This window comes from Vipera ursinii (assembly GCF_947247035.1).
Source record: "Vipera ursinii genome assembly, chromosome: 1".
Classification (NCBI taxonomy): Eukaryota; Metazoa; Chordata; class Lepidosauria; order Squamata; family Viperidae; genus Vipera; species Vipera ursinii.
The window spans coordinates 116,484,169-116,546,016 of NC_139512.1; the positions used below are offsets into that span (position 1 = coordinate 116,484,169).

The following is a 61,848-nucleotide window of genomic DNA, read 5'->3' on the forward strand; positions in this document are numbered from 1 at the left end:
TATACTCACAAGTGGTTATTGACAATTTGGATAGAAGATAGGATTTCCCCCTTATGTATCTAGCCAGCACTTTTATAATGGATCTCCCCTTGTTACATGTTGCCAAGTTACCCAATTGAGAAAGTTTCTTTTGGCACCCTTTATAGTCTGTTTAAATTTCATAATCTGTAGCAATTCAATTGCATTCTGCACATTTGATCACCATTGTAGCTAACTCTTGATACTGGAGTCATTTATGAATAAGTTACAAAGTTAAAGATGCCAATAGATCATTAAAGAACCCAACTGATATGATTTTATTCATTTTCAAGAGACTTCTTGAGGCAGCGAGGCTTTTTGTTGGTCTTCATCTTTTAAAAAAAGTCCTTATTCAAAACCTATATAAAACCCCATATTTTCTGATTCATAGGCCCATTTTGATTTTAAAAAGTTGTGACTAGCTATAGATACTTAATATTGAGCACCCTGTGTCTGTGTCCCTAGAATATATCATCTATTCTAGAATTAAATCCTGGGACTGAAATGAGAAAGTTTGGCTCAAATTCAGCTTTGTGAAGCTAAATTAAAATATACATTTTCCCAGTATGTCTCAGAATATGTGGAATTTCCAATGCCTTTCTACTGACCTCCTTATAATTCTCAGAAGGAAGGAAGGAAGGAAGGAAGGAAGGAAGGAAGGAAGGAAGGAAGGAAGGAAGGAAGGAAGGAAGGAAGGAAGGATCACCTTCTATATTAAATGGAAGTTACAGTATTTTCACTGAATGCCCATGGTCTTTTCAGACATTTTAAAAGGTTTTTTTTTTAGTGCCACCTAGATGACTTTATAAGGGATGCGGTGCCTCAGTGGGTTAGGACGCTGAGCTTGTCAATCAGAAGGTCGGCAGTTTGGCTGGTCAAATCCCGAGTGCCGCGTAACAGAGTGAGCGCCTGTTACTCGTCCCAGCTTCTGCCAACCTAGCAGTTCAAAAGCACGTAAAAATGCAAGTAGAAAAATAGGGACCACTACAGTGGGAAGGTAACAGCGTTCCGTGCGCCTTTGGCGTCTAGTCATGCCGGCCACATGACCACGGAGACGTCCTCGGACAAGCGCTGGCTCTTTGGCTTTGAAACGGAGATGAGCACCAGCCCCTAGAGTTGGAAACGACTAGCATGCATGTGCGGGGGAACCTTTACCTTTACTTTTTAGATGACTTTATACCATTTTGGGGGAGATGTCCAAAATGTATCCAATAAGCAAGATATATTTCAATATTTGACCCATCCCATTGATTACAGTGGCAGAATTATGTCATGAAATTTGCTGGTCCATTTGCTTCTCAGATGGAAATAATTTTGAATCAAATTTCAAACAAATGCTTGTGCTCCTTTAGTTGGCAGCTGAATGATGGAAAATCAAAAAGACTAGAAAAGGAGCTTGTCAAAAGTGTTGTGACATATATGTGTGGGCCTAAGTCTCCCTCTAGTGGCTGCTGGTAAGATTTTAGTATCCAATAACCACTTCCAGAATGGTTCCATTCAAATAAAATTAAAGAGATTTATCTCATCTACTGGTAAAACTCCTAAATTGTGGCACCTTGAAGGCTAATAGATATTATGAACTTTATTTGGGACAAAACAACCTTCTAATCCTTCTGCTATGTTTAAGGTATGCAAAACTGCTACTTTTAATATCTGCTGTCCATTTCATCCATCTATTTTAGTCAAGTTCTGCTCCTGAAATTATTTCCTCCCCCAAATATGCAATATGAAAAGGATGATTCACACATTTCCTAAACATTCTCATTTATGAAATCCACATAAATCTGCCAAGATAATGAATGCATATGAACCCAACATTTCAACCACAGCCACAGTATCATGAAATTATGCATGTTTCTCTTCCACACAAATGGGTATATACTTTTTTTTCCTTCAGTGGAGATTATAAGTATGTGGAAAGCCTGTGTTATGGAGTCTTGCACTTTTGAGTGGAGTCTTGTGCTTTTCTTATCACAGTAGAGCAGACAGCTCTTTTTCTCAAATCAAATTTATTTGTTTTTATATTATCTAAACTGTTGGGCGTGTGCTTTAATTATGGGTGGTTTTTATTATGGTAATTTCACAAATAGCTCATATGTGGAATAGACTATATTGTCTTCTAAATAAAGAGCTTCTCCCAGTATACCATATCCAGAACCAAATTAACATAGCTGTGGACACATCTCTTTTACAGCCTTCAATTCTACAAAAACAGGTTGAAGGGTTCCCTTCCCTTCTCCAGGCCTTAAGTTGCAGAGAATAATTGCTGAAACTTTATGGGAGAAGGAGGACAGATGGAGTGGTAAACTGCCCACAAACTAGCATTAAACAGATTGCCCTCGGTTCTTAAATACAGCTGATACAGTGGGGTGGGGCAGGTTATGATCCCCTTCCAAATTGGCAACAAGTAACCTGATGGAAATCCTCTTAATTCAGAACTGGCAACTTGACAGCATTCTTCACTGAACTCAGGGTGGGGTTGTGCCGAATAGCACACAAAGCTTGGCTTTCTAAAACTGCCCTGCAATGCCCTGACCATTCCACCAGGGGGATACTTAAAGCCCACTCAAGCAAATGTTGGCACAGGTACTTGAGCAAAAGAACAGAGCCACTAAAAGCTACTTACTTCTATACTTACTTGTATTGCTAAGGCTTTTCCCTGTGGTGTTCTCCATACCAAGAGAAAGTGACTAAGCAGCTCATGAGCCCAACTTAGTAACTTGTAATGCAGATCACCTTTAAAAAAAAATGGGAATAACCAAGAGGTCTGAATTACGCCTTTATAGTCCAAAGCTGTGGTGGCCCAAGCCATTAATATCAGGAAGGAGAAGGAGGCCTATCTCTACTAGTTTTAAAAAGTTATTTGGAGGACTGAGCTAGACATTACAGGGGAATCATTTTTGTTATTCGCACCTATAGCTGGATTCTGAATTTTATTATTGTAATTATTATTTATTAAATTTGTTTGCTGCCATCTTGCCACAGGGTGAATCTTTCTGAATTTTATGTCAAAATGCCTATCAGGGAAAGGAATAAAACTCTCTGCTATTATATCTTCCTTTCTGTCCTATTGCTTCAGGCACAGATCGGATTGTATCTGATCCTGGAACTCAATCTGAGGGTGGGAGATTGATAGACGAATCAGCCCTGATCCCGTTCAAACTTCTGAACAAAGTTGAAAAGTCAAATTGGATTTATTTAGACTTTCAGATCAGTTTAGAAATCTACCTAATCCAACTGAGCCTTTTTAATCAAGTTTGAAAATTGAATTGATTTGATTTGGACACTGAGATTAATTTAGAAAAAAATGTGCTTGAGTATATATATATATATATATATATATATATATATATATATATATATATATATATATATATATATATATATATATATATATAATGCCAGCCACATGACCACGGAGACGTCCTCGGACAAGCGCTGGCTCTTCAGCTTTGAAACGGAGATGAGCACCGGCCCCTAGAGTTGGAAACGACTAGCACGCATGTTAGAATACCTTGCTAGGCCCCAAACATGGGGCAAATCTTATTGCCTGTTTCAGCCTAACCCAAGGCCATCCACAGGCTGTAGTCACAACAGTGACAGCTCATATTTGTGTAAATACTTAATAAACACTTAACACATATCTCCCTTGCCTCTCAGCTAACAAAGCAAGAAAGAGCCTGTGGCCTAAAGGTTAGAACAATTGCCTAATGTGCAATTGGCCCAGGTTTGAATTTCAGAAAGGTATGGCTGACTGATGAGAACAAATGAGTTTGAAATGGCCATATTAGTCTCCCTTTAATTCTTTGTTAGCAATCCAAAAAATTTTTACACACACACACACACATATATATCTGTATATATTTCCAAACTGGATCTGAATATTCTGCATTGATTGAAAGTATCCTTTTCCTTGCTTCAAACTGCTCTGGGGATATGATTTGGAAATCCAAAGCACATTTCTGGCTGATACAGATCACTTTTGAATTGAGTCTCCAGATCAAATATTTACACTGTCTTACCTTTATTTCAGTGGAAACTGAAGACAGGGAGAGTTCTTCTCAGATTCTGTATCTTAATTAAATCTCCACTTCCTGCTTGGAGAGACACTTGCAACAACCATTAGTCATACTTGCTTGGCCCTCCCAGTGAAGTGAAGAAAGACTGACTCCAAGATGCCTGCACTATATTCATCCAGCATCCCTTTGCCATTTTCTCAGTGTAGAAAGACACACACTACACATTTGACTAGTAAAATCTTTTGGCTTACCTTCCCTTCTGCAGTGAGAGGCCATCTTTGTTTATTGTAAGACAAGATACCTTGTGTAGAATTTAAAGGTACATTTGCTGCCATGAGCACACAGAGATTTTAAGTTGTATAGGCAGTTGAAATCTAGCTTTCCATCCAGAGTCTCACTGTCAAGGAAGAGAAAGTGAGGATACCAGCAGATTTGTTTCTTGGTGACCGAGTAGCAGAAGCAGGATGGAGCTTCAGCTTCCTTTTAATGGAAACTGTTTTTTCTTCTGAATGCCTGTTATTCCTTGAAAATGTAAAGAATGGCACTTGTCATTAAGGTGGTGAGAACATACCTCTCTGATATTGGGGGAATGGCCTTTATTTATTGGGGGAATGGCCCTTATTTGAAAGACATTACTCCTGTTCTTCTCATTCTGAAAAATGTGCGTGTGTTCCTGTTTAAGCCACTAGAGAACCTGGGAGAATTAATGTAATTAATTCTATTGCATATCCCTCACCCCATATTTTGGTGAGGTGTATTCATGACACAAATCTGTTTGTTGCATCTGCCTATTGGAACAATATCTGTCAGTCCTCCCCTCCCCCCCCCAACCAATTTGCACAGCTTTCCACCATACCTGCCTTTAAACAGACCTTACAAATTCAATTCTTCCATCAGGCTTTTAGTTAGTATGCAGTCATACACCTTTAAGCTGAGGGATGAGGCAAGTATTTTTTGGCACTGGTTCTCTCTCTGGATGGCTGATGTTTTTTCCCCCCATATGATGTTGATCTTACCAGTTTTTCTTTGTGAAACCATCCAAAATAATTCTAGACTTGGATAGCCTAGAAATTTGATGACTGGCAGAATAAATAACAAAGATATCCAGCTTTACTCACTTGTTGCTAGATCCCTGAGGGGTGTTATCTGTACTTAAGGAAGGAAGGTGGAAAATAGTGACTATTCATCAGCTAGTCAGCATGGTCAAAATATTCATACGTACAGAAGCCCATCCATGGGAACAAATAAAAATGTCTCGATCCACAAGGACAAAAGCTAGGAGAACATGTCAGTATGCTTTAAAAATTACCCAGAGGGAACCTGCTAAAAAAAATAAATAGTCCATGCGGGGTTATTTGGTGCACAAGGCAGCACTAAAGTGTTGTAATCCAGGGCAGGAGATGGCACACAGTAGGGCAGCTCAAAGAAAGAGGGAACCACGATTTGGACTGCTATTCTGACTTCAGAAGAAGGATGCCTCCTAAAATAGAGGTGGCTCCCATGGGTGCCAAGGATCTTCTGCTGCTCATTGGCAGTAAAGGAGCCACCCCCTGCTGCTTCAAACCCTAACCTCCTCTGCTTTTCTTGCCATGGGTGACAGCCAAAGCAGGGGGAAAGGGGAGGGGTGTTACCTCCAAGAGCAAGGGTTGAAAATTGCTGCCCCTGGAAATGTCCTTTATGCCTCGACTAAACGGACGCCGCACAGATAGAACAGGTAATAATAATAATAATAATAATAATAATAATAATAATAATAATAATAATAATAATAATAATAATAATAATAATAATAATATAAGTTGGAAGGGACCTTGGAGGTCATCTAGTCCAACCCCCTGCTCAGGCAGGAAACCCTATACCATTTCAGGCCAATGGCTGTCCAGTCTCTTCTTAAAAACCTCCAGTGTTGGAGCATTCACCACCCCTGGAGGCAGGTTGTTCCACTGGTTAATTGTTCTAACTGTCAGGAAGTTTCTCCTTAGTTCTAGGTTGCTTCTCTCCTTGACTAGTTTCCATCCGTTGCTTCTTGTCCTGCCTTCAGGGGCTTTGGAGAATAGCTTGACTGCCTCTTTTTGTGGTAGCCCCTGAGATATTGGAACACTGCTATCATGTCACCCCTCACTCTTCTCTTCGTTAAACTACACATACCCAATTCCAGCAACCGTTCCCTATATGTTTTAGCCTCCAGCCCTCTGTACCCTTTCTAGAGTCTCGACATCTTTCTCTGTACCCTTTCTAGAGTCTCGACATCTAAGTTCTGACTTGTCTGCGTTACCTCGGAAAACTTGGGGATTTAACTCTGCTTCCTACACTTTGGCCTAAACGTGATGAGCGTCGCTTTCAAGCGCGTCCTCTCTGGAAGACGGAAAGGAGTTCGACAGACAGGAGGTCGACGGCAGCAGCCCGGGGCGCGGACGTGTCAGCCGTGACGTCACGAGACCCTTCGCGCGACTTCGCCCTTCAGAGGCAACGAAGGACCGAAGCGCGCGGGGGAAAGCTGCAAATTCCTCTGACCCGGAATTAGGAAGCGGACGAGGGGGGGACGCCAGCCGGGCTGGTTGCTGCTTTGCTTAGCGGCGGTGGCCGGCTCGCCTCTTCTTCCTCCGGGCGGCATGAAACTCCCCTAGCAAGCGCCTGGAAGGGCGGCGGAGTCGAGGCGAGAAGGCGGAGATGGGCGCCCAATCGGAAAGAGTCCCCGAGGGAGCCGAGGAGGCGGGGCTGTGGCGCACGGGCTTCCTTTCTTCCTTTCTGGGCTGTCAAAGGAAACCAACTTGCAGGTGGATCCGCGGGCGCTCCCTCGGGCTCTTTTCCTCCCGTTGCAACCCCGCTCCTGTTTTTCTCTTGCCGGCGACCTGCGCTCCGCTTCTGAGGAGGACTGAATGGAAGTGGACCCTTGACCTTCGGTAAGGAGGCACGTCTAGATTCTCTAGAAGGTGATGGCTCCCCTAAAAAAAGTGGGTGAAGTATTGGGGTGTGTGTGTCTAATTTTCATAAGCTAGCCCTGTTCATCTTTTGCGGCAACCCGTTTATTGGTTACTTTAAAGTCTTAAGATGCTTCTTATTCCACAAACTAGGATCCAGAAAGGGTTATGCAATGACAGTTACTCTTTAAGGTAGTCTTTAAGTCTTGGGGATACAAGGAAGTTGAAACTGAATTCCTCAGAGCTCCACATTTGGGCTGTGGCAGTTGCTTTGGAGCAAGCGGAGTGGGACACACTGTGAAATAAATGTGAGGCTTAAGTCCATGGTTGGTAGAACATGTCTGTTGGCTTACAACTCTTGCTCCTAATTTCACAGAAGAACTTTGGTGCCTGTGTTTGAGAGAGACAAATTGTTTTCCCCAAAATTATGGAAGACGTTTTAGGACATGAAGAGGTAATGCCAAAACATAGATAGGGAAGGAAAGGGAGGGAGAAATAGTATAGATAGAAGAAGCCTAGCAAAGTAGATAATGCACCCCAGATTGATCACAGATTGGACATTTATTTCCTTCAAACTGACCGATTAATTTAATTAGGTTTTCCATAACTGGCTGATCTGAAAGGTATTAATATTGACATATATTCAAGTATCAATATATAGGGCTCTGCACAAAATTAAAATAGCTTGCCCCACTTCCCATTTCTTTTGCCCTGTGGGAAAAACAAACTGAGAAATGGTGCTTTCCAACAAAGCTGGGAAATATTTACAGCTGAACTTTGGAGAAGTTGATACTTAAACTTTAGTAGCAGTTTATATAAGTGTAAATGTGGAAATCAAATTACTGGAATGTTGTCAGAAGAAATGCATATGACTTAGTACTGAGAAATTACTAGTGGATTTCTTCCACTGCTGCTTTTTCCTGAGACACACAGAGGTTTTGTTGCTGTGAAATAAAAGTCATGGTGTACTGTGGGGAAAAAACATCCTTTGTTTGATAGTCTATGTAAACCCAGCAAAGTTCACCAGCTGGAGACAAATGGGAATTCATTTGTTTTTGAAGAGGTGAAATGTTTTCAGAGAGCATTACTGCTAAAGGCAGGCATACATTTTCCATTGTTTCCATATCTGAGAGAAGGAAGAAAGTTACAATGTATATCACATAAAGTAAAACATCTCCATAGCTCTTTTAACTGGACAGTCTTTGATGCGTTGACTGCCCATCTTCTTGCAAACATGTGAAGTGACCTGTGTTTTGCAGTGTGACTGGATGGGATGGGGCAGAGTTAGGAGACCAACTGATTGAAGAGAGTTTGGGATGAGCAGTGCTGGGAAGGGAACAGCTAAGGAAGCCTTAGTAGTGTCAGATGCAAAACAGAACTAAAATAATAAAGTTATGAGTACATTTAGGAACATAATTTTTTTAAAAATGGTGAAGATCCCTTTCAGTCAAACTCAGCTGGATAACTCCTTGAATATGTCCACATGATTTTCTTGACAACAGCGTGGAAATTATTTCACATTGTCCCTTCACAGTTTAGGATAGAATGCAGTTTCTCTATAAAAGGAGATTTGTACACACTGAGCTTGCTAATGATCTGGTTTGATGTTTGTTGGCTACACTGTGTGAGAAACAAAAGCTGTTAAATGGTTCAGCTTAGCTGGTTTCCTTGGGCTATGCTTCAAGGATTTGTAGATGCCCATCCAAGTTTGATTTCCATAATGAAGTTTGTGTTCAGCATTCTATTCTCTTTGAGACAAGCGCTGTTTGTCTCTAGTGTTTTCTCTCTGAAGTTCTGTCCACAGTTTGTGGTTCTGAAATAGCAGGCAGAGATAACGAAGCAAAGTATTTGAAACCTATAGATCCCCTCCTTCCCTAAAGAGTGGGGAGAAGCACATGCTCCTGCCTTACTGTGTTTTGAGGGCTGGCTGGTTCAAGTGTATCTCTCGCACAGTCATCTGCTTCTCTTTGAGTACTTCAGTCATTACTGAAGGTTTCATACAAACTGTTGTTTTGCTCAACTCAGAAAACACCTTCTTGAATAAGGTCTTTATTTCCATGATCCAGGGGGTAATAGATGTGGGTATAGCACCAGAATGGGTTTTAATTCTTTCAGCCAAATGCTCAGGATCAGGTTCCAAGCTAATGTAAACAAGTATTTAATGTAAGTGAAAGCATAGCTTGGGTAAATAGTGTTTTTTTTTACAGAAATCCTTTCACCTAGGTCAGGGGTCAGCAACCTGAAACAGTGAAAGAGCCACTCAGAACCGGTTCCCTCACAAAAGGAAAAACTGGGAGCCGCAAAAAATGTGTGCACATGCACGTACATGCGTGCATGCGCAGAACAGGGTTTGACTGAAGAGTGGAGCCAAGGCAAGATATGCACCTACCCTGCATATTTGAATTGATTGGTTGAACTTTTTTAGTCCCACTTTTTTTTTTTGACTGCACATGGCAGAGGACTAGGAGCTGCAGGAGACGGCTGAAAGAGCCGCATGCGGCTCCGGAGCCGCGGGTTGCAGACCAGTGACCTAGGTGGAATTTATTTTTTTTCAGGTCTATGGATATTAGAATGATTGTTGCATCCATTCCTATTCCTCTAGATTTCTTCTGCTTCAGGTGCTTGACAACTGTGAAAGAGATATGTGTTCCAGGGGCCAAGCCAACTTTCCCATTGCAAAAGGAAAGGCCCCCCCTACCCCCCACACTTAAGGATTCACTAAGATGTTGGTGGAAGCACTGGTATCCTTCAAATAGGCTGTGTTTGTACCTTTAAGCCATTCTATTCACAATTACTTTATATATTTTTTTAAAGAAAATCCTTTTTGGTCAAGACAATATTTATTTATATCCCTCCTTTATTACTTTTGTAAATAATTCAAGGCAGCAAACATATCTAATAATCTTTCCTCTTCTTATTTTCCCTACAACATCAGGCCTGTGAAATGTTGGGGTGAGAAAGAGTGACTACAAATTATAATTGCTTCTTCCTTTTCACTTTTTTGGGTAGAAACAAATTAGGGATTGTTATAAAGAGACAGAGTATATTATTTAATCAATAGAACACTGAATAAATGTGTCCATTTGGCTTTTATTGATTCTATTCTTCTTGCCTCAGCCAGCTAGCATCCCATATTCTCTTGGGCATCCTCATTCTTTCCTGAGCTTTGCTGCATCTTCTCCCTTCTTGTGTATTGCTCAATCCTTGGAATTCACCCAAGCTTGCTGATGTTTCTCTCTTGTGTATAGATTGTGCCATTTTGATTATACAGCCACCTTAGGAAAATCCGTCTACTGGTACACAGTATATACCACAAAGACATGTACCTACAGAGCACTCACACTGATATTACTGGAAGAGCTCACTCCATTGTTTCTCCTGGCCATTATTTGAACACTTTTCCATTGATTCACCTGGTTATTCTCTCTACAAGAAAAAAGAAAAGAAAAAGAGATAGGATTTCAGAAGAAGGGGGAATTCCAGTAAGTACAGATTACTATGGAGGAAGAACAAAATGTATGCCTTTGATTATCTGTTTGGAATCTGGTTGGCTTTGCCGTATATTGTAAAAATACAGCTTTTCTGGAACATTTGGTATTGTTTGGAAAATGCAGGGGTCTCATTTTAGATTTTTTTTTTTACTTTTTCAAGGTCTTTACTGCAGATGGAAACAAAAATAAACCGTAACCTGAGCTGGTTCAAGAAGCAGAACTTTTTCTAAGGAGGATTAATGCTTGCTCATCATATGGATTTGAGCCCTGACCTTATTGAACAGGAATAAATAAAGGTCCTTGCTATAGTATTTGAATAGGAAGGGGCAAAATTATAAAAAGATTTGCAAAAATATTCCATTACAGCTAAATGTAACTGAAGCTCATAATGCTATTCAGTACTCTTCTACTCAGGATCCATTTGCACAGCAAATACATTTCACTCCAAATCTCATCACTTATAGCAGTGAAATGCAGTATGGTTTCTAGTCAGCCTATAAGGATGGCTTAAGGGCACTTTGAGAAGACTCATTCCAGTATATCCAGACTTCCAGAGAGTGGAAACACTCCATTGTACAACCTGCTATAATGATTCAAATAGTTTGCCTAGTAGGTGGATAATCTATGTAGTAAGAACACTGTGCTTATAATTTCTGTTCAGTCTGTGACATATTGCTTCAAAAAGATAAACTTTTTCTCCTGTCCAGTCATTTCCAACTCTATGGGGCAGTGCTTATCTCAATTTCTTAGCTGATGGAGCCATGTTGTCCAAAGACATTTCTGTGGTCATGTGACCAGCATGACTATATGCCAAGGTGCACAGAATGCAGTTATCTTCCCACCAAAGTGGTACCTATTTATCTACTTTCACTTGCATTCTGTTGAACTGGCATTTTGTGAAGAAATGGCCAGGATCCATTTGGACAGAGGGGAACAGAAGAACAACAAAATTTGGACAAAGGAGAACAGAATCAACAGCAGTAAGCTTAGAACAGGCAGCGCTGTCAATTGCCTCATGGCTTAGAAAAAAAAAGATCATGCCAGGAAGACAAAATAATTCTTCCCTGGGCAGTGTGAATGTGAGCTCAAGTGAACTAATGCTCACTTCCTACAGGTGCTTATATCAGGAATGATTTTGGATGGAAAAGGACAAAGTGGGGAGAATTAGAAGTTCATCTAACGACAATGACGAAAACTGTAAACTTGAATGCATTTGGGTCAATATAAAAGGGGGGGGAAAATGACATTGCCACAGGTGTATACTATAGGCTGCCCAACCAAGCAGAGGAAATAGATGAACTTTTTGCTAGTCAGCTAACTAAGGTATGTAAGAAGCACATCACGATAGTAATGGGGGACTTTAATTACCCTGATATCAACTGGGAGACAAACTCTGCACCAAGTGGAAGATCAAACAGATTCCTGTCAAACCTAGCAGACAACTTTCTCTCCCAAAAAGTAGAGAAGGGAACTAGGGGATTAGCCATATTGGATTTAATTCTCACAAACAGAGATGAAATGATAGAAGATGTCGAAGCCACAGGAACCTTGGGGGGAAGTGATCATGCAATATTGGAATTCAACATTCTGGAGGCACAAGCAATAGAACACAGCCAAACTAGAGTCTTGGACTTTAAAAGAGCTAATTTCAATAAACTTAGAGAGACCATGGGAAAAATTCCATGGATGAGAATCCTAAAGGGGAAAACAACTCAAGAAGGTTGGGAAATTTTGAAAAGTGAGATAATAAAGGCCCAGTCTAGTACAATACCAACAAAGAAGAAAAATAACAGCTCTCAAAAGAAACCAGCATGGCTGCATAAAGAACTCTCTGATAAATTGAAAGATAAAAAGGACAAGTATAAGAATTGGAAAGAGGGGCACTTAACTAAGGCAGAATATCAGCAAATAGCCCATGCCTGCAAAGATGAAGTGAGGAAAGCTAAGGCTCAAAATGAACTAAGGCTTGCGACCAAAGTAAAAAATAACAAAAAATGCTTCTTTCAACATATAAAAAACAAGAAAAAAGTGAAGGAAATGATTGGTCCATTAGTGGGGGAAAGTGGCAAGAAGGTGACAAGCAATAGGGAGAAAGCAGAACTATTTAACTCGTTTTCTGCATCTGTCTTTACACAAAGGGAAAAAACAGTCCAACCTACCAAAACCAGTGCCATAAAAAACAGAATAGAAACGCAAGTTAAGATAGGCAAAAAAATGGTAAGTGAACACCTGTCCAGCCTAGACGAGTTCAATCACCAGGGCCAGATGGATTACACCCCAAAGTTCTCAAGGAACTGGCAGACGTGATCTCAGAACCACTGAACTATATTTTTCATAGATCCTGGAGCACTGGGGAACTACCAGAGGACTGAAAGAGAGCTGATGTAGTTCCCATATTCAAAAAAGGGAAAAAATAGATCCAGGAAACTACAGACCTATCAGCCTGACCTCAATACCTGGGAAGATTCTGGAAAAGATAATCAAACAACAAATCAGCGAACACCTTGATGCAAACAAAGTCATCACTAAAAGTCAACATGGGTTTGTCAAAAACAGATCATGCCAGACAAATCTTATTACATTCTTTGACCAAGTGACAAAATTAGTGGACCAGAGGAATGCTGTAGATATAATTTACTTGGACTTCAGTAAGGCATTTGATAAAGTAGATCACAACCTACTACTTGATAAGATAGAAAAATGTGGGTTAGACAGCATCACCACGAGATGGATTCGTAGCTGGCTGACAGGCCGTACTCAGCGTGTGGTCCTCAATGGAACTGCATCTACATGGAAGGAAGTGTGTAGTGGGGTGCCCTAGGGCTCTGTTCTGGGCCCAGTGCTCTTCAATATCTTCATTAATGACTTGGATGAGGGGATAGATGGGGAACTCATCAAATTTGCAGACGACACCAAGCTGGCAGGAATAGCTGGCAGGAAGATAGGCTTAAGATACAGAAGGATCTGGACAGACTCGAACACTGGGCACTATCTAACAAAATGAAATTCAATGGTGAAAGAAGTAAGGTTCTACATTTAGGCAGGAAAAATCAAATGCACAGGTATAGTATAGGTGGTACCTTGCTCAATAGTAGTAACTGTGAGAGGGATCTCGGAGTCCTAGTAGACAATCACTTAAATGTGAGCCAGCAGTGTGCTGCAGCTGCCAAAAAAGCCAACACAGTGCTAGGCTGCATTAACAGAGGGATAGAATCAAGATCAAGTGAAGTACTAATACCACTTTACAATGCTTTGGTAAGGCCACACCTGGAATACTGCATCCAGTTTTGGTCACCACGATGTAAAAAAGATGTCGAGACTCTAGAAAGGGTACAGAGAAGAGCAACAAAGATGATTAGGGAGCTGGAGGCCAAAACATATAGGGAACGGTTGCTGGAATTGGGTATGTGTAGTTTAACAAAGAGAAGAGTGAGGGGTGACATGATAGCAGTGTTCCAATATCTCAGGGGCTACCACAAAGAAGAGGGAGTCAAGCTATTCTCCAAAGCACCTGAAAGCAGGACAAGAAGCAACGCATGGAAACTAGTCAAGGAGAGAAGCAACCTAGAACTAAGGAGAAACTTCCTGACAGTTAGAACAATTAACCAGTGGAACAACCTGCCTCCAGAGGTGGTGAATGCTCCAACACTGGAGGTTTTTAAGAAGAGACTGGACAGCCATTTGCCTGAAATGGTATAAGGTTTCCTGCCTGAGCAGGGGGTTGGACTAGATGACCTCCAAGGTCCCTTCCAAATTATTATTATTATTATTATTATTATTATTATTATTATTATTATTATTATTATTATTATTATTATCTATTCCATGAAGCAATAATGTAGCAAAGTTGCTTCAAGAGAACACAAAGAGATATCTTTGGCACTTCCCAACTATCTTGGCTATGACAAATGGTTGTCCAATCTCTTCTTTAAAATCTCCAGTGTTGAAGCACCCACAACTTCATTTCCTCCCAGATGTCATACCAAAGACTTCCAGCTGTGTCCTTTGGAACCTGGTGAAGGATTTCTAAAATAACACATTCATGATGTCTTTATTCAGTTGCCATTAGAAGATTGGCAAGAAGGAGTCCATATTTTTCGGCTGCTACTTGGCCTCCAACTATGTGTACTCAGCTGTTTAAAAAGGCTAAGAGACTATATTTTTAGATTTTTATCATCCCAGTTTTTCCATACATAACTCAAGATGGGGAACATACAAATACTCCCTCCTCCTCCTCCTCCTCCCTCCTCCTCCTCCTCCTCCTCCTCCTCCTCCTCCTCCTCCTGTTTTTCCTACAACAACAGCAAAACTCCAGTGAGGTTGGTTGTGCTAAGAGAGAGTGACTGGCCCAAAATCACCCAGTTGACTTTCATGCCTAAAGTGGGACTAGAACTCACTATCTCCTGGTTTCTAGGCCTGCACCTTAATCACTACACCAAACTGATTTTTGTGTTTCAGTTTTTCTGTCATTTTCATGGGCTGTATTTTCACACTGAGCGAAGCTGTAGCAGTATGGCCTACAGTTTTAGTTTAGCAACTTGTAAAGCACGTAAAAATGCAAGTAGAAAAATAGGGACCACTACGGTGGGAAGGTGACAGCGTTCCATGCGCCTTTGGCGTCTAGTCATGCCGGCCACATGACCACGGAGACGTCCTCGGACAAGCGCTGGCTCTTCGGCTTTGAAACAGAGATGAGCACTGGCCCCTAGAGTTGGAAATGACTAGCACGCATGTGCGGGGGAACCTTTACCGTTACTTTATAAACCCAATGCCTGTGCTTTGTAAGCTAACATTGATACTTAGTAGTGATTAGTGGTGGTGAGTCCAACCAGTTGTGTCTTATCCAATATATTTTGGTTAACCCAATCATATATGTTATTGTAATTATGTAATGGGGCAGGGGATCCCCCCCTTTAGGACTGTTGTCAAGATGCAAGCCCTACTTTTCTTGTAGGTAGGCCACATTAGAAAAACCAGTGAAGTTAATAGAAATCCCATCTAAACTTGTAATGAAGATTTAAGTCCTAGATAAATTTTGATCTGTCTAAGGTGGCCTGATGGAGAGCAAAGGCCATTAGGTATCTTAACCATTATATAAGAATTGTATAATCGTGTAGAGGTAGAAGATGAAATTTGAGCCATTTGAATGTAATGTATTGTCAGATCCAAATAATATGGCATAAAATATGGCTTGTATAGAAACAACCAATTATAGTTTATTCAATAAATTATGTCTAAATGTGACTTGTGATTCTTGTCATTATTGGTGTTTAATTTCCTTACCCCTGCCTCTAATTTAAGGCCAGTTGCAATCTATGGGATTTAAATTAAATGCACAACTCATTATGCATTTAATTTAAATGCACAATCTGCTTTACAGTTTACAGTAACAATGTGATCCAAGTTATAGAGCCACCAGTTGTTCTTCATTAGGCATTTTTGGATTTCACTCACTTTTTTAGCTTGAGCTACATGCTTGGCCAAATCAGAGCCTCTAACAACTGTTTATCAATTAGACTGTTGACCAAGGGTGTTTGGCTCAATATACATATGTTCATGGCATTTGTGTGTCACATTTTTGCTGCTTTCAGTTTGCGAATGATTAACTTCATGCACAGGAAGCAAAATGCAAGTGTATTCATCATCTAGGGTTTCTTTTAAACATTTATACTGGTTCTAGGACCTGGGGGAAAAGATGCTTTCAATCTTAATCCTCTTTCCTGACGTGACAGATTGCATCTGGTGGACTGCAGCTCCATCATGCCCACTGGGCCTGCCATAGCGTATTATGATATTATTCCTTTGTTCCTTCAGAGACTTATCCTGTGTGTCATTTAAAGCCAGGAGATAAAAGCTTTATCTTACTACTTTTAAAGGTAGAATAATAGTGAATGCATGAAAAATATATTCGAAAGCTACTTGTCTTCCTCATTTATCTTTGGGAGTTTAGTATCGGCATCGTTCTTGTACACCTTCTCAGCAGGAATAGCTGAGGATGTCAGGCACTTTAAAAAATACGAACAAACTTATGACAGATCTTAGAACTTTCAGTCATCACAGCACATTTGCAGTCACACAATTGCAGTCTGGGTACTCAGCAACCAGCCTAGATTCCTAATTGTTGCAGTGTCCCACACTCATCAGATCACAATTTGCGACCTTCCCTGAAGATTTCCCACAGAGTCAATGGAGAGGTCAGCAGGAAGTCTCAAGTTGCAGACACAAGAGGCTCCTGTATAATGACCTGCGTGGTCCTCATTTAATGAAAGCAACTGGACTGCCAGAATTGCCAGTGCTAAATGACAGTCATATCAGTTTTCGATGGAAATTCTGGCCCCAATTAACATAATTAAGCAAGAACTACCTGTACCTTTTTCATTTATAAAAACAATTGATTTTAAAAATTAAAGAAAACAGACAATTATTCTTGAACAGAAATAGATCTATTTTTCCCACAGTTCTCATATTTATAGTTATAACAATAATATAATCTAAGAAAAAGGTAAAATATTAGATTTTTGTGACCTCCAATTTGAATAATGCACAAAATAAGACTCCAAATATAGTTATGTAAAAGAGTAAGTCCATCCTGTTTGAAATGTTTCTGGAGGAAATACTAGTTTTCTACTGCCTAACAGGGTGTGTGTTCCTGAGAATGGACGTTACCTTCAAAATGCTCCTGTTTTTGTTTCAGGGAGCTAGATAAACTTCTAGAAGCTGATCTTTACAGTTGATGAACAATTCATATAAGACAGCCTCCAAATCCAGATGTATGGACTTCAACTTTCTGAATTCCCCAGCTTGGCCATTGCTAAGAGTTCAGAGAGCTGATGTCTACAGATCTGGAGTGCTAATATAGGGGATGTTACATGAAGTCTCTTGCTGTCAGGATTTTGATGAGAAAAAATTGAAATGCACACCATGAGTAGTATGTTTGATGTTATCTGGCAATTTATTAACAAGTCTTTAAGACCCCTTATTGGTCAATGATAGAGAAATGGTGATCTATTTGGTGGAGCAGTGGGCTGATGCCTCCTTAAGTAACACCAGCTGCCTGCAATTAGTGCAGGTTCGCATCCCACCAGGCTCAAGGTTGACTCAGCCTTCCATCCTTCCGAGGTAGGTAAAATGAGGACCCAGATTGTGGGGGCAATACGCTGACTTTGTAATAATGCCGCTGGGGGTGTGTGTGAAAGCCCTAATAAGCATGCATATACATAGAATGAAGGCTACTGCTAAGCTTGTAAGCCGCCCTGAGTCTTCGGAGAAGGGCGGGATATAAATGTAATAAAAAAAATTGTTCTTTATTTCAGAGATTTAGAGGCTGTTCAACTTCAAAATAACTCTGAGTGACTTACTACTAATGAAGAAAACAAAAAAGACAAAATCCTGTGATTGAACACTCTCTCTAACCAAAACATCACCTACAGGGCTAGAAGCTTTATATACAAACCTCTGTTGTAGTCAGCATGTCTCAGTCTAACTAACCTTGCAGAGTTGGTACAATGATTACAATAATGGGCTAGGTAAATGAAAAAGCACCTTTGGGACAACAGGGTAGTACAGACTTCAATGGATACTTAGGACTGCAGAAAAAACCATTGCAACCAGCCTGCTTTCCATTGAAGACCAGTATACAGCACAAGCTAGAAAGAGGGCTGAGAGAATATCTATAGTCCCCTCACATCCAGTTTCAATTCCTCCCCTCAGGATGCCGCTACAGGGCATTGTATGCCAAAACAACTAGACACAGTTTTTTCCCCTCATGCCATCACTCTGCTGAACAACTAATTCCCACAGCACTGTCTTATGCTAAGGATATAGTAATACAGCCCATGTAGTAGGGCTGTATTATTATCCTTTTCATCTTTCCTATTACCTTCTACTATTTGTATAACGTATGATTATATTACTTTGTTGTTATGTTATTTGTATGTACACTGAGAGCTTATGCACTGGAGACAAATTCCTTATGTGTCCAATCACACTGGGCCGATAAAGAATATTGTAATAATAATAAATAGTGTGCCTAAGCAACTGTCAGCAAGGCTTACTTTATGTTAAATTGCTGCAGAACAAATTAACCCTATTGAAGGCATAGATCCCAAGGGGGCTAGTTAGACAGAAAAGTAAGTGTATGTTATATGCAAGAGGATAGTTGTGTCTTTCTAGATATGAAAGACCATCTATTTCTAGTTTTAATAAATTATAAGGAATAGAAATCCAGGTGTAAATCTGAGCAGTTATAATTTAGTCTGACTCTTTGAGCAGGAAAACAAACCTCTCCCTGAACTGAAGAATATAAAGATAGAATTTCTTGAGGAAATTGACAAATGTTGTCCCAAATAGGTTGCCAAAGTGGGTTTACTGTTGCAATCTAGGAACAGTTTCCTTACAGTGAAGGAAATCAAGTTATCCTGAAAGAATGTCAATGCTAGGTCATAGTTAATCTTTAGTGGGGAAATGCTACTGTTTGGGATAATTAAGTGGATTTTTTTACAAGCCTTTGTAGTAATATCCCTCTATTAAGAGTCCATTAAGGGTGTTGAATAAACAGATGAAAGGAGCAACGTCTTGTCAGGGATTAAAAGGGCTTTTAAACTGTAAGTACTGTAGCTAAGTTCAGAATCATGCAGGCAGTGGTTTACCCTGTGACACTCTATGGAAGCAAAAGTTGGACTTTGGAGAAGCAAGATAGAAGGAATATTAACACGTCTGAACTCTGATGAAGGAGAAGACTCCCGAGAATACCATAGATAATCAAGAAAATGAACAAATGGATCATCAACCCACAATTCTCATTTGAGGCAAACATTGCCAAGCTCAAATTATCATACTTTGTACACCTAGCTCCTTAGAGAAGATTACAATACAAAGGTGCAAGGAAAAACAGGATAACCAGCAGAAAAATAGATGTATTCAATTATAGCAGTGATGAGTGCACAGTTGGAAGACTTAAAGGATAAGTCATCTTGGGAAAATGTCTACTTATGTGATCGCTAAGATTCAACACTGATTCGATGGCACACAAACAGTCAATCAACAAAATTAAATAAAAAGGTAAATAAGAAGTTGCTTATAGTTTAGAATAATAGAAGTCTCAAGCCTGGAAATTAAACAGTGCTAACAGATTTCTGGACATGGAGATTCTTGGTTTAGGACCTTTACCTAAAGATGCCTAAATGATAGTCCTGCAACATCACCTTGATGGAAATACCCACTTAGTCTGGAATAATCCCTGCAACTTTTTAGAGGAGTAACTGGGGATCTCTGCCAGTCCAAAGATGGTGGAGAACAGATAATGATGCAGTTCCTTAGTAGCAGACCATGCTCTTTGGATTACCTGGTGACCTGCAGTAAGGAATGCCTCTAACCTTCTGGCTTTCAAGAAAGTCTTGTCCTACAGAGAATAGATTGCACCAGGGTTGTCTGGGGGCAGTCAGTCATATGGAGCATTGATTAGTACTGAGCCCTTGTCAGAGTAGGTGGTCAATAAATAATTTTATACATACATACATACATACATACATACATACATACATACATACCTATTTATACATACATACATACCTATATATAAAGCAGCCACGCCTCCTCCCAGTCAGAACACAGCCCCACCGGCAGTTGGAAGGAAAGGAACAGCCAGACCACGCATTGCTCCTGGAAGCAGCAGGAGGAACACTCCGGCCTGATGATGACGGATGGGATTTCGTCGAAACGTTGCCACAACTTTCTGAAGATGAAAGGAATGCGGGAAGAAACCCGAGACTCTAGATCTACACATACAGACACCCGCGAGAATCTACGAAAACAAATACCTATATACCTATATACATACATGCCTACCTCTTAAAAAGTGCTGCTGGTGGTGATTTTTTTTTTAGTAAAACGTGAGTTTCTCCTGGTTTTAGTTCACTAGACAAGTTACAAGAGGAAACTTCCTTTACTAGAAGAATACTATGGGATAGAATTTATGGTTTTGATTATCAGATAGAATGCAATAACGAAAAAAGAACTGTGATGTAACTTTAGGGAGAGAGGTTAATTTATACCGTAATTATAATAACCACTGTAAAGAAGATTGAAAACCATTTCTTTTTTCTTTCTTCTCTGTTTTCCTGCTATTCCTTTCCTGAATGCAGTTTTAGTTTTCTCTTTAGTTTTTTTTTCTTCTGTTCTTTTTTTGCCCTACTTTAGTTTACATTAGTCTCATTCTTCTGTTTAAAATTCTGTATAAGCAGTACTGTGGGATCTGATTAGCTTTTCTTTGTTCTTTTTTCTAGAATGCACATTGTGTATCTCCATGATTTATGCACTGTTATACTCTGTAGAATTACAAGAGCGTGTGTGGTACCTGTGCAAGAATGAGGGAAGAGTAAATAATTTGGAATTTTGGGCAAGAAGGTGTGGGTGGCAAAGTTTGGTAGTTGGCTAGCTACCGGTATATGTTCTACATAATGAAATAAATTCTCCTTGAGTATGAAATTTGACTTCTCAGAATCTTGAATGTCAGTTTCTCTAGCCTATGAGGTTCAGTGGCGTAGCGTGGGGGGTGCAGGGGGGGCCGGCCGCACCAGGCGCAACATCTGGGGGGGGCGCGCTTGCACTGAGCTGCTCAGGGAGCCCCAAGGGCTGCACAGAGTTGGCTTGGCTCCGCTCTCGAGCTGCTCTTTCTTGCAAAGCGAAATGAGTCCGGCAGGTGAGATGGGCGGCCACATAAACTGAATAAAATAAATAGAAGCGGCCAACTCTCCACCCAGGCTCAGGCCAACCGCAAGCGCCCCGCAGGCACCCTGGCAGGTTTGGCCGAGCGAAGACGGACCCGCTGGCCGGCCGGCCTAGCTTTGTGCGCATGCGTGGCTTTATTTAGCGGGGCTCACGTGCGAGCTTGAATGCAGCGGCTCTTGCAGGTTGGAGCCCCGCCCAGCCGCCCTCGAGAGGGACCCGGAAGCATCCCGCATGCGCGCGACTCTTCTTGGAAAGTCTACGCCGCTGCGGGGTGCGTCTTTTCAGCAGTGCCGTGACGTCACCGCCCGCCCGCCCCTCTATTTCCGCTTCCGGTTGCCTTGCCCCGGGTGCTGACAACCCACGCTACGCCACTGATGAGGTTTAATTTCTAGACTCTGTTATGTTTATGTTCATTAAGGACAACACTGAGCATCGCAGATAGCACAGATGCAGACAAATAGACTTACAATCTAATGTCTAGCTTTCAAGGGAGGAGTTGTTCTTTGACAGTTTATAGCAGCATTTGAACGTTACAGGTTTTGTTGGATTTGACATCAAAGCATGAAAAATTAAGCGGTAGTCATTTCTCTATAGACTAAAAGATAGGTTCTTCTTCCTCTTTGCACAGGCTCGTTCAATTTCTCCTTAACCACAAAGCTACATTCAGCAAGATGGCTGGCCCTATAAAGCATTTCTGGATATATAGTTTATTACCTGTACGGTTTTGAACATTTATTTGTCTCAAGTACATTTTTCAAGACGTCAGTATCAATAACGTGACCAGGTTATCATTTGAATCTTAAAGCATTCTGCCTCCAACTGTTTGTACACAATACTGCTTTGGTATAAAACCTCTAAAACTTTCCCAGATAGTGTGGCCATGGAAGGATAATGGGTACAGCTGTCACGAAACAAAAACCTGAACTACAATTTTCATTGTACAAAATCTCTGTTAAAATACAGTTTAGTTTCTGAGGAAATAAACAATTGAAATTTTGTGACTTTCTTTAGAAAAGATAGATATTTAAAAAAAAACCTTTCCCCATAGAGTGAGTTACTTTTATTTAATCGTTATCACCTTTTGTATTGAAAAGTAGAATAGAATAATAATAGAGTTATTATAGAAGGGACCTTGGAGGTCTTCCAGTCCAACCCCCTGCTCAAGCAGGAGACCCTATACTACTTCAGACAAATGGTTGTCCAGTCTCTTCTTAAAAAGCTCTACCGATTGAGCAAACACAACTTCTGAAGGCAAGCTGTTCTACTGATTAATTGTTTTCACTGTTGGGAAATTTCTCCTTATTTCTAGGTTGGATCTCTCCTTCATAAGTTTCCATCTGTTGCTTCCTATTTTACCTTTGGGGAACAGGTTGAACCACTCTTCTTTGTGGCAGCCCGTTAGATATTGGAAGACTACTCTCATGTCACCCTTAGTCCTTCTCTTTGTTAGATTAGACTTTCCAGTTTTAGCCTCCGCTCTCCTAAACACTTTGTTGGTCTTCTCTGCACTCTTTCTACAGTCTCGATATCCGTTTTGTATTGTGGTGGCCAAAACTGGATCCAGTATTCCAAATGTGGCATTACCAGGACATTATAAAGCTGTACTAACACTTCATGTGATCTTGATTCTATCCTTTTGTTAATGCAGCCCCAGATTGTGTTGGCTTTTCTGGTGGTTGCAGCACACTGCTGGCTCATATTTAAGTGGTGTTCATTAGGACTCCTAAATCCCTCTCACAGTTACTACTATTGAGCCAGATACCACCTCTCTTATATCTGTGGATTTGGCTTTTCTTGTCTAAATGTAAAACCTTACTTTACTCACCAGTGAATTGCATTTTGTTGGATAGGGCCCAGTGTTCAAATCTGTTAAGTTCCTTCTGGATCTGCAGCCTATCTTATAAAGCAGGGGTCCCCAACTCACAGTTCATGGACGGGCTGTGGCTTGCCAGCAACTGGTCCGCAAAAACAAGCAAAGCCCCATCCATGGGATGCAGGCAGCTCATAAAACCACGCACTCTCCAGTCCACAGAAAAACCTTTCTCCATGGAACCAGTCCCTGGTGCCCAAAAGGTTGGGGACCTCTGTTCTAAAGTGTTGGCTATTCCCACCAGCTTGGTGTCGTCTGCAAATTTGATGAATCCCCCTTTTATCCCATCATCTAAGTCATTTATGAAGATGTTGAAGAGCACTTTCTAAGATGGTTCCAAGATCATGTCTGCCAGCTCCTTTAGAACTCTGGGATGTAATTCATCTGGCGATTTGAACTCCTCTAATTAAAAGCTTCTCTGAATTTTTAGGGAAAGGAGATTTGTGGTCCCTGGATATCTGAATTAGGTTGAATTGCATTTTTGTAAATATGATCCTTTGCATAAACAACACTTACCTGCCTTTTACTAAATAGTACTATGATTTACAGATCCTGCTATGTCAAAAATACAGTGGCTTGGTATGATGTAGGTAGCTAGTCACAGTTTGGTAGGTGGGTGGGGTATAGGCCTGCCTACATGGACAATTATTCCTCAAAAGTATCTTGTTCCTGACTTTTAATGGAAGATGGGCAAATCTAGCATTTGACCTTGCCTTTAATCATTGTACATTCCTTCTGTGTGGATACTCTCACTATTGCAGACTAGACACTATGCTCTTGAGGATATAGCAAGAAAGCAAAGATGTTGTTCTGTCCCAGCCTATGTGAGTCCTTGTTATGCTCAAAAGGAGAAACCCCTCTTCCAAGAAACAGGCAGGAACCACAAGAAAAAACCAACCCCTTTTATTCTCACAGTCAATGTCCAAGGCAAACAAACACAGGCCACATAAACTTGAACCTCAACACGAACGGTTGCCTTTGGCAACCAGCACCTCCCACACCTTCCCCTTTCTAATTCAGCCAAGGAGTGGCTTCCTAATGCCTTCTCCTTTGCCTTTGGAGCTGCCCCTCTGTTCTACTCGCTTCTCTTGCCTGCGGTTTCATGCATCCTGGATTTGTCCCAACTGTTCTTCATCACTGTCCAACTCAGGCTCCCAGCACAGCTGTGTCTCAGCCTGAGTGTGAGTAGAGGGGCCAGGCTCCTCATCAGACTGTAAGTCTTGGAGCTCCTCAGAGCCTTCCTCTGACTCTAATGTCACTCCAGGCCCCTCCTCCTCATCATCTTATTCCTCAGGCTCAGCTACCGGATCCACTGGCTGGCAAGGAATCACAACAGATGTATGGGTAAGATTATAATGCAGAGACAGTAGACTTTTAGAAAATTATTGCAAATGGATAATTTGTCATTATAGTAAGCAGAAATTTGAGTTAAGGCATCAGGCTAGAAACTGGGAAACTGTAAGATCCAGTTTTGCCTTAGACACAAATTCACCTGAGTGACTTTGGGCCAGTCATTTTTTCTCAGCCTTAGGAACCAGGTGATGGCAAAATACCTTTCTGAAAAACCTTGCCCAAAAAACCCTGCAGGGACTTGTCTAGATAGTCTCCGAGAATTGGACATGACTGAATTGGAAGGGAAAACAGAGAAATTTATGCTACTTTCCAATGTACGGTGATCTATTTTCAGATTCAAGTAGAAATAATACATGTCAAAAGGATGATTGTAGATGTCTTTGTCCTTACTTACAGCTGTATGAATGGAATATTTAGTCCTGTAAGCCATTCTAAACATTTTTAACAATACCTACCTTTAAACTGTAAGCTGCAAATAGCCATTCAGCAATAATTAAGCAGTAATTCATTATTTTATTTATTTTATTTTTATTTTTATTCCATTTATATCCCGCCCTTCTCCGAAGACTCAGGGCGGCTTACAAGCTTAGCAGTAGCCTTCATTCTATGTATATGCCTGCTTATTAGGGCTTTCACACACACCCCAAGCGGCATTATTACAAAGTCAGCTTATTGCCCCCAACAATCTGGGTCCTCATTTTACCTACCTCGGAAGGATGGAAGGCTGAGTCAACCTTGAGCCTGGTGGGATGCGAACCTGCACTAATTGCAGGCAGCTGGTGTTACTTAAGGAGGCATTAGCCCACTGCTCCACCAAGGCTCTATATCAAACCTCATTATCAAACCTTTGGTCAAATGCTACAAAAGATTGAACTCTGGGGGAGGTTCTCTCCTGCCTCTAGATAATTTCTGATCACCTACCACTGGATTGTAGGATGCCCGCCTCTCGTTTTACTTTGCCTAGCCTGGAGGCTGTGATAAGGGACAGCGAGGCAGGTGCCAGCCTTTCCTTCTTGCTTGATAGGGAGAAGAACTTTGAATTATGCAAATATTAGAGAAGATGGTTGGGGAAGAGAAAAAGGAAACATGTAGGTACATATGCATTCTTCATTCTGTGAAGAAGGGGCCCTTGCATGGCAAAACAGTAAAATGTCTTAGGAGTAAAATTTTCATGTAGTATATAGCTCTCTGTGTGCCTTTGTGGCAGTGATCTTTGATATGAGAACAGAAGTGTGGAGATCCTGTCCTTGGTCCTATTTGTTAGTGGATACCTCTTTCTAATGAGCACCTCTAGCACTTTGTGGCTAGACCCTGCAGCTGACAACAGTTGTGAGACTCCAAGCCCTTCTTTGCTTGAAGCCAATTATCCAGGTTTTCATATTTCTGACCCAGACAGTAGTAGGTGTCTGGTTCAAGCCGTGATAACATCAAATGCATCATAATTTCATTATGCGCATACAATTGTCACCTGCATGACAATTTCATGATGCATGTGATCTCACTTGGCCTCTACTGTGGAAATCAATGCAGAGGGAAGGCATTTTCAAAATAAGGCCCTGGCTCACAAGGAGAAGACGATTCAGTAGCTTAAAGAAATGCTTGTAATACTCATGTACATTGTATATATTATGTTATATTTACCTGTTAGCTAAATGAATGTTTGAGAGTCTGGTTCCAAGGTTATTAATGAGACTGACGTGATATAACTTAGTACAGTGAGCTGGTACAGATGCCTAGGCATTCATGTATGAAAGTAGGAAATGTCAGTATACCATTATGCTTCTAGTAGTGTCTGCAGAATTGACATAGACTTCCACAATTCGGTTTCTTTGTTGCTTCATCTATTTCCTTCCTGCTGGGAGGGAGGAGACTCAAGGGAGGAGGCATAATTAATTCACTCTGTTACACATGATAGCTAGATGTGGTCAAGGATCAGTTTTTGCTTCCTCCTATCGATGATTCTTCTGAGCCATAGTCTTCATTTGGAAGAGCTTTCTCTCTTGAGAAGTCCATCTGCCTTCCCTATTCTTTCCAAGAGCATTTTATGGAGAACAAAACTGATCCTGACGCTGAGAAGACTAGGTAGGTCAGAGATCGGCATGCTCTGCTCTTTACTTTTGATTGTTGCACAGCCTAAAATAAGCTAGCCAAAGATAGATGTTTTGGAGAATTATCTCATTCTGAAAATAATGTAGTGAAAGTAAGAAAGACCAAAAGCTGCGAGGGATCAGGGATTCCATGAGGCTGAAAATAACTTAAATTTGAGTTAGGGTGACTGAAGACTTGGTGGGTAGAGCAGATAATATTATGGAGGCGCATCTGACGAGAGTGAAGATGATGGAACCCCACTGAATAGGCAGCTGAATAGTGAGAGTCTGGAACAGGCTGCCTAATATGGGGGCCTCCAGACACACTGGATTGCTGCCCTATTGTTTCCAACTTTTCTCAAACTTCTCTCAAAAAGGAAGCTATTCAAGTCAGCTGGGAAAAATAAGCCAGGAAGTTTCAAGAACTTGTTCACTATTTTGTGACATTTTAACTGCTCTGAATAAAGCTCTCGTGAACCTGTATGGTGCAGCGGTTTAATGCACCAGGCTAGAAACTGGGAGAGTATGAGTTCTAATCCTGCTTTAAGCACAAAGACAGCTGGGTGATCAGGCAAGAACAAGCTAATCCTGAAAATCTTGTTAAGTAAAGTGTAGGGAGCTGCCCACGTAGTTTCCAAGAGCGAACAATAACTTAAAGGCATCCACACACATACGCACACACGTTACTTGTATCTTTTGGATGACAGAGGAGGAGAGGAGTCAAGAAGATGTTTGCAATAGATCACAGTCTATAACGGACAATGCTGTTGCAAGGAAAAAAACTCCATATTTTTTGAGTCCCTGTATTTTTATAGAAGATTGCCTTTCTGCTTTTTAACTTATTTTGCTTTCTTAGTGCTTTCTTTCTTTTTTTTAAGTTGACCTTCAGCAAAATACAAAAAGGCCAGTTTGCCAGAGGAGGGCTACTCTACTCTATAAGAAAACCAGTTTGCTAGAATGGAGGTGACTGGATTTGGTGTTCTTTTGTCTCTGCAACACCACTTGGTGTGCTCACAAATTTTTATAGCAAAGGAAGTTTGACTGAATTTGTGGAATGGAGCAGATCCAGAGGAATGAAACTAGACTTCTGTCCCCTTCCAAGTGATTGAGGGTGATGGGATGTTTGTTTACTAGCAACAAAAGCTCAGAATGAGTGGTTAACATTTTGATAGGGCTGCAAATTGAGCAGAACCCAGAAATTGCAGAACATTATTTTTAACATTTACCACCACCCACAGTTTAGAGGGAACAGGTTTTTATTAAAAAGAATGTGTGATTAATGATTCACAAGCAAAGATGCAGCTATTAGTTATGCAATAAAGTGTATTTGTATATTTTGGGGGATACACACAAATAATTACATGCACATGGCCATGTATGAAGTGGTCCATATACAACCTATCACAATAATGGAAGACAAAACAGCTTCCATCTTATTGCATGCAGGGTTGGAGAAATGTGTAGTGATAAGCTTGCCATAAAAGATAGGAAGATACTAGAAGCATAGAAAGTGAGGGGGTACCTGGAGGCACTGACATATGACAAGCGGGAGGATTGACAGAACATTGGTTGCCTTAATTTGAGCAGATGGCAGGATATGGCTCTGAATCTTGAAAGATTCTGGAGACAATGCTTTCCTGTTAAGCAATGATCATCTGTATCATATAAATGGTGAAACTACACTGGCATGGCTTCTTACTTTCACCCTTCTTCCTTTTTGGGCTTATCTACAGTATAAATAAGGGACACGGTGGCTCAGTGGGTTAGGACGAGCTTGTCAATCAGAAGGTCGGCAGTTTGGCGGGTCGAATCCTGAGTGCTGCGTAACAGAGTGAGCGCTTGTTACTCGTCCCAGCTTCTGCCAACCTAGCAGTTCGAAAGCACGTAAAAAATGCAAGTAGAAAAATAAGGACCACTACGGTGGGAAGGTTCTGTGCTCCTTTGGCGTCTAGTCATGCCGGCCACATGACCACGGAGACGTCCTTGGACAAGCGTTGGCTCTTCGGCTTTGAAAAAGAGATAAGCAATGGCCCCTAGAGTTGGAAACGACTAGCACGCATGTGCGTGGGAACCTCTTTACCTTTACCATATAAATGTAAGTTATATGTTCCTCAGAGCAATACTGGAGTGGAAAGAGCAAGTGATAGATTGACAAGGTTACAATTACCTCTTTCCTTGCTTGAACTAATAAGGAAGGATGTTAAAAACTTAGGGGAATTAACTCTTCCATTCCCAAGTAAACCTCTGCAATCTTCATCTCCGGCAGCATTTAAGCTTAGATGAAGGCTTTCATTGGCAGCAAGGGTGCTCTTTTGCTGAATTTAAAGGCTTTGTAGTGGCAAACTGATGTGATCAATCTTGTGAAGTTTCATTTGAAATGGTGAGAAGTTTCCTGCATACCCCAGCCCTGTCCTGTGAGCGATTGCTAGCCAGTCAGATGTTGTTTAGGGAGTGCCTGTCACTGCCTGGACTTCACTTAAAACAAAGACATGAAAAATATGGCCAGCATTCTTGGGAGGCTGTCAAGAGATGCCTAGCAACTCCACCAATGTTGCTGTCAGAAAAGAATTATACATTCTAGTGCAGAGGCAACTGAGTCATCTCAGTGTTGGACGAAAGCTTTCAATGGTTACCATAGCTAACTCGGAACTGTATGAATTCAGTACCTTTGTTTTGGTTCTAGGGGTTTATATCTGACTAGTACATCCATTGCACTAAACCATAATGTTACTTGCTATCTTTTGTTCAGGATGAGGTATATATTCAGTGCTGTGGCCTGTCTGCTATTATTCCTGGCTCAGAGTTAAGTAACCCCAGGCATTTGGTGGCTTATTCAAGAAACCCTGGTGAATGAATGAAATTCTGGTTATTTAATGAAATAATAGTTTAGAATGAAGAGGGGGACCAACCATTCCATTAGTTATTCTTTTTTCCCCTTTATCTGCCAGATTAGAAAAGAAGGAAAGAACTCGTGATGTCATGGAGTCTCAGAAATCAGGAACAGCCAAACGTCTGGCTACATTAATCTCAGGCCTGGTGGAGTGCATGTGCTTTGCAGGTGTCATTTTTGGGTGGACATCGCTGGTCTTTGTCCTCAAAAATTTGAAGTACTTTGAGAACCTTTGTGAGTCAGCTGCCAATACAACCATCAATCAAACAACTCAAGGTATGATCTGAGAAGACCATAGGGGGAAGGTATTTTATCCTTTGTGCATTTATAAAGGTTAAACGAGCAACTAGTTTCATACAGCCATATGGTGGGAACATACTACTTGTAACTCTCTCCATCCAAGTTCATCACCCTGGACTAGGCCCTGTCCATTGCTTGAACCTTTGAAAAACATTCAACCAGGGCAAAAACTGAAGATAGTTATCAACCCTATGGCCCATCACAATATGTGGCCTGTGGGCTTAAAGCCTGCTTGATGCTTACTAAAGTCTCCTTAAATTTAATAACAGCAGTAGGCTTAGTGGTGCCACTGTGAAAGGTAAAAGGGTTTTGAATATGAAACCTTTCAAGTCTCCTTGCATCTCTTATTCCAGAAGAGAACTGCTGGCTATTAAAAGTACAGAGTTGATGGGTTGGACAGGGAAACCTGGAGAACCAAAAGCCAAATGTATCAGCATGGAAGACAAGACACAGTAAACATCTGCTTGTGGTTTTATGTGGCATTAGGGATTACTCTTAAATTTTCTCATTAATTTACAGGCTGTGGTGCTCAGGATGAACAGTTCTCTCTCATCTTCACCATTGGCTCCTTCATGAATAACTTCATGACCTTCCCTACTGGCTACATCTTCGACCACTTTGGCACCACAGTAGCCCGTCTGCTTGCCATGTAAGTGCTGGATACGCAACTCCCTGTCTTTTTTCTCAGAGGTACTGATGCCAAAATGGAATTTGGGGAACACCTTTGTCTTTAATAATTGCATTATAAGAACTTGGTAGATTCTTTGATCAGATGAGAACCTGCTGAATTCCTTCCTGCTATGCAACACTTAATTCCCAGGACTGAAAGCTTTCCTTTTGCGAGGAAGAGCTTAGGTTAAAAAAAAAAAGGCAACCTAAGCTCTGACAGTCATTTGCTTGCATGTGTGTGGTTCTTGGAGCAGCACCAGTTTCCTTCTCTCAATTTGATGATTGTGATGATGATGATGATGATGATGATGATGATGATGATAATAATAATAATAATAATAATAATAATAATAATAATAATAATAATAATAATAATAATAATAATAATATAAAGGCTTCCACCATTTTCAGGTGGGAAATGCATGGAAATTACAGGGTCAATTATACAGTACGCTTAAAAAAATTTTTCTTGGTTCCTAAATCTAGAAAACTAACCTTCTCCATACATGTAATATGGCCTCTTGTATTATCACCCCATGATTATGGTCTCCTCCCCTACTCCATATAAAATTTTGGGAGCATTCTTTTGCTTCCAAAATATTGCCCATCAAATATGCCTCAAAAAATCTTTGCAGCCTGATTCAGCAGTGAAACGAGCTGGAAAGTGTTGAATGCTGGCACATTTTCTCACGAGAATCAGGGCCTCCTCTCCAGGGACACTTGAGCTGGATCTGTAGTTGCAGCAAATGACCTTGGGGGCGTGCTGAGGTATCCATATGGATTGCGCCCTTCAGTCTGTGCATGGAGGGCATCATTATTTTGGATGGCTTCTTTGCTCAAAGACCACTCTGCAAATGGTGAAGTGGAACGTCATGGAAAGAAGCTCTAGTCCAGACATGTCAAACACAAGGCACGGGGTCCGGACCCGGCCCGCGAAGTGGTTTCATTTGGCCCATGAAGCCGTCCTGGAAACAGTGAGGGAACGGCCCCTGCTGCCTTGGCCCTGGCCCAGAGACCCTCCTTCTGCCAGAGACCCTCAGATCTGTCCCACTCCTGCCCAGGCCCCCATAGGCACCCTTGATGCGAACGATGTAGTGCTGGCCACGCCCACCCAGTAGGCCATACACACTGTAGCCATGCCCACCCAGTAGGCCATGCTCACCCTGGCCATACCCACCCGGCCCCCTGAGGGCAACCGCAATGCTGATGCGGCCCTCAATGAAATTGAGTTTGACACCCCTGCTCTAGTCCACTTCTTTTCATATTATAATGAGAAGCCTTTGTTAATGCAAGACACATTAAAATTGCCCCACAGTCTGAAACAGTTAATCTATGCTTGCTGTACGCATGGAGCAGGCTTCGGTGATGGAAGAGATAAAGTTCCTTCCGCTCAGCATATGGGAACAGAAGGGAACTATGATGATCAAAAATTCTCTGCTGTACATATATAAAAATGTGCTCGCTCTCTCTCTCTCTCCCTCCCTTCCTCGCTTTTCCAGTCTATCAGAACTGCCAGACAGCTGAAATGATAAATGCCTATTATCTCTGACAATCCAGGTGGCCTCTATAAGCCCAGAGAGCTGGGTGTGGTTTTTTTTAACATAATACTCATCTCCACATACTTTCATGCATAGTTTGCCACCCTTTTTGGGGGGCGGGAACTGCACCCTAAGAAAATAGAATAGGAGCTGCACTATTCCTCTCCCCCTATAAATGATGTGTCTAAAGCGTAAGTTCTTTATTCATCATAGTCATCTACTAAATGGAATTGGATATTCAGAGATAAATGCTTCTGCTTTCGTTTGTATGTTTGGCATATTTTAATTGTTTCATAAAAACTTGTGTAGGAAAAAAAAACACCCCATAGAAATGTGAAAATTCATAGCAAGTAACATAATTTAGAACTATTCCTTCCACATTTGTATAGAAAATATTAATAAAAAGACTGAATGGAGAACTCAGGACTGATCCTCATGGAACTCTGAGATATCTTTATGATGCTTATATCCAGGGCTTTTTTTCTCATAGAACGCTCAGAACGGAGTTCCGGCACCTTTTTTGGATGGAACCTTGTAGGGTAGGAAAGGCGGGTTGTATGACATGTGTGAGTTCCGGCACCTTTTTCTTTTACAAAAAAAACCACTGCTTATATCCTACTTCAGTCTTCAGTCCTAGCCCTTCACCTTTTTTCAGTTTCCTGTGAATTCAACTTTTGGGGAGAGAAGGCTGAACCAAAATATGAGTTGCACTTCTGCCTTTTCTTTTGCTAGCTATTAGTGTTGCTTTGATGTTTACTGAGCGGCTAGAATATGGACTGATTACCTTTTCCTTTTACCATGAATATAGTTAAAGAAACTTTTTATTATATTTAGCTTCTTTTATTAGCATTTTTTTTATTTCATGATATCAGCACTGTTGTTCCTGACTACCTGCTTGTGTGACCTGGTCCTCTTTTTATTTTTTATATTAATCTTTTTTATAATTAGATTTTCACTAAATTGTGTTGGGTAGCTACACTGATTTCTTCTGGTATATATCACTTCCCCCCCTTCATTGCAATTATTTATTTTTAGTTATCTCTTAGGAATTCCTATTGTTCCTGAACAACTTTTAAAATAGTTTATTCAAAGCAACCTTTTTTGAAATTCAAGATAGAGGTTTGACTCAACTTAGTTAAATTTCCTTCAAAAGACAAGAATTCCAAGAGTACAAAATTTCCCCAATGTGCCTACTAATTCTACTTCTTCAGCTAATTCCTCTCTATCTATTAGTATCAAACTAAATGGAAATGCAGTGCCACAAAAATAGGACTCCCCAATTTTAGCAGGCATTAAATAAAGGCTGTTGATGGCAGGACTGACTGGGAGAGATGGTCAGTAGCTGGGACTCTGATCCAGTTGTCTGTTAACAAAGTGTGTTGATGATCAATTAGGAGTTGTAGTGAAGAGGACCGTTTCCCTTGTGTGGTGATAAGAGTCGAGATCTTTGAGCCATGTTGATTTGTATCTACAAAGTGTCTCCTCTGAGAGGCTTTCAGTTGTGCCAGACCTCATCTCAGCTTATGCGGCTGGAAGTCCAAGGGTTCCTGCGTGACTACAGTTCAGGAAGCTGGTATTTGCTGTGGCTGCACTTTAAGTTCCTTAATTGACTGCAAGTATTAATGGAGTGGGCAAAGTTATGCACCTCACATGAATGGACTGATTAACCACATGCAGGAGGGCAATGCTGAAGAGGCTATTTCCACCCTCCCCCCCACACACACTTTCTTCCCGGCTGTAGCAAGGCACGTAGCCAATTTCCTGGAGCTGGGCACGTCTTCTGGAAATATTGACCTGCACATGCAAAGCATGGTGAAGAAGACTTTTTCAAGGCCCACACCAGTCCAGGTGGCAGGCCTGGGTCTGCATTCCAGTGTTGGGTGAGACATGAGCAAAACAATACAAACCCTTGCCTCACACTTAAAGTATCACTAAAAAGTCTTTCAGAATAAAGATAAAAGAGCCAGTCCAGTCTTGCTAAGACAAAGCAAATGAGGAAACAGTGTGAATTTGGAGCAAAACAATTCTTTCCTGCAAAAAATAGCTATTTGCAGGCTATTTCCCCCCCTCCCCCCCCACAAGTAGCTCTATCAGCCAAATGTTAGCCCCTTTGATTTCAATGGGAGCATCTAATATATGCTGCAGTGCATTTTCTATTAAAAATAAGTATGGTTGAGAAGTGACTTGCTTCGACTGGCTCACTTTTATAGAATTGTAGGCCAGGCTTCTATTAACTATACAAAGGCAGTTTGAAAACACAATTAATGCTGGTCAGGAAGAAACCACCCATGACAATGTAAAGATTATGTTTTACTTTTCTTTCTGGAAGCTCGTGCCAATCGCTTGAAAGAGGTATGGTAGCAGTTAGGTGGGAGCAGTTTAGTTTTGCTATGAAAGAGGCAGCCTTTGTAGCCACCCAGCATTAGCAAAGCATCTGTGAGTCAAGTCAAACTGCTTCACTACCAGTGAATGAAAGATGCAGAATGCAGCTGGGGGCGGGAGCAGCATATGAAATGTAAAAGGTTACAGTGGCTCCTTTTATGGTGCCAAAATTAGCAAAACTCATGTTAGAGACATGAGACCAATACTTTAAAAGCGAAACCCTCTTTTAAAAATCCCTTTAATGCCCTTACAAGCTCTCCCAAGCAGAATGGAATGGCTCCAAACACCAAGTTTGGACTGGCCAGGCTGAGGAAAGTGCTCAGTCACTGGTAGGCAAAACTCCTTGCAGGGTTCCCATGATGTAGAATTAAAGGAAACGTTGCTTCTGAACCAGCAGAGGCAAGGCTAGGAGAGAGGCCTGGAGGAGTGGAGGCAGAAAAGCCTGAGTTCAATCAAATGCATGCAGCCTGAATACAACCACTTCATTACGGTAGACAGTTGAGGACGTAGGGATTGTGCTAAAAGCTTTTTGGAAAAGGAAGATGGGTGAAGACAGTTTCTGGTACTCTTGATTCTATTGCTGATGTTCAAGTGGATTAAACAAGCCATTTCAATCTGTAGAAAGGGTGGACAACCTTTGCTTTGGAATTACTTATGGGAGCAAAGAAGGGCCATGGAAAAGTCAAACAAGGAGCTACATAGCAGACCCCAAAGAAGAAAGAATGAAATTCAGGGCATCTGTCTTTCACATAAGTTCATAGGAGCCCAATGAGGTCTGTGGTCAGCAGGGTACTCCCAGGCCTAAAGCAGCCAGATGATGTTTGTAAGCCACCTTTTGTAGGTAGAAAGACGAAATCATTAGTTTAGGAGGGGACATCATACTAGAGACTGTTGGAATGAGTTGGAATTAGGATGGCAAATTGTCTACGCTTTCTGAAGAGCAAACATTGGAAATAGCTTCAGTGTGGAAGAGGTCTCAAAATGGTGAGAAAAGAGAGAGAGAGGTTTCCTAATCCCAAGTTAATGCATCCAATGCTGCTAATTGCAATAATTAGGCCCATCGGATTCTATAGATCCACTGAGTCCAGCTTCCCTGGATGAATGCAGTGGTGCTTGCTTCTGTGTGCTGCTGCTTTTTCTCAGTTATATACTAAAATGTAAAGTGTCTTTGACTCACTATCATAGTGATCTGGCAAGTCATGCTTTTCATTATTATTGCCAGCCTAAAAATAGGGGCTTCAGAAAAGGTCAGAGAGCCCAGCAAATGTCTTTTTCAAGTTCTCAATGAGAATACTGTTTTCAGAGGCACATTTTCAAGTCACTGTTTCACTCTTTCCCCCCATTTTTGTTGGGGAAGTAGGATAGAGAAGGGGAGGTACAACCCTTCTTCACTCCCCTGCCCATTACTGGATTGCTTCATTTTTGCTTGAGTCTACTTTTTGTATAAGAAATTATTGCTTTCACTCCATTGATTTGTCTAACAGTCAAATCGTAGACTATTGCATACTTGTTGTGGTTTCAGTAAAAGTTGCAGGAATAAAGGAACAATCCCCCCCCCCAAAACCAGTTAACTTCATTGGGTAACTGCATGAAACATTCTCAGTGTGGCAACACTGCACAGTACCGAGAATGTCTGAAATTAGCTAAGATTGTTATTTTTGTTTCTGCTGCAAAAGCCTTTGAGAATTGAAATTCATCTTGGTCTTTCTTAGTGGTTAGATGTGACTCACCATTCTGAAGATGTGATATTAGTAAGTGAAAATACTATATTTCAAATATGTATTTTTCTCAAAATTTAATTAGTACTATGTTGCATTGTAGTAGGAATGACACTAAACTGTTGACATGAATACGAACTAGCCAGTTAAAAGGTTCTCAACCATTTTTTTTTAAAGTTACGGGTAAAATGTATATGATTGACTGCAGTTTTTACTTTCCCCTGCAGTTTTTATATATCTAGCTAGAGCTGGGATGGCAGATTAGTTGTTTGGATGACAGCAGAGGTTGGTGGAGAGGATTTAACTCTTTCCTTTCCTGCTATGACCCAAGAAACTCATTACTTTGTGAAGAAATCCATCTAGTGGTAACAGTAAGCAAGCTCTACTCAAAGCAAATAGTTTCAGAAACAGGATTTTCTTCTTAATTAGGGGATCAAAGGGTTAAACACTAGAGACTTGCTATGAATCAATCTTGGTAGCTGATACTTTTGATCTTTTATCAAACAAAGTGATATTTAACTTGCATGATGAAGTTTGTGTGAAAGAATTCCTATGTGCTTCTTGTGTTGGCCGAAGATGACTCATCAATCATTTGTTGAGAACATGAATGCATAATGCTATCCTTAGCCTAGCCTCTGCCCACCATAAAGACAGTCTCTGTTTTTTCTTCTTTCTTTCTTTTTTTGCTTGGTGGAAAAAGTAGTGTTTTCCAAATTCTCCAAGCACAAATGCATTTCCTGGTATGCATTTCCAATACATCACCAGGACCAGATGGATTACACCCCAAGGTTCTGAAGGAACTGGCAGATGTGATCTCAGAACCACTGAACTATATCTTTCAAAGATCCTAGAGCACTGGGGAACTACCAGAGGACTGGAAAAGAGCTGATGTACTTCCCATTTTCAAAAAAGTGGGGGGAAATGGATCCAGGAAACTACAGACCTATCATCCTGACCTCAATACCTGGGAAGATTCTGGAAAAGATAATCAAGCAATGAATCAGTGAACACCTAGAGGCAAACAAAGTCATTACCAAAAGCCAACATGGGTTTGTCATAAACAGATCATGCCAGATAAATCTTATTGCATTCTTTGACCAGGTGACAACGCTTGTGGACCAGAGGAATGCTGTAGATATAATTTACTTGGACTTCAGTAAGGCATTTGATAAAGTAGACCACAACCTACTACTTGATAAGATAGAAAAATGTGGGTTAGAGAGCATCACCATCAGATGGATTCATAGCTGGTTGACTGGCTGTACTCAGCGTGTGGTCCTCAATGGAGGGAAGTGTGTAGTGGGGTGCCGCAGGGCTCTGTTCTGGGCCCAGTGCTCTTCAACATCTTCATCAATGATTTGGATGAGGGGCTATATGGGGAACTCATCAGATTTGCAGATGACACCAAGCTGGCAGCAATAGCCAATACTCCAGAAGGTAGGCTTAAGATACAGAAGGATCTTGATAGATTTGAACATTGGGAACTATCTAACAAAGTGAAATTCAGTGGTGAAAAAAGTAAGGTTCTACATTTAGGCAAGAAAAACCAAATGCACAGGTATAGTATAGGCGGTACCTTGCTCAATAGTAGTAACTGTGAGAGGGATCTTGGAGTCCAAGTGGACAATCACTTAAATATGAGCCAGCAGTGTGCTGCAGCTGCCAAAAAAAAAGCCAAACACTGCTAAGTTGCATTAATGGAGAGATAGAATCAAGATCATGTGAAGTGTTAATGCTACTTTACAATGCCTTGGTAAGACCACACTTGGAATCCAGTTTTGGTCACCATGATGTAAAAAAAATGTTGAGACTCTAGAAAGAGTACAGAGAAGAGCAACAAAGATGATCAGGGGACTGGAGGCTAAAACATATAATGCTGGAATTGGGTATGTTTAGTCTAATGAAGGGACGTGGTGGCTCAGTGGGTTAGGACGCTGATCAGAAGGTCGGCAGTTTGGCGGGTTGAATCCCAAGTGCCGCATAACAGAGTGAGCGCCTGTTACTCATCCCAGCTTCTGCCAACCTAGCAGTTCGGAAGCATGTAAAAATGCAAGTAGAAAAATAGGGACCACTACGGTGGGAAGGTAACAGTGTTCTGTGCGCCTTTGGCATCTAGTCATGCTGGCCACATGACCACGGAGACGTCCTCGGACAAGCGCTGGCTCTTTGGCTTTGAAACGGAGATGAGCACCGGCCCCTAGAGTTGGAAACGACTAGCATGCATGTGCAGGGGAACCTTTACCTTTACCTTTACCTAGACTAATGAAGAGAAGGACAAGGGTTGACATGATAGCAGTGTTCCAATATCTCAGGGGTTGCCACAGAGAAGAGGGAGTCAAGCTATTTTCCAAAGCGCCCAAAAGCAGGACAAGAAGCAATGGATGGAAACTAACCAAAGAGAGAAGCAACTAGACTTTCCTGCCTGAGCAGGGGGTTGGACTAGATGACCTCCAAGGTCCCTTCCAGTGTTGTTGTTGTTGTTGTTTTTATTATTATTATTATTATTATTATTATTATTATTATTATTATTATTATTATTATTGTTATTGTTATTATTATTATTATTAATTGTTATACATCTAGTCTTGGGCTGCCTGCCACACCGAGAAGGAACTTTCCTACATAAAACCCTGCAAGGTGCACCTTAGACTTATGTGGACTCCTTATATACCTCAAAACATTTTTGGTTTAGAACTCCAGTCTGCCAGTTCCTACAAGGGTGAGGCCCTGGTGTTTTGCTGAATATGTGAAGTTCAAGTGCTGTAAGTGGGTTATACAAGAGCTACTGTCACTTTCTTGTCTCTGCCTGTCATCCTATTGTGGCATATCCCATGTAATTGCTGTAAGATAGTGTTATTTTGCACACTTTATGGGATATTCATACAGTAGGCGTTGCAATCACTTGTAACAGGAGTCACCTTGCAACACTTATTGATTGGGATATTTGGCGCCTGGGGTGAATTTACTAAGAGTTTGACTAGTTCCCTCTTGTCCACCAATCTTTAGTCTTTTACAAGGCTGATAGGTCTCTGTCCAGAAAAAAAAAGGCCCATCTGAGAAGCAACTGAAGTTCAATCAGGAGTTCCACTCTATATTTATCCCTCAGCCCCCTCCCCCCCTCCAGTGTATAGCTGAGCTGTTTTGGGAGAAATGTCTACCAGTCTCAGAGAAGATTGGTAAGCTGGTTGGCTCTTCTTCCTGTTTCTTGGACTTTCAGAAGAAGAGAAGAGAACTGATTTCAGAAACACTTAACCTGACCTGTTACCGGTGCAGAGTATCTCCAACCAGGTGATAGGTCACTTGGGCTTTGTACTTTGCATTACCTCAAAGCCCCCATCCTAAAGTTCCACTAGTCAGATGAGACTTCATGCACTGGATGTGCAGAGAGGCTGCTTCTGGCATATCCAGGAGCTGACTGGAAGCATCAGAAGAGGCTCTGTTGAAACTGCCAGAGGCAGCCTCAGCGGTGAAGGAGGCAACTACTTTGCTTTGCTTTCAGAAATATAGACTGGATGTTATTTTGTGAATAGTTTCAAAACGTGCTTCGTGTGAAACTTCATGATAGCTTGTACTAATCATATGTATGATACATTACTAATTAGCTTAAACTAGAATTTAGCCCCAAAGTGTACTTACCTGCTCACTTCTTCCATTTCTTTTAATTTCAACCTTATGTTCTCTTCCTCAGTCAGCATAGTTTCTTTCATTCTCCCTAAGTATTTCCAATATCCTCAATCCAAGACTTCATTTTACTGTTACATTTGGCTGACAAGTTGACCTTCTTCTTCTAACAATGCCCATAATTGCCACAACTACCTACCGTATCTACCTATCTAGGTTAAGGATGAAAAGCTGGAGAAGAAAGCCACAGTGTCTGGTGGAGATGAAGTGAAAATGTGCTACAACTTCATATACACTCACAGCTCAGGCTCTCCTTTTGTTTTCCAGATTCTCCTACACCACCGGTACTGTCCTCATTGCATTTTCTTCAGCAGGTGAGTGCTTCTGAATGAAGAGCCCACTTGAGTTCACCAAACATGTGTTGGTATCCATGCCAGTTGCCAAGGGCCCAAATTCTGATCATGTGACTGCAGAGACTGTGTGACAGGCATCAGTGCAAGAACTGGTAATAAGTCTTTTTTTCCCCCAGTGGTGTTGCAACTTTCAAAGGTTGCTAAATAAATGGTTGTAAGTCTAGGACTACCTGTAGTTACACAGTTTGGGAAACTTGGATAAATTTTTCCGATTTTGTAGTTCAAATTAATACTGTCAGATACAGACAGTATCTTAAAAGTTATACAGAAAAGGAAATAATGTACTGCTAGGATTTCTTTCATATAAAGGTAATAACTGCTGTTTTTTATTTTTCTTTAATGCGACTACTAAAAAATCCCAAGATCCTTGTTCTCCTTATTCTATTAATTCATCCTTAACTTAAGGCAATTTAGTGGGTCCAACTAGTGAGAGTGGACCATAGAATTAAGGGTAGGGCATGGTACATAGAATGCCTTGGTAACTGGTAATGCCTTGGTTAATAATGGCCATGTTTAAACTAAACTTTGTTGGCTAAATGACAGGTAGTGGCTATCCTTTTACTGTTCAAAGCTTGACAAGTAGTTAAATGTGAAGGATATTCCATATCCTAGCTTATCATTGTGCTATTCTCTGAATCAACTTGACTGGGATTTATCTTAATGTTAATTTATACATTTATCTTGAAAGATTACAAGGTGTCTGACTGGATGGGTGCCTCTTGAAAAAGAAGTCTATGTGTTTTGTTGAGAGCTGGCACTAGCATTCCACAAAAATCATGTGCATTGTCTAGCTCACTTCTGCTCATGCACATCTGGCCGATACTTTTTGCTAATTTTTATCAAAAGACAAAGGCAGGACAAAGACCGTGGGTTCATGCTTTTTATTAGTAATTTCTCAGAACTGGTACAAAATATATGTTGCTACATTTTGCTATGCTCCATACTATGTACATTGGGAATTGTTAGGTTGGGAGCTGTTAGCCTATATATGAATGGCTTTTCTTGCACTAGCACAACTGATTTTCTAGTTCTGTGCTGTGAAAGAATATGGAAAATGGGCAACAATACTTTGAAAGATATATTATCTATATCTTGGTTTTTCTTCTTCCCAGCCACCGCAGTAATGTTGTATCCAGCACTGACATTTCTCTCTGTTGGTGGGATCCTTCTCATTCTCACAAATATGCAGGTTTGAATTTCTTCCCTTATGCATCCTACTGGGCAGGGATTCTGGGAAAGAACTTTGGAGGGGGGGCATGGATAAGTCTAACCACAACAACTTTTACTTGGGTGGCGGGAGATCCCAGAGATATCTTTATTTCCTCTTTTGGGGATATTCAAAACAAGCTGGGAAAAGAGAAACATTATGTCATTTTCCTCTATGTTCAGAATGTAGCCTGGAGATAAAATCCCATGAAAGGTGGCCACAGGCATGGAAGAAATCTATTTTACAAATTGATTGTTCTTCCATAGCATCTAACTTTTTATATTCTAGCCTAAGTAGAAGTGAAGGGGATTGGCCCTTTTAATTTATTTCTCCAGGTTGGGAATCTGTTTGGAAAACATCGGTCCACCATCATTACCCTCTACAATGGAGCCTTTGATTCTTCCTCAGCTGTATTTCTTATCATCAAGGTTGGTGAGAAAGGCTTTTCCATTTTCTTTTGCCTCCCATATAAGTTCATCTTTAATTTTAAAAAGGCTCCTACTTCTATCTTTGGGCTTTACTGCCTTATTGCTGTTTTTGGTAGGTGCGGGATCACCATCGTAGGCACAAAATTTCCTCATTTTCCTTATCTGTAGCACTAAACCATGACCTTAGATCCATCTAAATTATCAGCACTAAATGAATTAATGACTAGCTGATAACTGGGTTAGACATTCAAAGAAACAGCCTACTTCAAAGCAAGCCAGGCTGCAACTTTAGGACTGAGGCTAAGACATAAGGAGAGCACGATCATGGTGTGGAGGACCACAAGAGAGGAGATAAGCAAGATCAGGGGGGGGAAAAATAAAATAAGCTAGCCTAAATAGATAATTGAATTGTCCTGAATTGGTTTAACATTCAGAGATGTTTGATCTGGATTTATATGCTTGAAATTAAGACTATAGATAATACGTTTCCTTCTTGCCTCCAGCAGATTCATTTTCTCATTAAAGGACAAGATCAGGCTGATTTGGAAATACTGTACATTTCTGCACAGATTAGCCAAGCATACCTAAGAGCGTTAGTTGTATGCAGACAGCTCCTTTGCTAGTGGGCATTAGAGAAAGGTCACCGTTTGCATTTGGCCATGAATCTGGGACATTTTCACCATTAATGCTGCTAACAGCCAATTGATATGCCAAAGTCACTTTTCTGCATTCAGGTAGTCCACACGAGGCAGAGTAGAGTTTACAGCCAAAATGAGACAGTTGCCTATTTCATCCTTCTTGGTAGTGGTATTGGTTCTTCTCCAGTGAAAATCAGTCTTAACGGATCTCTGACTTTGAGCAAAAGGTGATGAGGGAAAGAGGCTCTGCATCCCTTTCCCTTTTGCCATTTGTTTGGGAATAGGGAGATATCTAGGTTTAGATGGATCAGCCACAGAAGCTCTGTAGGCTTTGGGCCATGCTGACTCTCAGATCAACCTCTTTGATGGGGTTGTTGCAGAGGAAAATAGGAAGAGGGAATGCTATGTATACCACCTTGCGCTCCTGAAGGAAAGGTGGGTTATAAATTATAAATTACAAACACGAAGCCGAACAAAAGCAGCACAACTCACCAGCTCAGGTCTAAGGCTGGCAGCTGAGACCAGCCCATCCACTCAAAACACACACACACCCAATCAGAACACAGCCACCATTCAAAACACACTCCCACCCAATCAGAACACACTTACTCCCCCACCCAATCAGAGCACACCTCCACCCATAGAACACACCCCCTCTGGCAGTTTAAAAAAGAGGAACAAACAGCCACATGCTTCTCCCAGAAGAAGGAAGCAGAAGCCACCAGCCTGATGATGACGGATGGGATTCCGTCGAAACGTCGCCCCTACACCTTTAGTTCTACGCGGGGGGAAAACCCGAATAACCAAAGATCCACATACGAACACCCGCGAAAACCTCAGAAAACATATATATATATATATGTTTTGAGTGGGTGGACAGCAGGAAGAAAAGCGTAAGGTGGCTTTCCTTCCATTTAAGTTATTATGGGAGAGTATTTTGCATTTCAGACACGGAGGATGGATGGAAAAGAGGGAGGCAGTTGCCTGTCATACAAAATCTGGTCCTTGTTCTCCGTGTAGCTCTCAGGAGGGACCGGGAGAGGTTTGCTGTTGAAAGCAGAGTGAGCCTGATTTCAGCAGGAAGTTGCACTTGAAGTGAGAGAGAGGATTCTTTGTCCTGTTGCTTCTTGTAATTTATGACTCAGCTTTCTAAAGCTCTTTTGTGACAGAGTTTTGCTTGTAGAGGAGACTAGGAACTAGAGTTTCTGGGCAATTCCCAGCAGAATGAATAGCTAACACTGAGAGACCCGATGTAACTGTGCTGTGTGACATGTTGCATCCACTATATCCCCCATCATCCCCACCCTGCTGTCACTATTAATTGGCTGGGTTCACCCAGCATCTAGAGGAGGCTAAAATAAAGTTTAGGATTCAAACTGATTGTAATTACCAGACACTATCTTAGCCTGCTGTGGAAAGCAGACCATTTGTGTATTTGTTTGGATATAACATGTTGTGTGAACTTTAGTTTTATAAACCCAGGCCTAGAATTTAGTGTAGGTATGCACTGCACTTTAGAATCTTAAACCAAAATTGTATGCCAGTGGGGAGGTGGGGATACACCGCACCTATCTCCTTAAAGAAATTGCCTTTTTTTTCTTGGGCCCAGCAGCCATTTTCTCCCCTTTTGAATTAGGAAACATGTATAAAAACACTCTCAAACCACCCAGGAAAACACATGAAATCTCATTGTCGCTCACATCAATGACCTAGCGTTGCCCTATTTGGATCCTTGTCCCTCTCACTCTGGCAATGGGCCCTTTAAACATGTTCAGTGGTGGTACCAAACAATTGCCCAACCATTTCAGAAACCGCCCTCATCTCCTGAGAAGGATCTGTTAATGATCAGGATAGAGCAAATGGAAAGGGGGAACTGAAGCCTTTCCATCTTCCTTGCTACATTTCTGCAGGAATTCAGGGATTGGCACACATGGTAGGAGCGTTAAAATACAGCCAGCTTATCTTGGAATACGTTGTTTGTCCTCAGCTCCTGTATGAGCAAGGCCTCTCCCTGGGAGCCATGTTCTTCTTCATGTCTGCTTGCAGTGCCTGGCACTTAGTTCGCACCTTTTTCCTGATGCCCCGATACCATATTCCTTATCCACTGCCCCCAGGCTATACATATGGGTAAGCAGCACTTCTGTCCGATTGGCAGCTGACTCCTCTGTGTGACTTTCCCAAAATCCTAGTCCCCTCTTATTTTCCTATCATTTTTCTCCAGTTGCTGCTTCCTTTTTCTAGCTATTACCGTGATGTCTGAAATCTTAGTGACCAGAGAACATATTTTAGGGATCTTTAGATTCTCTAAGTTAATCCTATAAAGACAATCCGTCTTTCTGAGTGCTATTTTAGGCATGCACTGGGAAAGCTTGTCCTTTGGATTTGTCTAGGGATGTGTTTCCGCATCTGATTGTCAGTGTACCTTTAACAGCAGTTTGGTGTGCTAACGTAATTTGAGCCTAGAAGAGCTGCACCGTTAGGTCTATTCTTAACACCCAGCTGCTATTTAAGTTAAAAGACACATCCAAGCATCGTTCAGTTAACAATTTTAGATTCATAACTTTTATTGTGCCTGCCTATTCATCCTAAGCGTTTTTGTTCCTGAGTTGTTATGTCAAGTTTCTGGCTCAGGTGCTAAACAAATTTCAGAAACATCTGAACATAACAGTAGAACAGGCAGCCTGCCCTGGGATGACTCAGGCCATTTAATTGGATTAAGTATGCCTGCAGATTAGATAAGTGTCATTAGCAAGCCAGACCTCTATATGTTTATTTGCAAATATGGACACTTAATTTCATATTTCATGAAATACATCTCATAATTCTCTAAGTTCGCTTAGGATTGATGAAGCCACTTCATGTGAGTGAAAATCAGGAGGGAAACAAGGGATGAAGAGCTGAACTCTCCACTTACCTGCCTCTTCTGTGCTTCCAAGTGCGCCTTTTCCTTCACTAATTTCAAATAATCTTTGCAAAGCCACCCTTGGTCTTCTCACCTTGTTTCTGTTCCTGATTACGCTTCTTCAAAGAGGAGTTGCATGCCAGATATAGACTGGCTCTGCTGGTGTAGTTCATGCATTATGCTGAGCCGCAATAAGTGAGTTAACTCATCATTCTGTGCCAAAACCAAATAAATCACATTATGCATTGCATTATATCTGAACCGGGGCAGTGAGTTTAATGGATTTACTTCCAAATAAAGGTAGATGTCAGTATCAGCAAGCAGACCAGTAATTCTTTTTCGCCTTTCAGAGATACTAATGCAAAGAAAGAGTAAAGGAAAGCAGTAAGGGGTAGGATCTAGAGAGAACGATTATTAAGTCAAATGTGACGCGGAAAGTGGTTTGTACCAGAAAACACAATTTTCAGTGTCCCTGAGGTTTTCTCCTGCCTTTTGCTTTCTATGTTTGATTATCCACTTAATGTGTATACATGTTGTAGAATATTTATTAACGCTGACTAATTTCATTTCAGTTTTGCATTTTCATACTATGGTTCAATGGCTTCAAGAATTAATAAAAGCTTACTCGTAAATCCTTTTCCTTTTTTCTGTGCATATATAACATTCGTAAAATTTTGTACACAAGATGTATGTAGAAATAAGTTCACAAGGCCAAGGGAAGAACAAGGTATGTGTCATATTTCCTGTATCCACAGATTGAACTGTCCTAGGATTTCCCATTCCTACCGCACATACGAGGAACAAGGCTCCCCCAAGATCACAGTTGCAGATGAAGCCCAAGACTCAGATAATCTACACCATGAGTCAGCACTCAAAGGAGAACAAGCTACCATCAAGGAGACAGTTGACAAAGGTAGAGGCTGAGGCAGAATAATAGAAAAACAGAGCTGGAAGGGACCTTGGAGGTCTTCTAATCCAACCACCTGTGGATCTCCTATTAGCTAGGATTACATCATTTGGAATGGCTGGGCTATCCTCCTGTGTAATTTTTAGGTTCTTCTGCAAAGTAACGATAGAATATGAGTCTGCCTCCAGGTATATTTCAGAGGCAGCCTTCACTGGACTCCACAATTCATCCAGGATTGAGAGATGCTCCTTTTTTTGTATCCAGTTTCCTTTATTCTCCTTCTTTTGCCTCATTCTCTCTCTTTAGAGTTCCACGCACGAAGTCAGGTTTGAATTACCCATTTTCTTAGCTGTTAGGCATCGTGGAACATGATCAGCTCCCAAGTCACCGTGTGCTTCTAGGCTATTGCAGTCAACTGTTTTTTATGGGTGAGCAGATAGGAGGAATGAGCTCAAATGTCACAATTTTTCACTTTTTATAGTTTCCCCAGGATGTGGGATCTACTACTTGAAGTTCCAGCAAGATATTAATCATATTTAATGTCATGTTGCTATGAAATACTGTTTCCTTTTTCCTCCCAATGACCCTGCTGCAAATTGCTAGTGAGAAACAGCAGCTTTGTACCCTGCCAGCCAATTGATCGTAGGCTGATAGAAAAGCGAGAGGGTGTTTTGCGACTTCATACATTGCAGCCACTGTTACCGAAGGCATAGTTAGTTCAACTTTTGATGTCCTCTGTACCGTAGAATTTATTTTCACGTACTTTTTAGGTGGGTCTGGTTTGAAGTCAATAGGAATAATTATCTCTTCCCTACTTTAACCAAACCTTTTATTCCCTGGCAATAATAAAACTTACATCCACATGTGTGTGACTTATAATTATTTAATCCTGGAAGTGCAGTCAGAGAAACAATAGCAACTAGTTTTCTGTGTGAAGACATTCTGAGTTTGTGATATAATAAACAGACTGGACACAATTCCAGAATATATCCACTTTTCTTTTTTTAGGTGATGGTGACACCGGATCAGACGCCAAGCAACCGCCTGTTAAACCCTTTTGGAAATGTGTTTTCTCCATGTTGTTTTTCTGGCACTTGATATGGCTGTCAGTGATGCAGCTGCGCCATTACCTCTTCATTGGCACCCTCAATCCCATGCTGACAAAACTCGCAAATAAGGACGCCGGCCTCGGTACTGAGGGAACCCAAAGAATTGTGGGGAGGGAAAGTGGTTCTTGGGGAAAATGAGAGAATAGGAAAAGATACATAATGGCTAATAAATTTAAGGTAAGTGAGAAGCAAGAAATAAGGAAGATGACTACAAAAAATGAATAGGAACAGTTAAAAGAAGTATTGATTGGGGCAGCAAATGGAAAATATGGGGGAAAAGCCTGCTAAAGGACACTGCTTTACAATGGAAGGGTGAGCCAGAGTCCCATCAGCTTACAGCAAGTTTTTTTGTGGTCAATTTGTGGTTTTGTGTTGCTTTTACTTTTTAAAATAATTTGGGGAGCATAACAGAATAATATCAGCTCCTTTCTGTCCTTAATTTGCCACACAAAGCCTAGTTCAATCTTTGAGCAGATGGAAATTGCACACTCTTGCCTTATAAGAAATATGCAGCTGCTGAGTCCTCATATCTCACTAAACCGTGATATGCTTGATTTTGCCTGAGTAAGTTCTGGAATCCAACCATTTTTTCTCCAAAGTTACTGCTTTCTTATAATAATGGCTTAGCATAATGTGCAAACCTTTTAAGTCTCAGAAAGAAAGTTTTCTCCTAGAATACGTCACATGTTCCACTGCTCTATTTTATTTATGTTGTCCCCTTTTCTCCCTTCCTGGAACAAAAGGCAGGTGATTTCTCTTCCAAAATGTTCTTCTCTCCTGAGATGATGGGGTCAGGATGTAATCAAACATAGCCTGAGGCCTGCCCTGAAGGCTTTTCTCTGTCTTCGAGCAAAGATAAGCTGCTGAAATAAGATTTAAACTGTGTCATTTTAAAACTCAGATATGAATAATGGCAGAACTCCGCTGTTGATTGCCAGATAGGACTGGCCAGCAAGCTGAGAGAACTACCAGCCTCCTTTCATATCAGTCTTGTTTGAAGCTTTGTTCCATATCCAAAGGGAGAGTTTTTCTGAGAACTGGATGACCAAAGAGTCAAAACCTGAACACATTCTAACCTCATTTAAACACCTACAATGAGTTTCAGAAATAAAAATATACCATTGCTTTGGGGAGGTTGCCTTTGGAATGACACTGCAGTTATCTTTGATCTTCCGTGTTGTTGTTTTTTTAATCCACAGTGAGTAGCTTCACCAATGCATTTGCCTTCACGCAGCTCTGTGGAGTCCTCTGTGCCCCTTGGAATGGGCTTATTCTTGACTGGCACAAACACAGACAAAAGAAAGGAGAAGGTAATTCAGGAATGTCCTTTGAATTGTGGGGATTTAGCTTCCAGATTAGATTGCCCTGCCAAAACTTTGGTGCTTGGAGTTCTCCTTAGCTGAATTTTCTCTCTTCATTGCAGGGGCACCAGATCCTATTGCTGATCTCCGTTCTTGTATCCTGTCCCTGTTCATTACAGTGGTACAGTGCCTGGCCTTCTCCATCTGTGCTTCCATTCCTGTGCTGCCTGTGCAGTATGCCACATTCATCTTGCAAGTTCTGAGCCGTTCCTTCCTCTACGGTGGCAATGCTGCCTTCTTGGCTATTGCGTAAGAGAAATTGGGAAGGAAGACTTGAGAAGAATGGGGAGAGGAAGGGAATACTATTGCTAAGCATGACACAGAGTTATCACAGGGCATTATGATTCTGATGAGGAAAAATGTTGTCCGTCGGTCCTTGTCTATTGGAAGCTCCATATGTGCTTTTTCCAGTTTTGCATGTTTTCACTGCTAATATAAACTGCTAATAAAGGTTAAGATTTCCTCCTGTGTGCATTGCAACTGGCCTGCCCAATTCTCCTCCCCTCTTCTTGCTTAGAAAAAAGTTCTGCAGTTCATAACACAACCATAACAACCATTGTTTTAGATTTTTAGTGTTCTATTAAAATACCCTTCCAATCTTTATTGAACACTTTATTGGGCATTCTGTTTTTTCGAATGTCTAATAACATAGATGAACTATGCTAATAACAAGTGGAGACATGACAGCAGTACTTACACTAACTTATGTGAAAAGAGGCATGAGGCTAGACTATTTCCTGTTATTTGTATTTTGCAGTGAGAACTGAATCAGAAAGGAAGAAAGTACACTTCTTAGTTCAGTCATATCAAAGCCTGGGCCTTTCCACAGAGATATCAATTCATTAAATCTGTTGACATATATTTTAATACAGGTAGTCCTTGACTTACAACCACAACTGAGACCAAAATTTCTGTTGCTGAGACATTTGTTAAGCGAGTTTGTTAAGCAAGTTTTACTCCATTTTATGACTTGTTTTTCTCACAGTTGTTAAGTGAATCAATGCACTTATTAAATTAGTAACATTAGTAAATTCGCCGATAAGCGAATCTGGCTTCCTTGTTGATTTTGCTTGTCAGAAGGTGATCACATGATCCCCCCCCCCCGGATACTGTAACCATAAATTTAGTCATAAATATGAACTAATTGTTAAGCATCTGAAGTTTGATCATATGACCATGGGGATGCTGTAACGGTTGTGTGAAAAATGGTCATAAGTCACTTGTTAAAGTGATGATGTAACTTTGAACTGTTGTAAGTTGAGGACTACTTGTACTATATGTGAATACCCAAATGTCCTTCCTTTTTTATCATGCTTTTGTGTGAGGAAGCCATGAAACACTGAAGTAGGTTCAAACAAATGCTCTACCTACCTCCTTCATCCTACTAGGGATGCAGAAAGATCAAGAAGGGAGGCTCAGAAAAAGGTGAAGAGCAGTGGCAAGTTGCAATAAAGGCAACAATGAGGAAAAGTCACTCAAAAACGCCCGAGCTGATTTGTTCCATAACTCACCTCCTGCTCACATTTTGTTTTACAGTTTTCCCCTTGAACACTTTGGGAAACTCTACGGTCTGGTGATGGGACTCTCAGCTGTGGTGTCCCTTCTACAGTATGCCTGCTTTGCACTCATCGAAGGCCCACTAAAGGGGGATTCCTTTTATGTAAGTATTCTGTATCCCTTTCCCTGTCGGGATGTCAACCATACCCCTGGCTGTGGGGTGTTAGGATCCAGGATACGTTGCTTGAAAGACTTTTACTAGCTTGGGGAAGTGACCCAAATTCCATTGGAATTATTTTGGTTGAAGGTTGGGTGTTTTCATTCTTTCTCCATCTCTCCCTCCAGGTTAACATTGCCTTCATAGTGTTAATGCTTCTGGCTTTCGTCAATCCTTTCACAGTGTGGCGGGAATGTAAGCGACGAGAGAAGGAACAGGCTGCAAGAAAGCCAGGCCTGGAGTCTTCCTTCTGAGTCCGTCCAAGTTTAGACTTTGGGAATCTCAGCTAACAAAAGGGGCCCTTACAAAGGCCTATGTGGGAATAAACGTTGTCTCTCTAAATCTCACAGCAGCAAAATAGGCCACAGTCCCATATGATCAGGTGCTCTTAACTCCTTCAAATTAAAAGGGTTTAACTGTGTCTAAATTTGGGCTGGGTTACTAATTCCATGTTTCAAAACCAGATTTAAATACAGTACACAGTCTCTCTCTCTCCAGTATTTTATAGAAATTAAACCCAGATTCATAACTTGGGGGGTTGGATTTAGAATATATTTCACTGTTATGTATTTTGTTCTTTTTCAGAGATCTATTTTTGTGGATTGTATAAAATTTTAGTATAGAAGCCAATTTATTTTTTTTCCACTGAACCAGAACTGTATTTTTAATGCAACAATATTTTAACCTCCCTTTAAACTTTTGAATATATTGAGAAATCTTCTACTCTCTAGATTTTAATTATTTAAACATTATAATGTTTGTTTCTAATAAACTAAACTACACACCAACTTTGAAGAATAAACAAACAAGCAAAAAAATTAAAGCCCAGGAGCAGCAGGAGAAATTAAGCCATTAAAAAAATGAATAAAAATCTATCATAAAATCAAGTGTCAGTCAATGAAAGCTATAAGGGCAGGAAACAAGCTCTGGATGTTTTTTTTTTTATAACGACCTCAAACATCCAAAATTAGGGGAAAGTTGGAGTCCATGAATGCTATATATACTATGACAGAAAAGCAAAAGATTAAAATCTCATTGCTCAGGCTTAGGAACCCAGGACCTTCACTTTGTTTTTTTCCATCTCTAGACAGAATTTGCAATGTAGCTTTATACATCACAGTCAAGCTCCTCACAAGGAACACAGTGGAGTCAGTTACTAGATCAAAAAGCTGCCCGCCCCCACCCAATGAGTTAGCCTAGACCAGGGGTCTTCAGACTTGGCCCTTTTATGACTTGTGGACTTCAACTCTCAGAATTCCTCAGCCAGCATGCCAGACTGAGGAATTCTGGGAGTTGAAGTCCACAGGTCATAAAAGGGCCACATTTGAAGACCCCTGGCTTAGACTGTGAATCCTATCACATGCTGGAAAACTCCTGCAGAGTGGGAGTTGTCCCATACCACAATTTACAGTCTGTCAACTACTGTAAACTCAGTTATTTTATTTTGTGGCTTCTGCATTGGAAAGAATAGGCATGGAAATGTGTATCTTTCACCCTTTAAGTAAAGATTGGAGACGCTGACTCCCTGTCATCCCCACCCCATGTCTCCACATCTTAGAACATTCCTGAAAGCAATTTACAACCAATTGCTAATCCAATGGAGTGCAATATATCAAGGCTATGTTACAATACTTGTCTTCTATGTTTTCATTCCTTTGAGAGGGTTAAGCCAACTCTGTCTTCTGATAGACAGAGATAGAATCCAAAATTCTATCAGTTGGTTTTTTTTTTAAGCTGGAAACAAATACCTAGCAAAACAGTGGCCATTGTTTTTTTGATGCTTTGCTCCCATCCTTCATTTTTGAAAAGAGGTGAAAGATAACCAAACACTTCATTCTAACATGTAGAAGCTTAGAAATGTTTCCACAATTATTTATGGCCAAAGAAGAGAGATGAGCTAGTCCATACAAGAAGATGGATGCAATGGAGTGTGGTGAAAACATTGTGTTGGGGTATCGTGTAGTTCTTTCACAGGAATGGCAGCTGAGAAAAATTGTTTTGACTCTTTCTCCATGTCTTAACTCTCAGAGGTAGAAAATTAATTAGGATCTTCTCTGAAACATATCTGACTCATAAAAATCCCCTGCTGATCTAGTGGACTGTTTCCAGATGGATTTGATCCTTATAAAAGCAAACAAAGGCACAATGTAACTAGTCCAGTTTTTCTACTTCTAGTAAACTGGAAGAAGGGGGAAACACAGAGCATTAGAAGAAGCTGTATTCTTAGTGCTGAGTAAACATTCTATGAATGAGGCAGAGTAATTGCATCATGAAAACCTCATCTAGAGAAGACCCTTGCATGGTCTCCAGAAGCATCTCTTCATTTAGCCCCTTATATTATACCTCTAAATAACCAAGGCTGAAATTCTTCATTTCAACAGAGTTTATCCATTGCATAGTGCCAAGGTTTATTTAACCAAGTGTTGTTGAAAGAAGCTGCAATTGGCACTAAATTGTAAATCACAACAGCTGGGTGTAATATGCTAAGCCCAAACTGATAAAACTACATGTTGCCTTAATCTGATAGATCAAACTGGTCATACTCTACATCAACCAGCTTGTTAGATCTTCTAAATGTTTAGATGAGGCTTACTCATAGATACAATGTGTTATGTACTGGGCTTTTGGGTACCACACCACGTGCGTTGCTGGAGAACTAACGGTTCTCCAGCAACCCAGACAGGCCATCTCCGGGTCTGCAATTTGTCAGCCTCAGGCGGCAAGCACGGATTCAATCTTATTGGCTGCTACCATAGGGTTTGGCTATATATCGGGGCTGGGAGCGGCCCAAGCCCAAGTACAGTTCCATCTTGAATAAAAGAATGGGTTTCTCTGTACTCCGTCATGTGTCTTCATTCCTGCTCATCAGAGCCCATGACATAACAGTGGCGACGAGGGTGGGATCCTGCTTCACCGTTTAAAAGGGCTGAAGTTATCGAGGGGTCAGCAATACACGCTGGAGGGAAGAGGCATTCCCCCCCCCCGGCCGGCTAGTAAAGCCACACTAGCAGTGCTCAGTGGACGCATTCCCTGAGCCCAAGAAGCAGGAGAGGTATTGGGGCCCAGGGTCCAGTTAGTGTGGGGTTCTTCAGAAGACAGAGGAGCGTTTGCCGCACCAGGCCTCGTCGTCCCCTCAAGCCTAAACTCAAGCTCTCAATAGAGCTACAAGGAGTTCCATGTAAGATGGAGTTGGACTCCGGCTCGGCAGTAACTATCATTTCTCAAGACACATTCAACTTTGTGTGTAGGCGCAGTAACCAGTGGGCTAAACTAAGGCCCTCAGATATTATTTTAATAGATTTTCAGAACGTTCACATTAAAGTTAAGGGTGAAGCCACATTATTGGTAAAATTTAAAGGGTTTTGGGGGCACCTGGATGTCATAGTAGTAGAGGGCCAAAGAACGAGTCTTATTGGACTTGATTGGTTTGATGCTTTAGGCATTCAAATTACAGGCATTAATCGTACACAAACAGCAGACCTCATGACTGTTTGCGAGGAATATGCAGACGTTTTTGAGTCAACCCTGGGGATGTACACTGTCCCGCCAATTTCTTTTAAGTTAGATCCTAACGTTGTGCCAATTAGGATTAAGCCTTGCAGGGTCCCCTTTGCCCTAAAGCACAAAATCGATTCTGAAATCGATAAGTTAGTAGAACAGGGCATATTACAGCCTGTTGATGGGGGAGAGTGGGAAACTCCTATTGTCACCCCCCTGAAGTCCAACGGGGAAGTTCGCATTTGCGCAGATTATAAATGCACATCAAATAAGGCCCTTAACCAACATGCATATCCGGTTCCTGTAGTCAGCCATATTTTAGCCTCTTTGCAAGGGGGAACCATTTTTGCTAAACTTGATTTAGCACAGGCGTATCAGCGATTGCCAATTGACGAGGCCACAGCCGCGGCTCAAACAATAGTAACTCACAGAGGGGCATTCAAAGTCAAATGCTTGCAGTTTGGTGTCAGTATTGCACTGGGTATTTTCCAAGGGATTATGGAACACACTCTTAAGGGTATTCAGGGTGTCTGCCCCTATTTTGATGATGTTCTCATTGCCGGGGAATCCCCAGAAGTGTTGGCCAATAGGCTCAGGGCTGTTTTGCAGAGGCTCCGCAATGCGGGCCTCAAGTTGAAGAAAAACAAATGTAGTATTGGGGTCTCATCAATGGAATTCTTGGGGTTCCATATCAATGCTAATGGAATTCACCCTGCTGATTCAAAAGTGAAGGCCATCAAAATGGCTCCAAGGCCTAAATCAATGGGAGAGATGCAAGCATTTTTGGGGCTCCTAAATTTTTATCACACATTCCTACCTGATAAGGCTGCAATAGCAGAGCCCCTCCACAGGTTGCTTGATAAAAAAGCCCTTGGAAATGGACTAACTTACACAAAAAAAGTTTCCAGGATCTGAAAGCTCTTCTATCAGAAAAGTCCACTGCAACTCATTACATAGAGTCTAAACCTGTATATCTTGCATGTGATGCATCTCCCTATGGGGTGGGGGCAGTCTTAAGCCACATAGAGAAAAATGGGAAACAGGTTCCTATTGCATTTTACTCTAGGGCCTTATCTTCTGCTGAGCGCAGTTATGCACAGATTGATAAAGAAGCCTTGGCCATAGTGGCTGGAGTTAAGAAATTTCATGATTATTTATATGGCAGGGATTTCACTGTCTACACTGATCACAAACCTCTTTTGGGGTTGTTCACAACAGACAAACAAACTCCCCACATACTATCTCCAAGAATGCTGAGATGGTCTACATTTTTGTCTGCATACAATTTTAAGTTAATTCATAAATCAGGGAAGGAAATGGGCCTTGCGGATGGCCTCAGCAGACTACCACTGCAACTAATGGATCCTGATCCAGCTCCTGCTGCTAAAATATTGTCCATTCAGGACTTACCTGAGTTTCCCTTCCATGCAGGGGATATTGCTGCTGAAATTGCCACAGATAAAATTCTGAGCAGAGTGTTGTCATGGGTATACATGGGCTGGTTGGAAAAAAGTCCAGGCACTGAATTTCAAAGTTATTTTGTCAGGAGACATGAGTTGTCTGCGCACAAGAGCTGCATTTTATGGGGCAACAGAGTCATTATCCCTACTTCATTGAGGGACAGAGTCTTACACTCTTTACATGAAGGCCATCCAGGCATTGTAAGGATGAAAGCTAGAAGCTACCTTTGGTGGCCTGGCTTGGATAAAGCTGTAGAGGATCAAGTGCATGGTTGCTATACATGCCAGCAATCTAGGCCTGAAATGCCTCAAGCCCCAGTTCACAGGTGGGAAGAAACGCACATCCCCTGGTCCAGGGTTCACATAGACTACGCTGGGCCTTTTCAAGGACAGCTTTTCTTGATAGTAGTGGGTAGCCACTCAAAATGGCTGGAAGTAGTTCCAGTTCCTAATATGACTGCTGCTAGGATCATTCCGGTGCTGAGAAAACTCTTTGCAACACATGGGTTGCCTGACATTTTAGTTTCTGATAATGGGGCTCAATTCACTGCTGCTGAGCTTGAGGCTTTTCTTAGAGCTAACCTCATCAGACATGCTACGTCTGCACCATTTCATCCTTCTTCGAATGGACAAGCCAAACACATGGTGAGGACAACAAAAGAGGTGCTCAAGCGTATTATCACAGGTGACTGGTATCACAGTTTGGCAGAATTTTTGCTCTGCCAGCATTCTACCCCCTGAACTGCTACACGTAAAAGTCCTGCTGAGCTTTGTTGGGGAAGACGTTTAATTACTAAACTGGACAGGTTGCATCCAGACAGAGTGGCATCAGAAGCCTCTAGACCAAAACCCCCAAGGGGGCTGCAAATGGGTGATTGGGTTTGGGCCAGAAACTATAGACCAGGAAATTTATGGGTTCCTGGTCAGGTGACCAAGGCATCCGAACCCCTATCTTATGAAGTGGGGTTGGAGGGAGGGTGACTGGTCAGAAGACACATTGACCAGTTTAGAAAAAGGTTTCCAGAATGGTCACTAAGTGAGGACTGTGGCATAAGTCCCTCCTGAGGTCCTCAAACTGGCACCCAAGCCAGCCCACACCAGAACCACCAGGGTTTCCCCTTCTCAGCAGAAGTTGAGTCCGAGGAGAAACTAGGAAGCTCAGAAGTGCAACATGGAACCCCTGACCAGGCAAGCCAGCCGAATCTCATCAACTGCTGTGCCTACTCTGCAGAACAGACTGACTCTGGGGTGGGCCAACCTGGTGAGGCCTGCCAGAGCATTTCAATTCCCTTGGACGATGGAGCACAAGGGGTCATGGGTCTACCCAGCCCATCAGGTAAGCTGGTAGACCACAAAGCGAGAGGAACTCCAAGGCTTTCTTCCAGGCCACACAAACGTCTGGCATATCTTACAGACTATATTGTAAAATAAAGTGATGTATATTGTGTAACAATTGTACCACTATCTACAGAAATTGGGGCATTTTGAAACTGCCTATAAGCATGTTCATTGAGACGTTGCTTAATCTCTTTGTAGTACTTACTGCATTGGCAAGCCCAGGGCTTTTTTTCCTCATAGAACGCTCAGAACGGAGTTCCGGCACCTTTTTTGGATGGAACCTTATAGGGTAGGCAAGGCGGGTTGTATGACATGTGTGAGTTCTGGCACCTTTTTCTTTTACAAAAAAAGCACTGGGCAAGCCGTTTAGCCGTTGTTTAATCTTATTGTAGTCCTTACTGCAATGGCACGTCTGTAAAGGTTGCGTAATGTCATTCTAGCCACCTTGAATTCACAAGCATTTTTTTAATTTTGTTATGTATTTTGGTTGTTGGGAATGATTTGTAAGTCTTGGCTGTTGTCAAGTTTATTAAGGGGATTATAGCCTGATCTTAGGAGGGAGGGGTGTTATGTACTGGGCTTTTGGGTACCACACCACGTGCGTTGCTGGAGAACTAATGGTTCTCCAGCAACCCAGACAGGCTGTCTCCGGGCCTGCAATTGGTCAGCCTCAGGCGGCAAGCGCGGGTTCAATCTTATTGGCTGCTACCATAGGGCTTGGCTATATATTGGGGTTGGGAGCGGCCCAAGCCCAAGTACAGTTCCAGCTTGAATAAAAGAATGAGTTTCTCTGTACTCAGTCGTGTGTCTTCATTCCTGCTCATCAAAGCCCACGACATAACACAATGGATCTGTATTTTCCCAAACATTTTATTGTGATGTGCAACTTCATTCTGAATAAACGTAAGATTGAGATGTTTGAGTGTTTTTCCTGTGAGCCCATTATGTGCACTTTCTTAAATGTTGGACATTAATTTGAATTGACTTCATTGTACAGCTGCTTTCAATCTCTTTTAAAATAAAATGTATGCATTGTAATTCTTAACCTACTTTGAATCTAAACTGGCCATCTGTTTGTCTGGATAGATTGGGCATCAGGAGCTGACATTCAAAACAGTCTAGGTTTGGCATGGGGGGGAAGAGAGGAATGAAAGAAAGTGAAGGATTATAGATCAGAGTGCATACTGATTTTGATGTTAAAATTTTATATCTTTCCCTCATTTAGGTGACCTCTATGTGACCTCAAACCTGTTGGTTTCTTTTTTTAGTTAATCAAGTTTATAAGGCTTTCATATGCTGGTTGCTTCAGGGGGAAAAGCATTCCCTATTGTGCATTCAAAATTTATTTAAACTGAAGTTCTCATTATGTTGTCTAACTATTATCTTCTGTGGAATTGATAATATATACAGTACTGTAAACTGTTATTACAAGGGCTACTTTTCAGACTAGAAACTAATGAAGTAACAGCTTCAGAAATACAGGCAGTTTAAAGTAAATGTTTCTGTAGATTAATATGGGACTATTTTGAAATATGCTTTTCGCAGTTTGGACATTTTGGTTTTAATTTAAAGACAGTTTGGCTAACAGTGGGTATGCCTGTTTATGTCTATGCTACTTAATATGGTATTAATTAATGTTTACTAATATGGTATTAATTAATGTTTTCTGCCTAATATAATTTTAATATGGAAACTGAAAGCAGATTCATGTATTCTAATACAGCCTAGATGTGTATACCACCAATATGACAAATATGTGTTTTTTAGGAGTTAAAGACAGAATCTGCAAAACCTCTGAATAATTATTTTATTTTATTTTATTTTAATCCCATTTATATCCCGCCCTTCTCCGAAGACTCAGGGCGGCTTACAATTTACGCACAAACCAATGTGCTTAGCAATAGCTTTCATTCTATGTATATGCCTGCTTATTAGGGCTTTCACCCCCTCCCCAAAAGCAGCATTATTACAAAGTCATCTTATTGCCCCCAACAATCTGGGTCCTCATTTTACCTACCTCAGAAGGATGGAAGGCTGAGTCAACCTTGAGCCTGGTGGGATACGAACCTGCACTAATTGCAGGCAGCTGGTGTTACTTAAGGAGGCATTAGCCCACTGCTCCACCAAGGCTCCTTATCCCAGAACTCCTGTTTTAAAAATTAAACATGAAATCACAAGCTTATGCTTTTGCATGAGATGGAATGGGAGAATAAAATTGACAAAACTGTGCAAAATTCAGTGATCTTCTAAAAAAGATAGCTTTTTTCATTTTTAGTTTACCCATAACAATATGTGATAGTGCTTATCATCTGAAAAGAGATTAGCCCCTGATTAGTATATTCTCCATAATATGCCTCTGCGTATAATGTCACTCATGCTTCATTCGTGTAATTTTAGTCTCTATATTAGGGCACCCCTGAGTACTGTCTTGGCCTAGTGGTGAAAACACTCTCCTTTCACTCAGAAGGTTGAGAGTTCAATCATAGGTAGTGACAGTTGTCTCTCTACTAGGGCTCAAAGGAAAAAAAAATCTACTGCAAACTCTGTGTGATGTCAGGAAGGGCATCTGACCAATAAATGCTCAACTCCATCCATTTCAGGGTCGTAAAAAGGGAGATTTTATTAAGGCATGCCTAGACCACCAGGTTCAGATCAAATCCCAGTCGGCAATTTGGATAATAGTCTGCTTTGCCTTCAATTCAATTCAATCCTGAGCACAAATTCAGGTCTTGCCTTGTAGACCAATGGACCTTTCCACCCTGCTGGCTTAAGTTGTTTGACTCCCATACATAAACTGGAAATCAAGCCAGCTAAGAACGCCTTTTCCAGATTGTAATGACTACATATGTTTAAAAAGGTAAAGGTTCCCCCGCACATGCGTGCTAGTCGTTTCTGACTCTAGGGGCCGGTGCTCATCTCCGTTTCAAAGCCCAAGAGCCAGCACTTGTCCGAGGACATCTCCGTGGTTATGTGGCCAGCATGACTAGACGCCAAAGGCGCACGGAATGCTGTTACCTTCCCACCGTAGTGGTCCCTATTTTTCTACTTGCATTTTTACGTGCTTTCGAACTGCTAGGTTGGCAGAAGCTGGGACGAGTAACAGGCGCTCACTCTGTTACGCGGCACTTGGGATTCGACCCACCAAACTGCCGACCATCTGATCGACAAGCTCAGTGGCCTCTCTAGACCATGCTTACTATGCCCCACAACTAGTAGATTCTTTAGCATCCCCAGCTAAACTGAGAAAGCAAGCACATGTGGTTTCTATTTATAGAACTTTCATATGAACTCTGTTAAAACTCAATTTAACTTGATTTTTGCAAATAGTTCACCTTTTTGCCTGTCTACTTTAAAAATATATTAAAAAGGGGTTCAGCAGCCAGGACAAAATGGTGGGACAAAATGGCTTGCAGGGCAGCAACTGATGACCTGGGTGGGGATGGAGAGGATTCCTGCCACAGTGCACAGGAGCCGGTTAGAGTGCAAATCTTTCATGCCATGAAATAAAGCACAGCAGTTGAACCAGACAGCCCTTCTTGAACTTCCCCAAATCAAAGAACTATTACATTTTATGCACAGCGGAAAAATATGGCTAGAGGTTGTCTTCCTGATTGGTTGGGCACTCAGAGTCACCTGAACCATGAGATGGGCAGCAAATAAACTTGACTGACAAATAAATAAATAAATAAATAAATAAATAAATAAATAAATAAATAAATATAACATTCCACATTCCTGCCCCCAGGAGAATACTGGGATTAATATTCGATGCTGGGGCAAAACTGAACGTGTGTATCAGACCTATGTGTAACCCATTGACTCATACTGGAATTAAGAAATGTTGCTTTGAAGCAATAGAAAAAAAACGCAATAAAAGGCAAGTAAATAATACATGTGATGCAAACAGTAGTACAAACAGGCAATAAAATCCTGCATTTTCTGGCCAGATTCCACAAAATCCAAACGAAAAAGCTTTAGTTTACCTTTTTCTGATTTTGAAAGAGGCTAGCGAAGAGCACAGAGTCTGGAATAATCTTGTGATACATTATTTTGACATTTCTCCCACAAAGCATCATGACTGCAAAACCCTAATAAACTACTTAGTTTCATTAGAAGCTCTTTCTGTCAGTTTTAAAAATTACATCCTTCTTTCTCTCCTTCCTACCACTTTATGGAATTTGGATTGTTTTGCAGATGAAGCATGAATATATCTTTCTGGATTTCAAATCACTAATAAAGCTTTGTGAGAATCCTGTCTTTGTTAGAGGACTTCAGCTTCAGTTTAAACATCTGAATCTATCTGAATAATCCTCATATAGTTCTGGAAATAATTGAATTCACTGTGTACTGCTACTGCTCTGTATTTCTGCTTCTCTGAAAATGAACATTTGGTGTCATGGATCAGTCTGTTGAAAGGACACTTCCAAATCTACAGTGGACACGGTCAGTGGTTGAATCCATACCTGTTCTGTAAAGTGAGGGATCTGAGGCCATCGCATTTAGGAAACATGAATAAGGGAGAAAGCTAGAAAAGCTGGACCAGAAGCAGTACTGAGGGTTGCAGGAGTCTATACTGGAGAAGAACCATCTCTCCATGTTTGTAAGCAAAAGGTCAAATTTAATTGTAGGGTTTTTTTTCCAGGCATGTCTTGAAAAGCCCCATGTCTGAAAACATTGGAAACTTACTGCTAGTCAGTATGCAATATGATTGAACAAGTTGGAAAGCAGCTTTCTGTATTCCTTTTGGATATCTAAGACTTAAATGCAGGACTCTGCTTTCCTCTGCTTTTATCTCTGTAAATCAAAAAGAGATGTCTACATGGAATTAGGAAGTCTGTAACTACAGAGCCTGGGAACAAAGGGAAATATGTGAATATTTACAAGAAATATTAACCATTTTTCCCTAGAGTCTGATAGTTTGCAATGCAATGGAAAATTCAAAGTTGTTCTTCCTCATATAGCTTGTTTTCCTCCTCTATAGGGCAAAGTGTCATCTGAAAATAACTGAAAATGACCATTTGCCCCTAATCTCTCTCTCTCTCTCTCTCTCTCTCTCTCTCCCTCCCTCCCTCCCTCCCTCCCTCCCCCCCCTCTCTCTCTCTCTTTGTTGTCTGATTACAAATCACCCCAGTTGCCTCATTGATTCTGCTTAGGAGTGCAAGTTAAACACTTTTGGTGATAGACAAAATTGGTTTTAGTTTTATTAGCTGCTGCTTAGAGCTTTCCTGATTATTTCTTCAATTAATACATAGTGTGTATTAATACTTT

General features: G+C 41.2%; 1 protein-coding gene across 2 annotated transcripts; it reads left to right on the top strand.

Moving 5' to 3' along the window:
- The first annotated feature begins 6,580 nt into the window (after window positions 1–6,580).
- On the top strand, window positions 6,581–51,005 carry SLC43A3 (solute carrier family 43 member 3). Of its 2 annotated transcripts, none has more exons than XM_083349582.1 (13): window positions 6,581–6,940; window positions 29,436–29,653; window positions 30,197–30,326; window positions 39,933–39,979; window positions 41,131–41,207; window positions 41,561–41,653; window positions 44,279–44,418; window positions 45,949–46,106; window positions 47,109–47,291; window positions 48,409–48,519; window positions 48,633–48,819; window positions 50,107–50,230; window positions 50,413–51,005. In XM_083349582.1, the coding sequence occupies exons 1-13, from the start codon at window positions 6,708–6,710 to the stop codon at window positions 50,536–50,538; spliced, it is 1,827 nt and encodes a 608-aa protein (XP_083205708.1). In that variant the 5' UTR covers window positions 6,581–6,707; the 3' UTR covers window positions 50,539–51,005. The 2 variants fall into 2 exon arrangements, with proteins under 2 accessions (XP_083205708.1, XP_083205709.1); XM_083349583.1 differs by lacking the exon at window positions 6,581–6,940 and adding an exon at window positions 26,354–26,482.
- Window positions 51,006–61,848: the final 10,843 nt, after the last annotated feature.

What these genes read in the sequence shown, in the direction of transcription:
- SLC43A3 (XM_083349582.1), top strand. Translation starts at nt 6,708, where the DNA reads ATGGGCGCCCAATCGGAAAGAGTCCCCGAGGGAGCCGAGGAGGCGGGG. An exon ending in GTAGCCCGTCTGCTTGCCAT is followed by an intron (nt 30,327 to 39,932) that starts GTAAGTGCTGGA and finishes TTTGTTTTCCAG; the next exon opens with ATTCTCCTACACCACCGGTA. An exon ending in TCATTCTCACAAATATGCAG is followed by an intron (nt 41,208 to 41,560) that starts GTTTGAATTTCT and finishes TTATTTCTCCAG; the next exon opens with GTTGGGAATCTGTTTGGAAA.